Below are 63,726 nucleotides of genomic sequence, written 5' to 3'. Positions count from 1 at the left end.
CTTCTCTTTGTTTGCGTGTTAGGTGGTTGATTCATCTTCCCATAACTAAAGTTGATATCTTTTAACATAAATAAGATTTTAGATCCAACGGTCTGCTCAGGAGCTCCTCTGTACCCTTCAGTACCGTCAAATAGAGTCCTCTGAAATCTAAATTTATGATTTCCATCTAACCACCGATGATGGCCTATGTAAGAGAACTTCTTCCCATTATACAACCACATCGAACAAGTTTGCGCAGCACAACAAGGACAGGCATAACATCCTTTAGTACTCCAACCCAATAAATTAGCATAAGCCAGGAAATCATTAATTGTCCACAACAAAGCTGCACATAAATTAAAGTTCTCCTTTCTCAATACATCATATGTCTCAACACCCGACCATAACTATTTTAACTCTTCAATAAGTGGCTGCAAATAGATGTCAATATCATTTCTGGGACCTTTCTCTCCAGGGATAATCATTGATAAAGTAAATGAAGATTGCTTCATGCAAATCCATAGAGGCAAATTGTAAGGAACAAGCACTACAGGCCAAGTACAGTACGAAGTACTCATGATTTTAAAAAGATTAAATCCGTCAGCTGCTATTCCAAGCCTCACATTCCGAGGATCGCTTACAAAGCTCGAAAATTTACTGTCAAACGATTTCCAAGCTAAAGAATCAGCAGGATGCCTTAATAATCCATCATCGGTTCGTTGATCATTATGCCACCTTATAGAATCGGCCGTCTTTGACGACATGAAAAGCCTTTGGAGTCTTGGTATTAGGGGAAAATATCGGGCGAAGGGGAAGGAAGGGATGGGTGGTCCGAAAACAGCAACGGGGGAGGGCTCGTAGCCCCCCTCTCCCTCTTCCCCATGCCTATTTGTTCTCCCGGCCCCGGAGAGATGCGGAACTTTTTTTTTTTTTTGAAGAAAAAGATGAATAGATAGGGCCATGATACATTCCGGAATATTGTAAAGGTAAATAGACTCTTTTCGTTCCCTTTTCGATGCCTGCCTGAGGACCTATGTGAATGTTTTGGAATGGGGATGTTCGCCCAAAACCTTGACTGGCTTCTTTCTTAACTCTACCCCACCTTCATCCACATTCACATCTTCTGTATTCCCATTCATCCAACGAGACTTACCGCAAACATGACAAGACTGTTGGTTCTTCTGATCACCCCAGTACAACATGCAGTCATTTGGGCAACTATGAATTTTATCGTACCCAAGGCCCAAATCTTTTTTTAGTCTCTTCATATCTTGACAACACGGAGGGATTTTTGCAAACGGAAACATCTCTCTCAGAAACTCTAGCAGCATTGTAAAAGAGTTTCCGGTCCACCCTCCCAAACATTTTAAGTGAAATAGACGAATGCAGAAGGACAATTTCGAATATTTTGATCCCTTGTAAAGTTCTTCGTTCATTTCATTAAGTAAATTGTAGAACTTCACCACTTCTTCATTTGGCTCCTCATCAGGTGCGCTTGTTCCCATTTTGCAAAAAACATTTCCACCAATATCACAATCATCGGATGTAATAAAGTCAGGTGGAAACGATTGCTCACCATGACTGTGCATATTAAATGCATCCCGCAACATACCTTTTATGTCGTCTTGTCTAGCATACTGGTGGTAATCAGTATCAGGATAAGTCGGATTAATCGTTGAAGAAGTTCCACTAGATGTACACTCTCCATGGAAAATCCATTTTTTATACCCCCGAATAAAGCCATCAATAATTAGATGCTCGTAGACAACTTCGCGAAAATGCCAATTGATGTTGCCACACTTCTTACACGGGCAAAGAATCATATTCTCTTGGCTTGAATTTTGAAATGCAAAATTTAGAAAAGTTTGTACTCCATTTCGATAGGCGTTGCTTACTATTGACAATTTCATCCAACTCCTATCCATTTCGTAGTTCTTGAAGTCTAAACTTGACAATAAATTACACGAGTAAGTTGTTTATTTATAAGTATAATTAAGTTAAGTAAGTTATGATATGATATGATATCTACTTATGTATTATGTAAGTTATGTGAGTTATGTGAGTTATGTGAGTTATATAAGTTATGTAAGTTATGTGAGTTATGTAAGTTATGTGAGTTATATAAGTTATGTAAGTTATGTAAGTTATATAAGTTATGTAAGTTATGTAAGTTATGTGAATTATATAAGTTATGTAAGTTATGTGAGTTATGTAAGTTCAAGTATATATTTTACATACTAGTGATGTATTCAAGTATATATATTTTAAAATCTTATAAATTTTGCACATTAATAATTTATACAAGATAAATTCTTATATATTTAAATAAATTAATCCAATTTATATTAATTAAATAATATTTAAATAAATTAATCCAAATTATACTAATTAAATAATATTTAAATAAATTAATCTAAATTATATTAATTAAATAATATTTAAATAAATTAATCCAAATTATATTAATTAAATAATATTTAAATAAATTAATCCAAATTATATTAATTAAATAATATTTACATAAATTAATCCAAATTATATTAATTAAAATAACATGTCTTTTGCTTTTATTAATCCAAATTTATGTTTTACAAGTCATCTTTTCTTAAGTACATGTTAAAGCATGGTGTGAACATCCGTATTTAGCTTAAAAGCTATGATTTATTTTGAATAAAAAGTTTAACTGAAATGATAAAACGGACGATAATATTTGTGATAAAACGTATGAGAATATTTAATTTATTAAAAATCGTAATAGAAATATAGAAATATTAAATCACAAATTACAAAAATAGGGTAGAAAAAATTCACGTGGCAAGCATACATGTAAAGAGGTATAATATTATTAAAAGGTTTCAAATTGAGCAGAAATGATCCCTTTTACAGTATTAATGCAAGTAAAAGCATACGCATTGGAACCAATAGCAAAGATCCCTAAGCGAAGCGAGGCAAATGAAGTGAAAGTTGGCAAATGAAGTGGAAGTTGGTTTACATGTGCAAACATGTGTGTGATATCTAGAAACTGTCAATTTTAATCTCAATGCTGAGAAAGGTATATACCTAATGGAATACATGGTAGATTTCAATGGAGAGACATCAAATAAAGATTTAGCCTATACTAAACATACATACGTCTTACAAATTGTCAATTGGATGGTAGCGTCGATTCCAGCAAATTAAATTACACCTGCAAACAATGAACAACCATGAAATTAAAAAATAATCTAAGGATAAAGAAGAATTAAATAAGTTAAAAACATGATCCATTAACGTATTTTCTTCTTTCTTCCTCTCATCAAGACATCACTAGTACACATTATTAATTATAGCTCTAAAATACTAAGTCCATGCCATGATAACATAGGGGTGATACCAAAATGCAACTAAAACAATTATCGAGCCCAATTAAATTTAATGCACTCAAGGTCAAATTTAGAACTGTTACTAGTGGTGATACATCGCTAATAACATTAAGAGCAATGCATAAACAAACATCCACAACAGGTGCACAAGAAGCACTAAAGCATTAAAGGTGAAAAAGTTGTAAAAAGAATAAATTTTGAACGTATTTGATAAGAGAAAAAAGTTAAAGAAAAGAAAATGAGAAAGAGATGTAAACTAACTTAAAATTATGCAAATTTTAAATATTATGTTTTTAATTTTTCAACTTTATCAAAAAAATAAAAAGATAGAAATAAAATTTACATTTTTATTTATTTTATATTTCTATCCTTTTCAATTAGTCATTTTCTGATTTTTTTCCAAGTGAAATTTACTACATGTATGCTTTGATTCAAGATTTAATCACATTAAAATATAGATAAAATTTTAAATATATATTATAAAATATAGAAATTATTTGTACCAATTATAAAACACTACATACCAATTGAAATCGGCTTGTCCAACACGACAACAACTACCATTAAATTAGATTAACATTGAATGGCTCGTAAGCATTAAAAAACCGGAAATAAGTAGTTAAATAAATTAAAACCACATAAAAGGGTTTTATATAATGTTTTGGGTTATTATATTACTTTTTATTTGTTTGGCCCAATTTTATGTTTATTTGTAGCCCAAATACACTGATTTTTGCCAAATACAACGAACTTTCTTGAGCTTCTGTCAACTCAAGCCGTTGAGCAAAGATCTAACGACCCTAGCACAACAGGTGCACAATAAGCAGTAAAGCATTAAACTCCTATGGCACTAGGAGAACATCAAGATTAGACAAGCACAAAAACAGCAAACATCATACTTAGAAATAAAAATAGAAAGATTAAATTCCAAGGAAATGCATCATATTTTAACCTACTAACAAATATAGGTTCCCTTCCTTGCACACAAAGTTTCATCATACTTTTACATCATCCAAGACTTTGAAAAACTTAAAAGGTCAAAAAAAGTTCATATCACAGATTATACCATCAGAAGGTAAAAACTGGAAAGTGTGAACTCATTTAAATCAGCAGCAAATACAAAACTCAGCTAGTTACAATTTGAGATTAAGGCTTTTTGAACATGCTTGCCATAATTGCAAATGATACTGCTTCAAAATCAAACAAAAAATTGCATAGAAATTTTCATGCTTTATGCTAATGCAAGCTTCAAAGACCATAAAAGTAAAAAATATATCAATATATCACAGAGATTCATTTCAGAATAAAGTTGATGGGAATGTACAAGACAGAAACCAAATTGCCAAGATTAGTAAAAATCTTTATTCAATTTCTCTGTATTCTACTATTTCCATCTCGATACAACAACAAATCATATATATATTAAGTCATTTAAGTAGCAAAACAAAAACGAGAACATATACGAAAGATGAACAAAAAGCAAGTCTTTATGGTACACAAGAAGAAATAATCCAAAAAAGCGTACCCTTTATCTTTCCCTTCTTCCCCTTTCTCTTCTATTCAGTATCGGAAAGTAAATATGATGATGAAGTAGCAGGTGAAGTTGCTACAGCAGATTGTGAATTCCTCCACCAGTAATTTCTCTAACCAGGTTTCAATTCCCTGTTACAAAAATCGAAAAGCATCGAACCAATAAAATGAGAACCGAGAAGAAGATGGGTGAAATAGCTGAGTGAGGGTTTCGGCTTACCGATTAGTTGCAGCAAAGGAGTGCGACGGTGACGCAGCAGATGGTCAAGTCGACGGCGATGCAACAGATGGTCGGGTCCAGCGATGGAGAGATGGGTTTGGATTTGTTGAAAATTTAGGGTTAAAGGGAAATTTTAAAGGAAAATTTTAGGGGGAAAACTGATTTGGTGTTTTGGGGGAAAACCCTAAGGCTGTCAGGCATGAAAGAAATGAAATTTAACAAACTAAAACGACGCCATTTCGGCAAAAACATTTTGACCGTTTGCGGCGCTTTAGAAACGCGCTGCTAAAAGTTATCTATTGCAGCGTTTCTAAGAAAGCGCTGCTAATCTCCAACAAAAACGATGACATTTTCTTTAAGCATTAATGTTTTTTGTGGGGTTTTTTATATATTCAACTAAAACGACGTCATTTCCATAAACTTTAATTCTTTTTGCGTCGCTTTTTATAAACGCCACTAATCCCCTATCCAACTAAGACGACGCCGTTCTGTTAAACTATAAACTTTTTCGTGGCGTTAAAACGTCGCTAATCCCTTAAATATCCAACTAAAACGAAGTCGTTTTCTTTAAACTATACTATTTTTTGTGGCGTTTTTTGGAAAAATGCCACTAATCTCTTAATTTTTATATTTTATTTTAATTTGTTATAATTTGGTAGCTAAAATAATTAACTTATGATAGTCAATATTTAATAATATATCTATATTGCATGATAACTTTGAAATTTTATGTTCAAATTTCACTTATATAAATTAAGTGTAGAGGAATTAATTTGAATTGAATTCTTCATTCAATTAATTCTTTAGATTAATGATTTTAATTATTAATACTAATGATGATAAATGTTAATATGATGATAATTAGTTATAATTTAATCCTAATATTATGAATTAAAGTTTAAAAGATTTATCTCTTGCGATATATGGTACATACTAATCTTTTTTTTTTTACATTTTACGAAGTAGATAATTTTCAGTTTTATCTTTTAATTATGCTTAATATTTAATCCTTATTTTTTAATTTCTAATATAATTTGGGTTTTATGTGTTTATAATGTTATTAAGTAGATATAGTTACCTATCCATATCAAATTTTGTTACTTTTATTTATTTATTTATCAATTTTTTAAATTCTAATAATTATCAAAATTTCAAATGGTCTAGATTAAATATTTTAAATATAAAAAGCATTAATTGATTGTATAAAATTTCATCATTTAACAAATTTCACGTAAACCTTAAATCCTAAACCATTTAATATATATAAAGTTTATCTATTATCTCCGAAATAATTTAAACTATAATCAAATATAATTTTAATATATTAAGATTAATATTATCTCTTTTACAATTATATAAGAAATCGTTTAATATATAAATTAAAAATGATAATTAATCAAAACCCTAAACTTCTAACCCTTAATTGGTCTTTAAACGCTAAACCCTAAATTCAAGACCCTAAATCACAACACATATACCTTAGACTCTAACCCCTAAACCATAAACTCTTAACTATTAACCCCTAACCCCTAATCCTTATCCCCTAACCCCTAATTCTTAACCCCTAAATCTTAAACTCCAACTATTAAACCCTAAAGTACCCTAAACTACATAATTCATAACCCTTAAAATAGTAACTCCTAAACCTTAAACACTGAACCGTATACCCCTAATCATAAACACTAAACTATAATGATAATTAATTCAATATTTTAAAATTAATACTATCTCTTTTAAAATTATATAAGAAAACATTTAATATATAAATAAAAAACAATTAGTCATATACCAATAAACTTTAAAATTATTTTAAATAATAGTATTTTAATAAATATTTTCCTATGTTTTACTTTTAAAATTATTCTACGTGTCATTATTTTTTAAGAATTTAAATATTCAATTAAAATAGATTACACTTTTAGCGCGCTTCTTAAAAAGCCCTAATCTGACTTATAGTGGCGTTTTTCAAAAAAGCGCAGCAAAAGACCTATCTATAGCGGCGTTTTGCAGGAAGGCGCCGCTAAAGCAACTAAATTTAAAACAACGACGCTGTTGTGTTAAGTTTTTTGCAGCGCTTTTTTGCAGCGCTTTTTTGAAAAACGCCGTTATAAGTCAGCATTAGCGGCGTTTTTAAAAAGCGCCACTAAAGCCACTAAATCTCAACAGAAAACGACGACGTTGTGTTTATTGTTTTGCGGCGTTTTCTATAAAGCACCGCTGATGGTCAACCTATAGAGGCATTTTTTTTCTAAAAGCGTCGCTAATTGTCAACCTATAGCGGCATTTTTTTAAAAGCGCCGCTAATGCTCATTTTTTAGTGACATTTTTTTAGAAGTGCCGCTAATGCTTATTTTTAGTGGCGTTTTTATTAAAACGCCGCAAAAAATGCCGCTAAAAACCTGTTTTGCTGTAGTTCCAACCAAACATTTTAAGTGTTGTAGGTTATCCACATCATCGAGAACAACAAGAACCTTTTTATTAGATAATCTATGGTTAATTATGGAATTTCCTTCCTCAACATTGAAGAAATTAAAGCATTCCTCAAATAAGATTTGAGAAAGAAGTTGTTTCTGTAACGAAACAAGTCCACATTTGTTTGAAATTTCTCGAACATCAGCAAGAAAGCTTTTACCTTCAAAATGAGGTAACATTTGAGTGTAAGCAACTCTTGCAAGATTTGTTTTACGGATGCCACCCATTTCATAAATTCCGATAATGCGGACATCATCTTCACCAATGTCTATTTTCGCATACAGCTCCTCTAAGCATGAACTAATTCCAACCGAGTCATCATGGATGATTGGATATGTTTCACATAATTTTGCTGATATTTTTTTAACAATGTCTTCAATAAATTCAGTTTCATGCCTATAAACACAAACAAAAACAAAATTTGGTTTCTAAACAAGAAATTGACAGCTAATGGGCATGGATATAACATGTATTCTAAAATAGAAAAGAACATCATGTAAGCATTAAAAATAGAAAAGCAAGAAGATATGAAAGAATTACCTGTTATTTAAATGCCATCCCTTAATGTTGCGACTTGAGTCAAAGCATTTCGCTACCTTTGGACCTTATCTTTATCATATCTCTTTCCATGTTCCACAAAGGCTTCTTCAACTTTTCCTTTTTGTTTCCTTAAATCAGATGGATCACGTCATAGAAAACTGGTAACACTTTATAACCCTACAGGGGCGTAGCCAGGGGAGCTGGCATGGGCCCCGGCCCCCTCTAAAATGGAAAATTTTATTTTAGGCCCTTGAAATTTTTAAAAAATTTTAAATTAGTAAAGGTAAAATTGCACTTTGGCCCCCTAAAATTATAAAAACTCAATTTAATCCTTTGCAAATTATAAAAATATAAACTATAAAAAATTAAAATTTCATCCGGCCCCCCTAAAAAAATTTTCTGGCTTCGCCCCTGTAACCCTTGTCCTTTTTCTGCTTAACAATTTCACTAAGTTCGTCCAAGCACTAACCCAAAGAAGCATAAGATTTTGAAAATACGATTTCGGAGCACCATGATTGCTGAATGGCTTTAAACAGTTCTGGTGCGGTCTCTTCGCCGGCCTCCAACTTTAGGTCATCCCTGAAGGTAACAATCCCACTCTTTTTTAGAGCATCATGAGATGATCGGTGAACTTTTTGCGGGTATCTTCACCTCTAAAGCTCAAGAAAACATCATATTTCTTTCTAGAAATGGAAATAAACAATGTTGAGAATCTTTTAATGATTTTGTATTTTTTTTAAGCAAGTGGAAATATATACTACCTTTAAAACAAATATATATGTGAGAGAGATTCATGATATAAAACTAAAATAATTCTATACTCTTTCATATATTTTTATATTATTAATATTTTTACGGTCTAATCATTAAAGTCATTAATATAATTATATTTATTATGCATATAAATTTTAAATCAATTTAATATTTTATCATATCAATATAAAACATTATATATATTAATATTTATTAAACGGTGAAAAGTTTTTAAAAATGCAAATACTAACGAAAATAACGGTATTTTCCGTAATAATACCTATGAAACGTGTAGTGGTGGAAGTTTGATGACAAATGAAAATGATGTTCTTTCCCAGGAAGAATCCTTGAAGGTGAAGACAGAATTGGTTGCTTTGTCCACAAAATGGGGCTACTTTAATCATAGATTCTAAAGAAAAGTCTTGGACGGTTGTTTTAATTGTGGACTGAGATATGACTATAAAATTCTACCATACTATAAAATAGAATATGTTATAAAATATATTATAGAATTCATCTGCTTTTCTTTCTGGGCAAATTTTATAGAAGGTCCCTGTATTATAAAATTCATCTGCTTTTCATCACCTTCTTTTCTGTGTGGAAAAACGTTAAAATGTGACAATTTCCAATGGGCCCTTACCAAACATTTTTCAGACAACGTAATTCTCTAAAATTAAATTACTTACCAATGATAAGTGTAGAGGGGAGTGATAAAATTATTGCATTTTGAAAGGGAAAACATATATTCGAATCTTAGTGATAATATTATTATAATGAGTAGTCGAAACTCTAAATAAGAATAACAAAACAAACATGACAGATGATAGAAAAAATTAAAATTTATCACACACAATCTCTTAATTCTCAATCACTTAAAAATTGTAAGGATCTTTAATTACACTCAATTTAATGGATCCATTAATTATAATGATTATTAAAACATGCCACACATATATAGTTACTAGAAATAAACCCCGGGGCGTAAGTCGAGTTTTTGAAAACCAGAAAATAAGGTGGATCCGTATGCAGAAAGAATCTAGAAACAGTCATCAAGAAAGGGAAAGCAGATTAAAATTCCAACGAAACAGGCATTTCCTACCTTTTTTTTCTTCGAAAACAATCTCCATATTAATACCTATGGAAACGTGCAGTGGTGGAAGTTTGGTCACAACAATGGATTCTCAGCAATTTGAGTATACATTTCCTTTTTTATTGATTGCTCGTAGGGTGGAAGTTTGGGGTCATATATGAGCGATGATGTTCTATACGAAGAATGAATCCAAGGAGAAAGAGCAGTCTAGAATCACATTGTTGACTATTCTTTATGAAAGCAATGGAAGTCTGCAATATGAACTAGTTTTTGAAATTAGAAATGTTGAAAACATGACAAGAATGGTTTTTAATTATTTCTAAATTTGTGCAGCAGTTTAAATGATTTGTTAAAAATATGAATCATGATCATGAATCCACCTTTTCCTATGAACCCACCTATTAGCATAACACCACATGCCCACTTACAATGTTGAAGCGTCAAAATTTTATTCTTGATCTGTTATTAGTATTGAGATTTCCTTTTTTTCTTCTATGTTTGGTTGCAAAGAAATTAAGGGAAAAATGAAACTTGGATCTTGAATTCTAAACTTATTTTAGTCTTATCGAAAAAGGTAACTAATGATGTTATATTGGTAGGTAGGCTCATCGGAAAGGGTGAGGTCATGATCATGATTCATCGTCGACATTGTTGGATTTCTTCTTTTTAAAAAGGATTCAAATGTTGGTGATGCCATCATTAAAATTTTTATGTTGTGAATAAAAAAAAATTGGAGTAATTATAGATAAACCCCTAACTTTAGTCAAAAGTCAAAAAAATAGCGACATCAATAATTCGTTAGTGAATTAACGTAATTTTTAACAACAGTAACTATTTTAAACAATTATCTTAATTAGAGTGACTAAATTGGCACACCATCATCATTAATAAATTAATGTTTTAGTCAATATTTTTATTAAAAAAGTGGTTTGACTTCTTTTGAGAGATTGATGGTCAAATTTAAATAAACAAATAAGGAATAAGAGTCAAATTGACAAAAAAATATAATCATGGAAGACTAAATTTGTCATTATACCTAAAATTCTACTTAAAAGGCATTCATTTATGCCCTCCCTTCTCCTCAAGCAATGCTTCTTGACTTGAAAAACTTAAATTTGTCAGATTAAACCAAGGACATTATGCAAATGAATCTTTTAATTTTACCATTTTTTGAAAGATTATTTTTACCATTTAAACTAAAATAATTTTAAATTATTAGGTGAAGCTTTAGTAAATATATTTGTTACATAATTTTTTTGCTCATGTGTATCATAAATATATTTGTTCACATGGAAAAATCAAGGTAAAACAAAGAGGCGTAATTGTATCCATTTTAATAGAAAGCTTCATATGTTATTTGGATTTTAGAGTGAATATGGGATATATATATATTTGCTTCGTCAGCCCTATTTCCTTAAATAATGTTAAGAACCGTCTATTTTCCTAATTTTTTTAAAAATTAATATTTATTACTAATTTTACCAGTGTTTAATTATGTGGCAAACTTGACTAGTTGCAGTCTTATTCTTGTACAATATTTGTGTCCAAACTCAAATATTCTTGACAACGACGATGAGGTTACATTCTAGGATAGTATATCTGGTAATTAATGATTCTAAACTCCCACGTGGACCTTACATACACTTAGTAAAGATGTATAACACCTGAGGTTTTTGCTAGGTTAAGGTTTGCAACTCAACAGGTCAGACAAGCTTGGTTCGTTGGGGTGTCAACTCTACCGAAAGACACGTGTTAGATCTCCTATGGATGGTAGGTTTGCAATGTAGCTATAACAAATATACATACAATAAAAAATAAAGAATTCATCGAACACTACATGTTTCAATTATGTTAAAAAAGTAATAATAAAATGAATAAATTTCTAACTAGTATAAAAAGCTATGTGCAATAATTCATGTCACGAAAGAAATAATTGTTGTTCCAATAGGGTCGGAATCGTGTAAATTATTGTACTAAAAAATCACACAAAGTTCAATTCCCAGGGAAGAGAGGTGGATCACAAGGATCTCTTAAATACCAAGTCTTTCCTTAGTCAGAATATCCCTTCTATAGTAATTTAATAGCACAATTAAATACTACTATTATACCCTCAAATATTGAAAGAAAAATAGGATAAAAAAGAACACAAGAGTTTTAACGAGGTTCGGTAAATTATACCTACGTCCTCGGGCACTAACACCAGATGATAACTTTACTATCTTCAAAATATTACAAACAAATAGAATTCCTTAAGAATTCTCAAATGGGAGAAGAGAGAAAGATTGGTTGGGATGGTTGAAATGAAAAATGAAAAGGCCTATTTATAGTTGAAGTTCAGGGACTAACTTGCAAATGGCCTAAAAATTAGGGACCAAAATTGTAATTATCCCATTCAACTTTTCAACATTCGGTGCAACTTGCTTCACCTTTTTTAACAAGTTGCTTCCTACCTTTGTTGACTTTTCAACAATCTCCACCTTGAAGATTTGATTAGGATAATCACATCTTCACACACTTCCTTCAACTCCCCAAATTCGATAAAGTTATCTTTTGTAGTGCCTCCAAATGCGCTCTCGAGCGCCATACACCTGAAGGTGCTCAAATTCTCAGGATGTTAATCAAGTTCAAACAATGATTAAACTTGATTGTTGTTACCACTTTGGTCATCATATCTGCGGGATTATCTGCGGTCGGAATCTTCTGATGTAGAATTTTTCCTTTTTCAAAGACTTCCCGCACAAAGTGATATCTTACGTCGATATGCTTGGTTCTTGAATGATAGACTTGATTTTTCACTAAATGAATAGCGCTCTGACTGTCACAATATAGACTAATGTGACTTTGAACAACTCCCAAGTCTTTCAACAATCCATTAAGCCAAATAGCCTCCTTAATGACCTTCAGAATCGCCATATATTACGCCTCTGTAGTAGACACACCATCAGAGATCGTAAGGTAGACTTCCAACTCACTGGGCTTTCGCAAGAGTAAACAGATACCCCGTAGTTGAACGATGTTTATCTAAATCACCAGCAAAGTCGAATCAACATATCCAACTACAAACTGACTAAGTGCTTCATCCTGTTCAAAATTAAACCAACATCTACGGTTTTTCAAGATACCGTAGAATCCATTTCACACTTGCCAATGTCCTTTTCAGGATCATGCATATACCGCTCACAACTCCAACACTTGTGAAATGTCGGGCCAGACACACCATCGCATACATCAAACTCCCAACTACATTAGCATATGGGACTTTTTCCATATATTCTCTTTCTTATTCAGTTTTCGGAGATAATTGAGCAATAAGTTTCAAATGAGAAGCAAGTGGGGTACTTACATGTTTTGTGTTTTCATTTACACCAAAACATTGTAATACCTGTTTCAGATATTGCTTCTGATTCAAACAAAGCTTGCCTCTCTTTCTATCTCTACTTATCTCCATGCCGAGAATCTTCTTGGCCTCACCTAGATCTTTCATCTCGAACTCTTGATTCAACTGAGCCTTCAGCTTATCTATCTCTTTTTGGCTCTTCGAAGCGATTAACATATCATCAACATACAAGAGTAGATAAATGAAAGATCCGTCATGCAGCTTCTGCAAATGCACACAATTGTCATATTTGCTTCTTGTGTACTTCTGCCTTCTCATAAAGCTATCAAATCGCTTGTACCACTGCCTCGGGGATTGCTTCAATCCATATAGCGATTTGTTCAACTTACAAACCCAATTTCTACCACCAGATCTTTGTATCCTTCGGCCGAGTCATATAGATCTCTCTTCTAACTCACCATGCAAGAAAGCCGTCTTAACATCAAGTTGAGCTAGCTCCAAATTCAATTGTGCTACCAAGGCCAACAAAATTCGATGGAGGAATGCTTCACAACAGGGAAAATACATCATTGTAGTCAATTCCTCCTTCGAAGCGTAGCCTTTAGCTACCAATCTTGCCTTGTAGCGAATATCTTTCTTGCTAGGAGATCCATCTTTCTTTGTGAATACCCACTTGCATCCGATTGCCCTTTTACCTTTCGGTAATTGCGCCAACTCCCAAGTATTGTTCTTCCGGAGAGACTGCATTTCTTCATCCATGGCGCATTTCCATTTATCACTTTCTAAGCTTTGCATTGCTTCTTGATAAGTGATAGGAATATCATCATCAACAACAAGAAGGGCGTAGGCCACCATATCAGTAAATCGAGTAGGTTTACGAATTTCTCTCCGTGGCCTTGCAACTGCAACTGGTTCTGGTGTACTTAATGGTTCTTGGGTCAGAACCTCTTCAACCTCTAATTCCTCCATTGTGGCTGGAGAATTAGACTTATTAACTGGGTAAATCCCCATCTGCTCAAACTCCACCTGTTTTGGAGTACACTCCACCTGCTGTGGAGTATCGCTTGTCTGAATATTTTCATCTGCTACCTTTTTCAATGTGGCAAATTCATCAAAGGTAACATCTCTCGCTCTGAGATCATTTTCTTTGTGTCTAAGCACCAAAGACGAAATCCCTTCACCCGTAAGTGATTCCCATAAAGAGAGCTTTCTTTGCCCTCAGATCTAACTTTGACTCCTTCACATGGTAATATGCGGTGGATCCAAACACATGTAAGGAATCATAATCAGAGCGATTTTCCGCACCATACCTTCATAAGAGTTTTTCTTTCTAATGCAGATGATGGCAAACGATTAACAAGATGGCCAGGTATGTCACAAATTTTAGCCCAAAATTGCTTGCCCAACCCAAAGATTGGACAACATACATCGAACTTTCTCCAAGAATGTTCGATTCATACGCTCTGCCACTCCATTCTCATGTGGTGTATCCCTAACTGTGAAGTGTCGAACAATACCATACTCTTGGCACACATCAAGAACGGATCACTTTATATTCCTCCATTGTCCGTCCTAAGCCGCTTGATTTTCTTGCCATCGGTTTTCGATCATAGTTTTCCATTTAAGAAAAACTCCAAGCACTTCATCCTTAGTTTTCATGGCATACACCCAAACTCTTCTGGAAAAGTCATCAACAAAAGTAACAAAGTAGTGTTTTCCTCCCAACGAAAGTGTTTTGGAAGGCCCCACACATCTGAGTGAACATATTCCAAAATACCTTTTGTATTATGGATAGCGATCTTGAATTTCACTCTCTTTGCTTTCCCGAACACAATGCTCGCAAAATTTTAATTTGCAAGCCTTTGCACCTTTTAACAATCCTTGCTTTGCCAGAATTTGCAAGGATTTTTCGTTGGCATGTCCCAACTTCATATGCCACAACTGCATTGAGTCCAAGTCTTTGTTACTGGAAGCTGCAGCGACTGCTCCAATAACTGTACTACCTTGGTAGTAATACAAGTTATTTTTCCTGATGCCCTTCAATATCACAAGTGCGCCAGATGTCACTTTCAAAACCCCATCTCTCATAGTAACAACTGAACCATTGGATTCCAAGGCTCCCAATGAGATGAGATTTTTCTTCAAACCGCACGCATCAACATCGATCGAAACTCTAGTTGATCCATCTTGATTCTTTAATTGGATTGAACCTATCCCAACAGCTTTCTGAGCATTGTCATTGCCCATATAAACAACTCCTCCATTTAGCTCAACTAAATCAGAGAACCACTCCCGGTTAGGGGACATATGATAGGTACAACCCGAATCCAATATCCACTCATCTGAATGGAACGACGATGATGATGCAACCAGTGATAGTTCAGAGTCACTGGTATCATGCTTTACAACACAAGCATCTACAGCAGCTTTTCCCTTATTCTTCAGCTTTGGACAATTTTTCTTCCAGTGGCCTTTCTCATGACAAAAGGCACATTCATCTTTCCCGAGTCTGGACTTTGACTTTGATCTCCCCTTTTGAGTTTTCTTCCGAGTGTATGAACGACCTCGGACTACTAAAGCTTCTGTATCTCTGATTGAGTTTTTCTGTTTGTCCTTCTTTCTTTGTTCATAATCAGATAAGGCCGCATGCACTTCGCTCGAGATATATCACTCCTGCCATGAAGTAGAGTAGTTTCTAGGAACTCAAACTCCTCAGGAAGTGACCCCAACAGCATCAAAGCCAAATCTTCATCTTTGAATGTTTCATCCATATTCAACAAGTCAGTGACTAACTGATTAAATTTGGTGATGTGATCATTCATTGTGGTACTTGGGACGTAAGTGAAGCGAAATGTCTTTTCTTCAAGTGGAGCTTATTTTGACTATTTTTCTTCAAAAATTTTCTTCAAGTGCCACCCACAACTTATTTGTAGAAGTCTCCTTTGAAAAAGCATACCTCTTCTCGAGAAAGGCATGATCGAATTGTGCCACATGCCAACCGATTGATCGCCTTCCAATCTTTCTCCCAGACATCATCTGGTTTCTCTTCATCAATGGCAATGTCTAGACCTCTGAAAAAGGGCATCTAGAACCTCACTTTGCCACATACCAAAATGGCCCGTGCCATCAAAGATCTCCACGGCCAATCTTGCATTTGCAATTGTCGGTCTTGTCCACATGGACGATGTTGAAGCTCCTACACCGACCGCTTTCTCCATAATCTTTCAATATACCTAAGGAAATCTTTTCTAATGTGGAAGATCGTTTAAACGCAACCACAGAGCATACTACGATTAACCTTCGCTCTTGATACCACTTGTTGTTCCAATAGGGTCGGAAGCGTGTAAATTATTGTACTAAAAATCACACAAAGTTCAATTCCTGTGGAAGAGAGGTGGATCACAAGGATCTCTTAAATACCAAGTCTTTCCTTAGTCGAATATCCTTCTATAGTATTTAATAGCACAATTAAATACTACTATTATACCCTCAAATATTGAAAGAAAAATAGGACAAAAAGAACACAAGAGTTTTAACGAGGTTCGTAAATTATACCTACGCCCCGCACTAACACCGGATGATAACTTTACTATCTTCAAAATATTACAAACAAATAGAATTCCTTAAGAATTCTCAAATGGGAGAAGAGAGAAAGATTGGTTGGGATGGTTGAAATGAAAAATGAAAAGGCCTATTTATAGTTGAAGTTCAGGGACTAACTTGCAAATGGCCTAAAAAATTAGGGACCAAAATTGCAATTATCCCATTCAACTTTTCAACATTCGGTGCAACTTGCTTCACCTTTTTTAACAAGTTGCTTCCTACCTTTGTTGACTTTTCAACAATAATTCATGAGATTTTGCAAAGCAAAAGGGATATTAATTTAATTGTATTCCTTTGATGGACCTGCAATTATTTCCATACAAGCACAACCTTCTAACTACACACTTTTTTATATTTGTTAGAAGGCCAGACACTGATTTAAGCTTTCTGCACTTTGACAATATTCCAAAACGTTCAAGCTTGAGAAATCGAGTAAACAATGAAGGTATGCTGATGAAATTGTTACCGTTAAGATCAAGTTCTTTCAAAGAGGATAGACAACAAATATCACTAGGAATATCTCCTTCACAAAGATTACAGTCCATTAGATTCAACTCTCTTAATGAACACAAGCTTATGAATAATCCTTATACGTGAGGTCATCATTTTTAATCCAACATCATACGTCGTATGTTTGACACAGTCAAATATCTTCCATAAATAGTTGTATTAAAAAGATTGATGTTGGATATGCCACAATATATGTAGTGATATGATATGCGTAACACCCCTTCCCTAAGCTCACATCTAAACCCGAGTAAGGAATGCTACATTTATAACTCGATCACTTCACTTTAGTTCTAAAATATACATTCAAGTTCTATTAATCTTTTAGGTCTTTTAAAGGTCTTTTAAGTCTTATCGAACCATTTCTAAACTTTCTCTAAAATTTGGCTGCAATTGGAGGTCATTTGGGGTTTTGTTTGGGCCAAATAGAGCAAAAACAAGGTAAAACATGGCACTTGTATCAATACTCACTATTCCATGCATCGGTACAACTCCCTTGGCACTGTTCACTTTTGTTCTTTGGAGTACTTATACCGATACAAGTCGGGGCGTAGCCAAGGGGGCTGGCATGTGCCCCGGCCCCCTTAAAATGAAAAATTACATTTTAGGCCCTTGAATTTTTTAATAAATTTAAACTTGCCCCCTTAAAATTATAAAAATTCAATTTAATCCTTTACAAATTATAAAAATATAAAATATAAAAAATTAAAATTTTATCCGGCCCCCCAAAAAAATTTTCTGGCTTCGCCCCTGGATACAAGTTATACAAATATCGATACTTCTTTGCAGGAGACCCTCAATCATGCCCAAAGCACTAATTTTCATCCTATAATCAATCTAATTCATCCCCAAACTTCCATTAACCAATTTAAACCATAAAACATATCAAATTATTATTATTATTATATATATATCATCATATATATATAGCTCAAGACAGAGCTCTACTAAGTTCATAGAGCTAAGAAAATAATCAAGATTCATCGAGTATTTTCACTAATAATCTTAAACATATATTTCAATTGAACTTTTGTGCATGTCATATTCTATATCAAAAGATTAATTTCATACTCTACTTCAAGCCATAGTGATGCGTTGAGGTTGTGACTTCAATCGAGAGTTTCAATCCATCTTTCACCTATGCATTAAACAACAATGCGTTAAGCTACATTATAGCTTAGTAACTACTCCATAATTCAAATCTTACCAATAACATTAGAAGCACACTCATGCTATAAACTATAAACGCTTAATATCTCCTCACGAAAAGCCACATAATACTTCTTTCTTTCTTTTTTTTTTTTTTTGATTAGTCATTTTATTCGCTTTTCTAAAAAAATATTTGAAAAATTTCCCTTAAAGACAAATAATGATGAGGGGAGGAGGAAATGAGGAAGATGAGGGGCTTACGATAGGAAATTGGAAAGTAAAAAATTTCCTTCTCAGTTAAAGACTCACGCTTTGTGAAGGGTATTTTGGTCACAATACTTCCCCAAAACTGGATTCTCTATATTTTGTACAGTATTTTTCTATACAACAATTATCATCCATTGTATAATATCAAATTCTGCATCAATTATGACAGATATTGACACAAAAGTAAATCATGCAGTTTATTCTTTGAAAGTTGAATTTATGTTTATAAAATGAGTTGGTTTCAATTAAAAACTAAACAACATTAATTCTATATGAGCACCAAACAATTATAATTTGCCTTTTATTAATATTCACATAGCCACAGTAAGATTCTAACTCTACTTACAACACAAAGTAAGACATCATGACCATTAGCAGAAAATTAGAAAAATACATGGGTATAATCAAGTCGAGTTAAGCTTATATATTGTCGAAAATATATATTAAGGAGAATACAAACGCCAATAGCAAATAAATGTTGACCTAGAAATAATTTGATGCACATATAAAAACTTGATTTAATGAATGCGGGAATGCTTTCTAGATTTATCTTTGACTTTTGTACGATGATTTGCTTTGACGAATTTGTTTTGTGTCAATGGTGTCAATCTTGTTTTGGTGATTTATCTAGTTGTTTTGTTTCTTTGATGCTGGAGTGTTTTTAATAATGCTAATACTGTGAAAGTCTGAAAATCCCCCAATAATTTACATTATGGTGGTCTTCATTATTATATTATGTCTTTTTATTTTGCTTATTTCTCTAACTTGTTAACAAGTTTTGAAACTTTTTTGTTCACCGTGCAATGTAATTAATGGCTACCCATCCATGACTTGGGTGAGAACATGGCCCAAATTCATCTGGTGTGGAGTTATTTTGTTGGCTTTTATAAATAATATACTAAACAATTATTTTATCGATGTGGGATACTACATTATATACAGTACTGTTTTCTCGAGGAACTCCATTCTCTACTTCCACCAACTTCAATCTAAATTCTATCTCTAGATTATCCTTTTGTTCAACACCCAGGTTTTATGTTTTATTTTTTAAAACACCCAACTTTTTAACATCATTAACAAAAATTCAGCAGAAACAAATTCCCATCCGTTGACTATCATTCCGAATATTGAGAGGCAATGGTAACTCAATTGAAAACTCAACTCTTTGATGGTTGAACCATTCTGGGATTTCACTTCCAGGTATAATAATATCAATTACTTCTCTTGAATTTGCAAATACCTGCAAAATGGAACACCAGTCATTTGTTATTTTTAAATCCATAAATTGTTTAAGTACGAGATTTTGCAAAGCAAAAGGGATATTTATCAACCTTAAGACTTTTTTAGCAATGTTAATACATTGGTGTTCTCAGCCAATCTGTAGCAATTTGCACCTATAATATCTGTCCAATCAATTTAATTGCATTCCTTTGATGGACCTGCAATTATTTCCATGCAACCACAACCTTCTAACTACACACTTTTTATATTTGTTAGAAGGCCAGGCACTGATTTAAGCTTTCTGCACTTTGAAAATCCAAGACGTTCAAGCTTGAGAAATCGAGTAAAAAATGAAGTTATGCCGATGAAATTGTTACCATTAAGATCAAGTTCTTCCAAAGAGGATAGACAACAAATATCACTAGGAATATCTCCTTCACAAAGATTTCAGTCCATTAGATTCAACTCTCTTAATGAACACAAGCTTATGAATGATCCTTATACGTGAGATCATCATTTTTTTCTCCAACATTGTACGTCGTATGCTTTGACACAGTCAAATATCTTCCATAAATAGTTGTATTAAAATGATTGATGTTGGATATGTCACAATCTATGTAGTGATATGATATGCGTAACACCCCTTCCCCGAGCTCACACCTAAACCCGAGTAAGGAATGCTACATTTACAGCTCAATAACTTCACTTTAGTTCTAAATTATACATTCAAGTTCTATTAATCTTTTAGGTCTTTTAAAGGTCTTTTAAGTCTTATCGAACCATGTCTAAACTTTCTCTAAAATTTGGTTGCAATTGGAGGTCGTTCGGGTTTTGTTCGGACCAAATAGAGCAAAAACATTGTAAAACATGGCTCTTGTATCGGCACTCACTATTCCATGTATTGGTACAACTCCCTTGGCACTGTTCATTTTTGTTCTTTGGAGTACTTATACCGGTGAAAGATATACAAATATCAATACTTCTTTGCAAGGGGCCCTCAATCATGCCCAAAACACTAATTTCCATGCTACAATCATTTCAATTCATCCCCAAACTTCCATTAACCAATTTAAACCATAAAACACATCAAATTATTATATATATATATATATATATCATATATATATAGCTCAAGACAAAGCTCAACTAAGAGCTAACAAAGTAATCAATATTCACCAAATATTTTCACTAATATTCTTAAGCGTATACTTTAATCAAACTTTTGTGCATGTCATATTCTATATCAAAAGATTAATTTCATACTCTCTTTCAACCCATGGAAATGTGTTGAAATCGTGCTAGTTTTCATTTCAATAAAGCATACACTTTCAATAGAAATTATTTCTACTTCCTTCTTGACTTTATTTTATCTCCACAGCAATTTTTCCAAAAGTCCAACAGTATTAAGAGCTTGCGCCAAGAAAGTGACCGGCTTTACTTTAGACCTAGGAACTTTTCAAGTAGATCTAATTATCATAGGCGGGTGAAGCAATCAAGTGGTAACATGTTGGTGTCCAACATGTATATGCTAATTACATATACTTGAAATTGTTGAGTATGACTCTTATTTCAGTTAAATTTGAGAAATAATTTTTTAGTTAAATTCTATTTATTTATTTCAATTAAATTTTAATTAGTTTAGATTATTTTATTATTATTTGACTTATAAATTTAGCCTATAAATAGGCTCTTTTACAACCTTAGAAAATAACCCCATTAAAATTAGAACTCATAACACATTTAGAGAATTTTGTATTTATGAGTTCTTTATTTTCGGGTTAATTTTTATTTTCATCTTTTGTACTATTCATTCTTTTGTCATTATAGTATAATTATTTTTGCCTGTAGTTTTTATCCTCTTTAGAGGGTTTTTCATGTTAAATTTGTATGTTTAATTTCTCAATTTTTTTACTATTTTTACTTGTTCATGCTTAATCAAGTTAATCCCCAACAGAAAAATTATATCTCATTTGCTGTGAAGTAAAGATATAAAAATGAATACTTTAAAAATGAAATAAAAAAAACTATAAATAATACAGTAGATTAAAAAAGTCTTAAAAGAAAGAATTAATAGGAGAAGGCCGATGAAGTAGTTTACCACAATTAGTGCTTCTTCCCTAATCTGCCCATTATAGAATTGAAAATGTTTTGCACCGATTTTGGTGGTGGCCCTTCATCCATCTCCTCATAGATATTACGTTTTCGCTTTTTAAGGGAACAGTTACCTATTGATCCATCATCAGCAGAGTGTTGCTGGATATCTTCAAAATTCGCACAACACTGACTACTATGCAGCTCTTTTATTTGTTCCATCTCTTCCAGATCTCTCTTATACACTATTCTAACACCACACTTCTTCGCGTTAACACTGTAGGGACCTGTGAAAGACAATTCAAGTTGATCGCATTCTTGATCTAAGCAATCCGTTATGCATAAATTATTGGTTTCACGTTCATCACATTTGTCTTCCAAGGAAATAGGATACAACATGTCACGCGAGAAATAACGAACGAAAATGTGGTCCTTCATTACGGCCTGTTCAAAATGTCGATTTACATTCCAGCCACTACGAATGACCTCTCGAGGATTTCTACCCTGGAAATTAGATTGACTGCGGTTGGCTTGTCTAGAATATCTATCATGGATAACAGCTCTACAAATGAGATGCTCATTCCTTGAAGTATCATCACTGACAAAAATGCAGCACAAAGCAACTCCCATCCATTGACTATCATTCCGAACTTCCAGAGGCAAATCTATCTTAATCCAAGACTCAGCTCTTTGTTGACTAAACCATTCTGGGATTTCACTTCCAGGTATAACAACATCAAACAATTTTCTTGAATTTCCAAATACCTGCAAAATAAACGTCTGGTTGTTTGGTAACTAACACCATGAATAATTATAAGACTGAGAGAAACGGAGATTTTAACAAACCTTTAGATGTTTTCTCAGCAGTGTTAAGGCATTAATGTTCTCAGCCAATCTGAAGCAATTAACACCTACTATATCTGCAGAATACTTTGAATTGCAAACTTTTGATGGATATGCAACCATTTCAAGAGAAGTACAACCATTTAGTGTTACACCTTCTATACTTGTTGGAAGCTCAGGCAATGATTCAAGCGCCCTGCAATTTGACAATCTAAGAAATTCAAGCTTGGAAATTTGAGTAAGACACGAAGGTATGCTGATGAAATTGTTACCACCAAGATCAAGTTCTTCCAAACAGGATAGACGAGAAATATCCCTAGGAATATCTCCTTCACAAAGATTGCAGTCACTTAGATTCAGCCTTGTTAATGAACTCAAACCTAACAACGAAGGCAACATCAGAGCCATGGAATTTGTCCTTCCTCTTTGGATTACCTTTAACAGAGAAGGCAGATATTTTTGTAGCTTGGAAGGAGGTCCCTTGATCCCATTAAAAGACAGAACTTTAAGATTTTTAAATTGAAAAATGAAGGGTGGTGGTTTTGTCATAGATGTTTCACTTAAGTCAAGCTCCTCTAAGAATTTTACTTGCTGCAAATTCTCTGGCAAACTTTCAACTTTATGACAACCAGAAAGGTTAAGAATTTTTAAACTTTTACACCCACCTATGCTCCCTGGGAGACTCACAAGGTTCCTGCAATCTTCCAAATTTAACAAAAGAAGACTGCTCAGATTTCCAATTGAAGAGGGAAGTTGTTGAATGCATGTCCCATCTAAATAAAGCCTTAGCAGACATTCCATCTTACCATCAATCTCTGGAAAGCTTTGAAGTTTTGAGCAATCTGAAAGAATTAACTTTTCAAGAGATTCCATTCCAATTTTGGTTGGAAAACTCCTCAGACTTTTGCAGCCTCTTAAATTCAAAAGCTTAAGCCTAGTAAGAACTCCAACTGATGGATGAACATATATTAATCTAGTACATCCTTCCAAAACCAAAATTTCAAGATTTGGGGCAGTTGTGAAGTCCGGTGCCTTGCTAAGGTTTTTGGACCCTTCAAGGTTGAGCACTTTCAACTTATACAGCGGCTGTTGAAAACAATAATAAATTAGAGATAAAAAGAGAATAACATAGGAATTATTCTTCAATATTAATAAAAATTTAATCCTTCTTCTCAAAACAAGATAGAAAATAATGACCAAATGAGTTAATTCTTACTATGTTTTCTGTCCAAAGTTGTTCAATGTTGCTATACGGTAGGAGAAGTATAACAATGTATTTTGGTTGGAAACTTGAAGGCAATAACCTTAAAGGACATCCCGTCCAATCTAAAAGTCGTAACTCATTAGAAAGATATGTAAGATCACAACAATTTAATCGGCAAAAAACTCTGAGCAGTCTTAATCTTTTCATCTTCAAGAAGGCATCCGCGCTTAAAGTGAGAGTCTTGTTCATTTCCCTAGATAGAATAAGAATATGATTACAAATATACAAAACATTTATTATCTAAAAGTTATGTTGCTTCATTGCTTCTTTTTTGAAATGCTCATATCTAACACTTATATCCGACACATAATCGAACATAGATATGAAGAAATGATCCTTCAAAAAATTTTAAAAACAATGAAAATATAAAAAAAGACAAAAGAAAAAAAGAAGAAGAATATGCTCTACGACACCTACATCTGAATTTGAATAACATAGCTTGAAAGAATTGAAGTTGATATTAACAAACTCACATTGCTAGAAACCATAATATACACATAAGAAAAGTGTTTTGCTAAAGAGAAAATGCAAGAGAATGGATTACACCAAAACAGATACAACGAACTTTCACAACTACAATAAACATACTCTTAACTACTGATAGATTACTGAACTTACAGATCAATAAAGATGAATGCTTACATGTATATCATTTTACTAACACATACCATTCTTTTTCCTTTTTTTTTTTTTTGAAATGTTAAGCATTAAAGTTTAACATTAATATTATACATAGATTTTCTTACCTTTTATTGTCGATGATCATTCCTTCAATCATTTCTGTAGCCTAAATAAAACATAAGACAAAAAGTCGTAAAATTTAAAAAGCATTATTATTTTTGGTTGAAATTAATAAACAAAAACAAATTAAAATAAAACATTTTTCAACCAAACTAAAAATAACATTCTTTTATATATATATCCTGCAGGTCTTTTTAATATTTATAATAAAAAATTAAAGGACGTATTTTAGAAATGTAGACAACAAGTGTACTCATTGTACTTTATCAATATTTATAATAAACACTTTATAAATGTAATAGGTTATATATGTTTTTGGTAACATCATAGTTTTCCATTGAATCCTAAATTTAATTAATCTCACTTTTTAATACTAACTGTTTAAATTAATTAAGCTAATATATATATATATATATATATATATATATATATATATAATTTCTATGGAATGACTTACAGTGTTTTCTATTAGCACATGATAAACGTCTCTTTCTGCCCACAATCTGCAACGTTTTCCACGTTCATCAACAGATTTTTCCCTAACAATTTTTCTTCCCATTTCTTGTAGCAAGTCATGCATCCACAATTTATTATCTTTATAAACTTTTAGTAGAGATTTCTTAATAAGAACATCAATTCCAATATTTGGAAAAAACTCACAACCATCTAATACTTTCATTACGAAATCTTTCTCTTCCCCATTAAAGAAGCATGCTATATCTAGAAATATGTTTTGCTCAGTTTGGTCCAATCCATCAAAACTTATTTGAAGTCTCTCAATAATTTCTTTGTTGGAATCTCTTTCAAGTCTTTCTATTGCACTTCTCCATTGGGTTGCATCTCTACCACACAAAAAGGAACCCAAAACTTCAAGAGCTAAGGGAAGACCTCCAGCGTATTTTAAAACATGTTTAGAAAGCTCACTAAAATCATTTTCTAGCCTTGTCTCACTATTAAAAGCTTTTAAATTGAAAAGTTGAAGTGCATCATTGGCATTCAATGTTGTAGGCTTATACACATCATCAACTCGATAAGATCGGAGCAAATGTTCATCTCTTGTTGTTACAATGATTCTGCTCCCTAGACCGAACCAATCACGCCTTCCAACCAAGCATTTTAAGTGCTGTAGGTTATCAACATCATCAAGAACAACAAGAACCTTTTTGTTAGATAACCTGTGGTTAATTAAGGCATTTCCTTCGTGAACATTAAAGAAATTAAAGTGTTCCTCAGACAAAATTTGGGAAAGAAGTTGTTTCTGTAGTGAAACAAGTCCATATTTATTTGAAACTTCTCGAACATCAGCAAGAAAGCTTTTACCTTCAAAATGAGGTGACATATGAGTGTAAGCAACTCTTGCAAGAGTCGTTTTGCCGATGCCACCCATTTCACAAATTCCAACAATGCGGACATCGTCTTCACCAATGTCTATTTTCACATACAGCTCCTCCAAGCGTGAACTAATTCCAACCAACCCATCATGGACAATTGGAAATGTTTCACATAATTTTGCGGATATTTTTTTAACAATATCTCCAATAAATTCGGTTTCATGCCTATAAACACAAACACAAACAAAATTTGGTTTCTAAACAAGAAATCAACAGCTAATGGGCATGGACATATATATATATATTGATATAACATGTATTCTAATATATATAAGTTTGCTCGGCTAAATTTAAATTTTCATTTTGCTTTGGGTATGATGTCTGTGTTCTTTATATTTCTTTGGGTTTTCTTGTTCTTTTGGTGGGGATGGATGGGTTTTTTGTTTCTTGATTCGGAGGGTCGTGGCAGCAGTTTTGTAGTGCTGTCTGAAAGGCCTTGAGTCAAGAGTCTGATATCGGGAGTTTTGGGCTTCATGGTCTCTTAATCAAGTGGTAATGATGCGTAGATTTTCAAGAGAGATTGAAATTTTTCCGTAATGAAAGCTTTACTTGTTGGGATTGGTCTTTTGCTGTTTATGTTAGTGAGTTGAAAATGGAGAACAACATCATTAATAGAGTGATGAAAGGAAATCTGGTTAGAAATAAAATTTTAATTTTTAATAGTCTATTATCTTTATAACTTTTAAAAAATTTAAATCAATTTTTTATATATATATTTTTTATTTTAGGGGGGTTGGGGCCCCTACTAGCTCCTCTAAATTCGCCTCTGATTATTGAGCTTAGTACTAAAAAACAAAGAAGAGAATAAATTACCTGTTAACATTTGTTAACTTTGCTTACGTGGTAGTCCATGTATATCCTATATAAGCAATAATTATTTTAAAAATTTTAAAATATTAAAATATATATTTAATACTTTTAATAATTTTAAAATAATTCTAAATGTATTAATTATTAAAAGAAATTAATTAACCGTTAACATGCCATCCACGATATGCCATATCAATAAAGTGAACAGAGGTTAACTTTTCCATTATTTTAGAGATGATTTGAAAAACAAGACAAATTTAAAGAGTAAAAGAAAATAAAAATTAAATTGAAGGTTAAAATAATTTTAATAAAATTGTAGGGTAAAATAAATTATTATATTATTATTATTATTACCAATTGTTAAGGCCTGATAACACTATAAAATAAAAATTTTGAAAATTTCATAAATAATAGATAATACAGAAAAAGAAAAAATAAAACTGCAATCATTAAGCTTGATAGTAGAAAATAAAGAAGAGAACGAATTACCTGTTATTTAAATGCCATCCCTTGATGTTAGCCACTTGAGTCAAAGCATTCCGCCACCTTCGGATTTTGTCTTTGTCTTCCTTATATCTCTCTTCGTGTTTAGCAAAGGCTTTTTCAACTTTTTCTTTCTGTTTTCTCAAATTAGACGGATCCACATCATAAAAAATTGGAAATACCTTATGATCCTTGTTGTTCTTTTGTTTAATAATCTCAGCAAGCTCCTCCAAGCACCAACCTGAAAAGGCATATGTTTTCGAGAAAATGATTACTGAGCACCATGATTGTTGAATTGCTTTGAAGAGCTCGGGTGCGAGCTCTTCTCCGACTTCCAGCCTTGGATCATCCCTGAAAGTGACAATTCCACTCCTCTTTAGAGCATCATAGAGATGATCTGTGAAGTTGTTGCGGGTATCTTCACCACTAAAACTCAAAAAAACATCGTATTTTTGTCTAGAAATAGATGAAGATTTTGAAGGTAAGGACAACATGATGAGAAGAAAAAGATATCTGACACTTCTGTTGAAAATCAGATAACAGATCGCCTAATAGCCAACCAGAAACAAACTACAAACAGTCTTTTAAGTATAGGAGTATCAAGAATGAGAAGAATAGCTGAAATTTCAGACAGAGGTTTCTCAGTATAGGAGTATCAACATGTTGAAGGTAATGACAACATGAAGTGTGAGAATGAAAAGATATCAGAATATGGCATTCGAAATCTGAAAATTAAGAAGAGAACAACAGATGAAATTTAAAAGGAAACAAAACAAAGGTTTCTCAGCAATTTCAGTAATAATACCAATGAAAGCGCGTAAGGGTGGAAATCCATAGTCATAGTCAGTGAAGAATTTTTGCTTTGTTGACTATTTTTCGTCTAAGCAATGGAAGATAAATATCGAGTGTGCCCAAGAATTTACGGAACTGGGAGCCAAGGATGATAAAAATCGAGTATGCCCAAGAACTTACGGAACTGGGAGTCAAGGATTGCGTGAAATTCCTTATTTGCGCCCTAAAAGTCGAGATAATGGTGTTGAATTTGATAATATGCCCCTGGCTGCCATGTACAAATAAAATCTAACATATTCGATTCTACACTATCCCAACCAAAACCAATACCGATTTTGATATTCAATCTTCAACTATTTCTATCTAAATCTTTTATCAAATATAGCGAGGGTCATTCAACTAGTCCAACCGACTGGTTCAACTAGTTTGATGGGTTTATGGGACAATTGATCCAATCCTTTATTCTGAACTGGTACCTCAACTAATTACTGATCTAACCCATTCGACCCACTAGTCCAACTCTAAAAATAAAGGTTATTGGAGTAACTTAAGTTAATATGTGGAGTGGAGTAATTTTAGTCAAGTTTGATATAAAAAAGAAAGAGGAAAAACAATAAATAATCTGAATCAAGATGATGGACGTGAGTTAGGCCATATATATGTTGAACAAGGAAATTTATTAGAGTAAGACCTTAACTACTACCTTTGACCTAGTCCACAGTCTCCATTTGCTTAATCATGCATATGACTTCTATTATCTATGAAAAATGGGTAACGTACGGCACTCAATAGCCTTCGATTGTTGAAACATGCAAATGACTTTTATTATCCATGAAAAATAGGTAATTCATATTAACTACTATATTATTTATAAGTTTATGTTCTGATCATTTAACTTCAAAATGTTATAAAATTATTATTGATCTACTTAAAAGTTTTTATTAAAGTTAATGGGCTGTTAAGATTATTGTTGTATGACATTCTTTGTTCGCACTACCTACACCAATAGAAAGTTCTTTTTCCTTTTTCTTTTTTAGTTCAGTTTTTTCCATGAAATAACTTTAAACGTTATGAATCTGCAAACTCCACTACAGGAAAATAGGGCTTTAGCAGCGTTTTTAACGGTGTTTTATCAAAAAATGCTGCAAAAACTGTAAAACACAGAGCAATAGCGGTGTTTTACTGCTAAAAATAGCGGAGCTTTTGGTAAAACGCCGTACAAAACCAGAGAATTAGCAGCGCTTTCTGTAAAATGCCGCTAAAAACCAAAGCATTAGCGGCGCTTTCGGTAAAACACCACTAAAAACCAGAGCATTAGCGATGCTTTCGGTAAAACGCTGCTAAAAACTAGAGCATTAGTGGCGCTTTTGGTAAAACGCCACTAAAATTCATATAACCCCCTAAAATCCTAAACCCAAAAAAATCATAAACACTAATCTATAACCCTTAAACCCTAAAAAAACCCTAAACACTAAACTATAACCCTTAAAACCCTAAACCCCAAAAAACATCCTATGGATGTTGATGTGTATATACATAGATATTAATGTAAAAGCTTATGTTCATAATAAATTATGGAAGCAATACTTAATATTGAATAAATTTATTTTTGGGTTTAGGGTTTAATATTTAAGGTTTAAGGTCTATGGTTTAGGGTTTTATGGTTTAAGTTTAATGGCCATGGGTATATAGTATGTTAATCTCAAGTGAATCATATTCAATAATTAAATCATAAACCCTATAATTAATTATTGTTATCGATAATAGATATCTTGATTTTAATAAAAATATTTTTATATATTAATAAGGTGTTATACAATGGTTTAGTGTGCAATTATTGTTATATATTAAAAATATTTTTCAAATCCAAAATCCCCGTAAATGTTTCTTTTTCTAACAATGGTTTAGTGTGCAAATTATTAACACATTTATTGATATAACATCATTTTATATTTATATATTGCATACATAAATATTTATATTTATCCAATATAAAAATATATTGATGTATTTATTTTTAAAATGTGTATGATTAAATCAAAATTAAAGTTTCAACTATACATTTAAACCACAATTAGAATTTCACGTTTACAATTACACATTAAACCGAAATTCATATATAATTCGAGATGTATCTCTATCAAAATTTAGGTGTATACATATAATTAAATTCCATTTATATAAAAATCTAAACAACTAATGCAACCATACTTAAAAGAATAATGCTTGTATTGTTTGTGTCATTTTGTATTTTTTAATTCATTGATTTCATTTTCAATTTCATTTTATTTCATTAAAGTTTCCTTTTGTATTTTATATGATAATTTAAAATTATAAAAATCTTCAAAAAATTTAAAATTAAAAATAAAAAATAAAAAATAAAAACTTAAAAACTTAAAAATTTAATATTTTAGCCCATATTTCAATTAAAAAGTTCAATATTCAAAATTAAAAAAATTCCAAAAATGATAATCTCACCACAAAAATTTTGAAAGAAAAATAGAAAAAAAAATGTTAAAAATGAAAAAAAATTAAAATTAAGCAATAGCGGCGTTTTTATATAAAATGCCACAAAAAATCTTACACAAAACGACACCTTTTTGTTACCCCAAAATGCCTTAGACTTTTTTCCCAAAATCAGTTCCCCCCTTCCCCCCGAAATCCCAAAATTTCACATGAAATCTCTTTTTTCCCTCTTTTCTTTTTCCCAAAATCGGTTCCTCCCCTCCCCAAAGAAATCCTAAAATTTCACTGAAATTAGTAGAAGCTATGATCAAAGAAGCAATGGAGTTTATGTTACCTTCTCTACTTCACTTCTCCAATAGAAAAAGAAAAAACCCTAGCGGTTACACTCTTCCTCACTTCTTAAACTAACCGAAGAAAACAATCACAGAAATGGAGTTTTCTCAAGCTGACTTCGATCTCCTTTTAGTTGCCGAACACACTCGTAAAACCTCTGAAGTCAACTATGCCTAGGACCCTCTTGATGCTGAGGTTCCTTCTTTATTTCTTTTCCTTTCAATTTTTTTTTTATAATTTGTTTCTTTGTTTGCAGTTACTTGCCTCTGTTAATCGATTTTAATAGCAATGAGGTTTTAATTCTTTTATTCTTATTTTTCTTTTTTGGTTTGAGGTTTTTTTTTTTAAGAAATCATTCTGGGTTTCCTATTATCGGTTAAAAATGGACTATTATCTATGTTTTAATACTATATTTCTATTTAAGAAAAGAGAGGATATAAGTTTTTAAGTTCTAATGCATATCGGCTGTTTTAAAATAGATCTACCAGCAGCAGTCGCTGTGGTGACTGAAAATTTTTAAGTAATGGTTCGTAGTTCAGAATCGAGAAGATGTTGAAAACTTTTGTTTTTTCTTAAAGGTTCCTCTAGGTTTAAATTTTGAAGGTAAAACACAAGGAAAAGTGAAAGTAAACATGCAAGAAAGAAAGACGAAGTTTTCAGGCTTATTCTGTTAACTAGTAAGGAAAGATAGCAGCTTTAGGATGCTAATCTTATCTGAGTGTTTAATTGTTAATTGTTAATTCCAGTGAGTAAACATAATACGAATATGTTTTGTAAACAATGATAAGTTGATTCTTTGTTGAGAAGTTCAATATATTTAGTACGGGAGAAAACTCTATTTGATCATTTGTGTGGATTGAAGCTGGTGATCTAATGGTAAAGTTATTTTACAGATTGGTCCTTTGAGATGTTGGCCTGGAGGCTTGTGTCTTTCACGATCCATTGGTGATATGGATGTAGGGGAGTTCATTGTTCCTGTTCCATACGTAAAGTAAGTAAAGGTTTGTCTTACTCTTTCATAATCTACTTGCATAATGTAATTTATATCTTTTAGTTTGCTTGTCCTGATATCTTGATTTAACTTGTGCACTTAATAGCATTGGATATCGATATTTATTTGAAAGGGCCAACTAAAATTATATATGCAAACAATATTTCAATTAAAAATAAAAATCTCATGAAATGCATTAGTTTTAGAGATTCATAAATTTCAAATATGTTATCAATTTATTCTTCATTATAAAATCTCAATAAGAAAAAGTATCTAGTTTTAAGTTTTATAAAAAGAAAGTTTTTCATAAGCGGTTAAGATAAGGTGATTTATTTAGCACTAAATAGAGACATCAAAAAGAACATCTGAATTTTGAGAAAAAAATAGAACTTTTAAGATATTCATGTGAAGCCAAGAATATATGTATATATATTTGGAAAAAAGCTTCTTAACAAAAAAATTTGGCTTTCTTTTAACAGTTTTTGTGGTTTTTAGTTTACATGATAACATGAGTTCTCCATCACTTGATTTGAGGTGTCGCCCCTATATAATTAAGAATGCAGTGAATAGACTCAACATAAAACAATCAATTAGCAAAAATAATAATAAAAAGAAGTAATTAACCGGACAATAAAAGCTAGTGGTTCAATAATCCATCCACGTGGAGTTTTTTTTTCTTTTTTGGGGAATGATCAATTCGCTGGTGTCTTATATATCTACAGGCTTTCTCTTGGGATTTATTTGCAAAACAACAAGGTGAAGAGAGAAGAGGCGAAAAGCTTGGTGAGAGAGAAAGGGAGATTTTAAGATTTGCAAATGTCTTCAACAGTGGTATCTTCACTTTATGTAGTTTGCAGTGATGCAGCTGGGATTGCAGGTATTATGTTTTTCTTTTTACCTGTCTCTCAAGCTCCTTTTTCAACTCTCTGTTAGGATTTTAACCCGATTAAGTAGCGAACAAGTAAAATAAATAAATTGAGAAATTGAACAAACAAATTTAACGTGGAAAAACCCCTCCAAAGAGGATAAAAAACCACGGGCAAAGATAATTTTACTATAATGGCAAAAGAATGACGAGTACAAAAGATGGAGATAAAAACTAAACCCCGAAAACCCGAAAAACAAAGAACCCACAAAACATAAACACAAAATTCTCTAAATGTGTTATGAGTTCTAATCTCTAATGGGTGTATATTCTAAGGTTGTAAAAGAGCCTATTTATAGGCTAAATTCGTAGATCAAATAATAATAAAATAATCTAAACTAATCAGTGTTTGATTGAAACAAGTAAACAAAGTTTTAACTGAAAGACTATTTTTCAAATTTGACTAAAAATAGGAGTCATATTTTAACAAATCTCCACCTTGACTCATATTTCCACAACGCCATCTTTGCCAAAGCCCGCCACGAGCCTATCTTGAACTATGTAGGGAATTAACTGAGTCGAATTTGTGCTTAGAAACGGGAAGACTTCTAGCCTTCGACTTGTACACTGCCAAATCAAAACTAACCCGGGTTTGATTTTCACGAACACAGTGCCCTAACTTTTCAAAACCTGCATCTAAAAGAGAACCTCTCTTCAACGAAATAGTCATACCTTTTTCCCTCCTATGACCAAGTTGCCTTCGCTCCAAACAAGTTGACTTCAACTCCGTAACGGACGAGGGACGTTCGATTTCACTGGTCACTGTATAACCTTCTAGAATATAAAGACTGCCGGTTCTTTTACCTTTTAACAAAACGAGAGCTCCACAAGATACTTTAATACCGCTCGACTAGATATTGATTTTGCATCCTTTCAAGTCTAAAATACTTAAGGAGATGAGATTCTTTCAGAATCGTCGTACATATCTGACATCTGAGAGTGTCCTAATCGTCCCATCGTGCATCTTAATTTTAATAGTACCAATACCAATTACCTTACTAGATGAATCATTTCCCATGCGCACAACTCCACCTTCAATCAAACTGTATGTGGAGAACCATTCTCTATTAGGACACATGTGGAAAGAACATCCTGAATCTAGGATCCACTCGGACGTGAGCTTGGTGTTATCACTTGTTGACACTAATAAGAAATCATCCCCATTTTCATCGGCTAAATTAGCACCAGCTACATCTTCCTCGTTACTCTCAGCAGCTTTTTTATTTCGCAGTTTATAACAATCTACTCTGACGTGACCTAACTTTTTACAATAGCGACACCTTTTATCTCGTTTCTTTGATGCTACCAAAACGGAAGCTTGCCTATCTGTCTTGCTATCCAAATGAAACTCATTGTCGAGTTTGTCTCTACTCAACAAATGACCCTTCACATCTTCGAACGAGAGTTTGTCTCTACCATAAATCAGGGTCTCCCTGAAAGACTTGTATGAAGGGGGTAAAGAGCACAATAATAGCATAGCCTGATCTTCATCGTCAATATGAACCTCAACATTCTTTAAATCATTTAAAAGAGTAATGAATTGACTGATGTGATCTCTAAGAAGCTCACCTTCGTTTATGCGAAACGTAAATAGACGTTTCAACACTAAACGGTTAGCTAGAGACTTAGTCGCATAAAGAGTTTCTAACCTTTTCCACAAGGCAGATGAGGTCTTCTCCATCAATACCTCCTGCAATACCGTATTCGTGAGGCACAACTGGATTGCAGATAAAGCCTTTTCATCAAGCTCTTCCCATTCTGTTTTATTTAGATTCTCAGGCTTTTTCCCGATAACAACATTTTTCAAGCCTGATTGAACTAGAATTGCCATCATGCGAACTTGCCACAGATTGAAATTTGTCTCACCATCGAACTTCTCAATTTCAAACTTTGTTGTTGTCATCTCTGAAAGGGCTGATCTATGAAAATTGAACTAGCTCTGATACCACTTGTTAGGATTTTAACCCGATTAAGTAGCGAACAAGTAAAATAGCGGAATAAATTAAGAAATTGAACACACAAATTTAACGTGGAAAAACCCCTCCAAAGAGGATAAAAAACCATGGGCAAAGATAATTTTACTATAATGGCAAAAGAACGAAGAGTACAAAAGATGGAGATAAAAACTAAACCCCGAAAACCCGAAAAACAAAGAACCCACAAAACGTAAACACAAAATTCTCTAAATGTGTTATGAGCTCTAATCTCTAATGGTGTATATTCTAAGGTTGTAAAAGAGCCTATTTATAGGCTAAATTCGTAGATCAAATAATAATAAAATAATCTAAACTAATCAGTGTTTGATTGAAACAATTAAAGAAAGTTTTAACTGAAAGACTATTTTTCAAATTTGACTGAAAATAGGAGTCATATTTTAACACTCTCATATCAGAACAGAACTCTAAATCAGTTGATTTCAACGAGTTCTTTTCTTTTTTCAGGTAACATCTTTGCTTTTGTGTTGTTCTTGTAATCTATATTCCATACTTTTGACGCTTCATCTTGAAGAAACTTGTTGGGTATCTGATAATAATTAGGGAACAGATAAACTGTTACAGATGGTTGGGCCTTCTATAAATCCACTTGCTGTATTTTCTGTGTTATTATTTTTTATATTATAAGTACAGATTCCTTTTATTTTATTTACAGATACTTGGTTGTGCTATGTACTTTGTGTAATTTCTCAACAAATTACACAAAGTACATAGCACAACAGACCATCAGTTATATTCATTGATGAAATTGATGCTTTAGCAACTAGGTATGATAATCTTGTTGCTACTCCTATCCCTTCTTTTTTTAATGCAAGAATTTGTTGAAACCACACCATTTGTTGACATCTGAAGGCGAATGAGGTATAAGCTTTACAGATATAGTTTGCAACTAAGCATTAATATTTTGCATCTGATTTAAATCAAGTGATTGGAAATGGAAATATAGTTGCCCTGGTTATCTTTTATGGTATTTTATAAGACATTGAGAATGGGCTACACTCGGTACCTTTTACAGGCCAATTATCATTGCAATTATGAGTAGGAAGATAACTATAGATGAATTTAGTGAAGAGGAGAAAAACATAGTTGTCTTTAAGATCATATGTGAATGATTTTCTCTCTTGCTTTCTATTTGATCAGACGTCAGGGGATTTTCAAGGAAACAATGACCACCAGATAATGCACCACTCAGAGCGGAAACTACTTTGAATCAGCTACTAATAGAGGTTGATCTTTGTATTTGTAGGATCCCAGCAATGAAATTTACCTGAAATCTTTGGAAATGTCTGCTAAGGTAGGTCTCTCTCCATACTTGGTATGATTTATTCTTTAAATAATGCTTATATTTCATTATTTGTGCCTTAACTCATAACTCATAACTTATAACTCACAATAGAATTCTTATTCTTTTGTGTTTATCCTTTACCAGCAAAGGCAGTAGAAGATATGGTGTTATTGAATGTGATCCACTAGTTCGCAAAGGACTTGAGAAAAGTGTAAGTAGTCTTTAATAGATGGCACTTAACAAGCATTCCATTCATAAATATTATATTATTATTTTTATATAAGATTGTTGTTTTAATTATATAATTGAATAAATGTGTAAGTTTGAGCTTAAAACTATTGTTAGTTTTGTGTTATAATTTGTTCCAAAGTTAATTTTTTACCCAGAACATGCTCTGTATCTATTATTTTGTTCGTTGAAACAACTCCTTAATTTTTATACTAATTGTTCCTTGAAATAATTCATCTCGTTATGTGCACAAGTATTTAAATGATCATGATAGCAGCTGGTTTTTTTTCTATTTTTACAAGAGAAATTATAGCTCTAATTAATTTATATGGAGGACAAAATGAAATGAAAAAGGTAGAAAGAAAGGAACTCTAGCTGTCTCAAGTCCCTACTAAATTAAAGTGCTGCAAATTGAAGTGTTTAAATGCTATAAATTGAAGTGCTTAAATGTTGTAAATTGAAGTGTTTTAAGTACTACAAATTGAAGTGTGTAGTTGCTGGAAAAGAGATCTCTTTTCCTGCAATTTTGTAGTTAACGGATTTAGGTTTCACATTACATTATTTTGTATGTTGCAGGTACATATTATGCATAGCCTTTTCAATGACTTCTGCATTAACAGACTGGAGTAGTGTACAAAAATCCTTTAGACACTTTCAGACTAGTCAAATCTATAATATTTTTTCCCCTCTGTTTGTAGGTTCATTGGCATCTTGTCCTGATGAGAGTGTAGTTGATGAAGCTTTAAACTTTGCATTGTCCTCCGAGGTATTAGAATTCCTAGTTCAAAACTTAGCAATTTGTCTTTTATAAAAGACCTTTGCATTTTTAGTGTTGTTTAGGTTTGCAAACAAGATGCTGTATTTGGACTTGTTGTATTTTATTTATATTTAATCTAATTTTATTATTTATTTTAGTTTTGATTCTATATTTTTATTTTTATTTTAATATTTAATAACTTGAGTTCTAAATTTTGGATTTTAATTGTGTTATTAATTTATTATTTTAAATTCTAAATATGAATTCATCAATTTTATATTTAGTTTTAAAGTTAATTTTTCATAGAAAATTTAATTTGATAATGAATTTTAATAGAAATTTTTATATTTATATCATGGATATTATTCTTCTCAATATTTTAAAATGAATTTTAATTTTTCATGACCTTTATAATATTTTATAATAATTTTTTTAATTTCATGACCTTTAGTGGCGTTTTGGAAAAAGCGCTAAAAAAGGCAAAAAAGCGCCGCTAAAGGCAAAAAAAACGCCGCTAAAAGTCTGTTTTCCTGTAGTGCTCTAACACTGACTGTCAGTTGAACTTGGATCTAAGGAATGTTCCTCTATCCGTTGATGGGTATTGATCCATCAAACCGATTATTTAATTTTTGTTTGGCGCTCGCTAGTTAAATATATATATTATATAGAAACTAAATAACCCAATGAATTCAAAGAAAAAAACTTTCGAACTTGAAAACTTTCAAATAGTTCAATAACCATTTCATGTAACGCCCCAATTTTCGGGAATCCTGTGAATGTTGGCATAGGTTTAATTATGTTAGTGGGCCTCTAGAAGGCCCAAGCTTAAGATGGAACCCGCTAATTTTAGTTAATTTTTGTTCCATAAGAAAAAGGGAGTGAAATTATGAAATAGGACCTATGTGAAAATGTTTGAAAATGCAATAGGCTAATTTGTAGTGGCCAAATAAATAGTAGTGCAAAATAGGAGGATTTGCATGTCAAATTCCTCACTTTTAATGTAGTGGCCGTGTAACGCCCCAATTTTCGGGAATTCTGTGAATGTTGGCATAGGTTTAATTATGTTAGTGGGCCTCTAGAAGGCCCAAGCTTAAGATAGAACCGGACAATTTTAGTTAATTTTTTTTGTTCCATAAGAAAAAGGGGGTGAAATTATGAAATAGTACCTATGTGAAAATGTTTGAAAATGCTATAGGCTAAATTGAAGTGGCCAAATAAATAGGAGTTCAAAATAGGAGGATTTGCATGACAAACCTCCCATTTTACATTAAGTGGTCAGCCATCATGCTGTTGTAGACAAAATGTGTACTTGATATCCATAATTTATGGTACAAATTGATACAAATTGATAATGGGTTAGGTAAATGTTCCATGATAATGGGTTAGGTAAATGTTTCATGATAATGGGTTAGGTAAATCTTCCATGATAATGGGTTAGGTAAATGTTCCATGATTGGAATTTCATGTCTTTTGAATTAAAGAATTAAATGGATGAAATATGAAATTTTATTAAAAGAAAAAGGGGTGAAAAGAACAAAGTTTTGTCCATCTTTGTTCATCATAGCTGAAAGTTAGAGACGAGAAAGGAGAGGAGAAAGCTCTTGAGTATTCGGTCACTAGGAGGAGGAAAATTAAAGGTAAGTTCTTGGTACCTTGCTTCTATTTTGAGGTTCATGAGTTCTTCTTGATTCTACCTTAACTCTTGAAGCATATTTTGGTTTTTAGTTGTGTTGTGAGCATTTAGTCATGAATTAAAATGAAGGAAATGGTTGTTGTTTCATGTTCTTTTGATGAAAAATGGAAGATAGGTGAAGTTGAGCCAAACAAATGAGCATGCATGTGCCTTAGATGTTAAAGGGAAAAATCGGCTAACATGTTGTGCTTTAAAATGATGAAATAGAGATTATACTTAAGTAAAATCATAGATATGTGATGATTGATTAGTGATATACATGTTTAAATAACAAGCATGCAAGTTAGGTGTGAAAGAGTGATTTGGTAATAAATCGCTTGGGACAAGAAAGAACGTAACTTTGGAAAATCACCATAAATTGTGGGAGATGAGTTAGAAGCTGCATAAATTATGTAATTAAAGCTTAATGAGTCTAGTTTCAAATGCAATAAACGAGAACATATTTTGCATTTTGCACAATGAGAAATTTGATTCGTAATTAAGAGTGGTCAGATTAGTCAAACAGTGAAACATGAGAAACTTTGAGAGAAATCTGGTATTGATTAGCTAAACCAAAAATTCTAAAAATTTTATGGATAGAAGATATATGAGTCTATTTTCAGGGAAAATTAACGGCACTGATTTGGAGTTTCGTAGCTCCAGTTATAAATGATTTAGTGACTGTTGCTCAGGAAGACAACTTGCAGTGAAATTATGATTATGTTGTAAACATTGACAAAAATTTGTTAATGAGTTGCTTATTGATTTCTTATAAGCTTACTATGATCTATAGGTGTGGTTGGCCGAATATTGTAAGGGGTTAATACGTAGTTCGTATTTGAATAGTTAGATTAACGTGTTAGTAATCCAATTGTAGGCAGTTCGTGTGTGGATCTCGTTAGCATATCGTCGCAAAATGTGTGTAACTAACACCTCTTTCTTAGTCTAGATCGAAAAGTAAAAAGCGTAAATGCCGAAAACCGTATTTTTAGATTTTCGAGTGTGCGAATGCTCGTAAGGTAAATCGATTAATGTTTTTGGTAAGCTGCAATGTTTGGACCGCAAAGTGCATGATTTACGTGCCCTCGATATTTTTGGGCTTAATGGGCCAAAATTGGAATGATGGGCCAACGGCCCAATTCGTAAGAACCCCTACGTGATTCTCATTAGTACGTGAAAGGTAGGAATATACATGAAAAACCCTAAAATAGATAAATTACTAAAATACCTTTAAAAGTGGAAAATTTACAGTTTTACCCCTAGGAGATAAATTACCAAAATACCCCTAGGGTTAAATTGACCTAAATGCATGTTTGACTGTTGTTATTTACTGCATGCCATGTTGTTATTATCTGATGCATGGGACTAGGATATTGACGGAGGAAGTACTGAAAGTGGCTTGTCCACGATCGGAGGCTTTGCCTCAATTTACTATTAACTGAGCAAAGCAAGGCCGCAAATCTGTGGAGTGTTAAATTTGGGTGGGTTGAGCTATTCCTACATGGAGTGTATGGTGGTACGGTGGAGTGTAGTGGTTGGTGGGTTGAGTAGTCTCCCAAATGGGCTTGCATATGTTTACTGATGTTGCATGTATTTTGAAATGGGCCTATGGGCCATACTGTTATCTGAATAAGGGGCTAAGGCCCAATTTATTGTAATCTGAAAAGGGCTCTGGCCTAGTACCACTGTTACCTGAATGGGCTTAGCCCAATGGGCTTGAGCTGACTTGGGCTTTGAATGGGTTTTCTTTACACACTGAGTTTTCCCAAACTCACCCCTTCTTTAACCTTGCAGGTGAGCCTTGATATGGGTGACTTGGAGCTGTGAGGGAATTCGGAGTGGCCACCCGTTCTGAAAGTTTGATTTTCTTCTGGTGAACTGGACATCCTTTTATTTACGTTTGAAGTTTTGGGCTTTTAAATGTAATAAGGCCGCTTAATTATTTTTGATGGTTTTAATATGTATTACTAAGATAGGTATTACTTATTTTAACTGTTGAAATTGGATAGCTTTAGGGCGCGTTTTCAAAAACAACAGTTGATTTCAAAATAACACGACAACAAGCAAAGCTTCCGCAATGAAAGTATTTTCCAAAATTAATCACTTTTCCTAAAATGACTTAATCAAATCCGCTTTCCTAGAAATATCCATGACGTTAAGGTGTGGCAATGGCGGTATGCATGTCTAGGATTGGATCCGAAGGAGCTTGGTACTTAAGCGGTCCGATGGACTCACCACCTCTTTTTCGGTTTCCTACCTGGTGCACAGCTTCCATTCACTTTAACCTATAATGAAATTATCTTTTAAAACGCTAAGTAAGTTTTTCTGGATCAACAATATAAAATGTTTTGAACGCTTCGATGTGGCATGTCAGATCCGGTCATAACGTTTGGGCCGGGTTTGGGGTGCTACATTTAGTGGTATCAGAGCCTAGGTTGCAACAACTCGGCTGTGGAATGGGTTTACAAAAAGAAAGATTTCTAAAAGCGAAAATTTTATAAAGATTGCGAAAAACTTGATTTTCAAAGTTTAGATCTTTAGAAGGTGGCATTCCGAATCTCCGGCTCAAGTCTGTAAGTATTCTGAATTTTTCTAAATATTTTCCTGAATTATCTGTCTGTACTGAAACCCTACTAGGACACTCTAGATAGGATGATACTGAAACCATAGGAAAATCTGATAAGAGATTGAAACGTAGCTAGACTTCGATTCTGCGAAAACAAACTCGAACTCTTCGTCGATTCATAAAACATCTGTAATAAACACTGGAATATTATTTGATGCATAAAAATTTGTAATCAAGATAATACGATATGAGTACAAGAGGCTGTGGACGGAGCCGAAGAAGTGCTCGAGCGAGATCTTTGTCTTCGAGACATATGCCGGTGGTGGATGCACCGATACCACCGGCAACAGAGGTAGAGTTTCATGACCGTGGTGCCGAGGATGATGCCCTGTCACAAGCAATGCTTTGTGTTCTGGAAAGGGTTGCCGAGGCAAATATGAGCAATAGAGTTCGGGGATCTATTTCTAAACGACTTCGGGCTAACAGAGCGGAGATCTTTAGGGGCGTGTCTGGTATAGCCCCGAATATGGCGGAATATTGGTTGGAGGCCACAGAACGGATTATTGATAACTTGGACTGCTCTGAGGAGATTGTGAGTGGGGTATCTGTACTAAGTCCTTTGGGTCACTCGGTTAGGGTAGACAAACTGTATAGGGATGTACCCTTAGAAACTCAAGGTAGGATTTTCCCTGGAGATCTGAGGGAGTTACCGTTCGGAGAGTTTTATCTCATTTTGGGAATGGACTGGCTTATTAATCATAAAGTGACCCTGGATTGTACTGCTAAACGAATGGTGTTAAGGACCACAAAGGATAAGGAGGTTATGGTGATAGGTGAACGAAGGGATTATTTGTCCAATGTGGTGTCGGCTTTAAGGGCCGAAAGTGGATTCGGAAAGGTTGTGAGATCTATTTGGCATTTGTAAGTCAGTCAGAAGAGGATGGACTGACAGTGGATAAGGTTAGGACTGTAAAGGAGTTCCAAGATGTTTTTTCGGAGGAGCTTCCAGGATTGCCTCCGAACCGAGAAATGGAGTTTGGAATTGACTTGTTGCCTGGAACGGCGCCAGTGTCTATCGCATCGTATAGGATGGCACCGAAGGAGTTAGTGGAGTTAAAGGCTCAAATTCAAGAGTTGTTGGATAGGGGCTTCATTAGGCCAAGCGTGTCTCCATGGGGAGCACCGGTGCTATTCGTGAAAAAGAAGGATGGTAATGCGGATGTGCATTGATTATCGCAAGTTGAACAAACTGACGATTAAGAATAAGTATCCACTGCCAAGGATTGACAATATGTTCGACCAGCTTAGAGGAGCTTCTGTATTCTCCAAGATCGACCTTCGATCTGGATATCATTAGTTAAGGGTCTAGGAGGTAGATATCCATAAGACGGCATTCAGGACTCGGTATGGTCATTACGAGTTTCGGTTATGCCATTTGATGATTTAACGCTCTGCAGCGTTTATAGATCTGATGAATCGTGTGTTCCAACCATTTTTAGATCAGTTCGTAGTCGTCTTTATTGACGATATCCTGGTATATTTTGAAACTGAAACAAAACATGCTGAGCATCTCCGTATAGTGTTGCTAGTGTTAAGGGAGAATGAACTCTTTGTGAAGTTCAGCAAGTCTGAACTTTGGTTGAGGGAGGTAACCTTCTTAGGACATGCGGTCTCTGCTAAGGGGATTAAGGTGGACCCTCAGAAAATTGAAGCGATTTTGGAGTGGAAGCCGCCTAGGTCAGTGTCTAAAATACGGAGTTTTCTAAGACTGGCAGGATACTACAGAAGGTTTGTGGAAGGTTTTTCTGTGATGGCAGCACCTTTGACAAAACTCATAAGGAAAGGAGTACCGTTTGTATGGACTAAGAAGCAGCAGGAAGCTTTTGAGAAGTTGAAGAAAGTTCTGACTGAAGCACCTGTGTCAATTCAGCCAGAGTCTGGGAAGGATTGTACTGTGTACAGTAACGCATCACATGTAGGCTTGGGCTGCGTGTTAATGCAGGAGGGTAAGGTGGTTGCATATGCATCATGATAGCTTAAACCTCACGAAGGGAACTATCTTACTCATGATTTGGAGTTGGCGGCAGTGATAACTTTACTTGTACAGAGAAAGGTGTACTATATACACTAACCATAAGAGTCTTAAGTATTTCTTGACTCAGAAGGAGCTGAACCTTAGGCAAAGGAGATAGATTGAGTTACTTAAGGATTATGACTGTTCGATCGAGTATCACCCAGGCAAGGCTAATGTGGTAGCCGATGCTTTAAGTCGTAGAGTCAGATTCGATCTAAGAGCAATGTTTGCTCGTCTGAAGTCTCAGATGATGATGGAAGTCTGTGACTGAGTTGCAAGTGAGGCCAACCTGGGTGGATCAGATTAAGGAAAAGCAGTTGAACGATGAGTCTTTGGTCGCTCGTTTCCAACAAGTTAAGGATGGAGAAACTTCTGAGTTTGGGTTAGATGGCAAAGGAGTTTTGTATTTCTGAGGAAAAATTTATGTTCCGAAGGACTCTGATTTGAGGCAGACAATATTGAAGAAAGCTCATAGAGGACTTTATGCCATGCATCCTGGAGGGAATAAGTTGTATCACGACTTGCGAGAATTGTACTGGTGGCCTGGACTTAAACGAGAAGTAACGGAGTTTGTAGGGAAATGTCTGACATGCCAGCAAGTGAAAGTTGAGCATCAATTACCTTCTGGACTGTTACAGCCGGTGAAGATACCACTTTGGAAGTGGGAGAGGGTAACCATGGACTTTGTAAGTGGGTTGCCTTTGACACCATCAAAGAAAGACTTGGTGTGGGTGATTGTGGATAGGTTGACCAAATCAGCCCATTTCATACCTGTACGTACTGACTTTTCGTTTCAAAAGTTAGCCAAGCTGTATGTGGCGGAGATTGTACGACTTCATGGAGTCCCAGTTTCAATTATTTCTGATCGGGATCCCAAATTTACATCTTGGTTTTGGCAAAGGTTGCATGAGGCATTGGGGACGCGATTGAACTTTAGTACGGCTTTCCATCCCCAAACTGATGGTCAATCAGAGAGGGTTATTCAGATTCTGGAGGACATGTTGAGGGGATGCGTGATTGACTTTCGAGGTAGTTGGGAGGATTACTTGTCGTTGGCAAAATTTACGTACAATAACAGTTACCAGGTGAGTATTCGAATGGCACAGTATGAAGCACTGTATGGACGAAGGTGCCGTACACCTAGTTGTTGGACTGAGCTAGGAGAGCGACAAATTCTTGGACCAGAGTTGGTAGCTGATACTGAGGATAAGGTCAAAATAATTAGGGACCGGTTAAGAGAAGCATCTGATAGGCAAAAGTCGTATGCAGATTTGAAGTGTAAGGAGATTGAGTACTCAGTAGGTGATAAGGTCTTCTTAAAGGTTTCTCCTTGGAAGAAGATATTAAGGTTCGGTAAGAAGGGCAAGTTGAGTCCGCGGTTCATTGGGCCTTATCGGGTTTTGAAGCGAGTAGGCCCAGTGGCTTATCAATTGGAATTGCCTCTAGAGTTAGACAGGATTCACGATGTTTTTCACGTCTCCATGTTAAGACGTTATCGTTCTGACCTTGCTCATGTCGTGCTAGTTGCAGAAATTGAAGTTCAGGCTGATTTGACCTTTGAGGAGGAGCCTGTGCAAATATTGGCTCAAGATGTTAAGGTTCTCAGAAGGAAATCTGTCCCGTTAGTAAAATGTGCTTTGGCGTAATCATGGCAGAGAGGAAGCCACTTGAGAGCTAGAAGAGGCGATGCAACAGCAAAACCTTCATCTATTTGGATCAGGTAAATTTCGAGGACGAAATTTCTTTAAGGAGGGTAGAGTTGTAACGCCCCAATTTTTGGGAATTCTGTGAATGTTGGCATAGGTTTAATTATGTTCGTGGGCCTCTAGAAGGCCCAAACTTAAGATAGAACTCGACAATTTTAGTTAATTTTTTTGTTTCATAAGAAAAAGGGGGTGAAATTATGAAATAGTACCTATGTGAAAATGTTTGAAAATGCTATAGGCTAAATTGAAGTGGCCAAATAAATAGGAGTGCAAAATAGGAGGATTTGTATGACAAACCTCCCATTTTACATGAAGTGGCCAGCCATCATGTTGTTGTAGACAAAATGTGTACTTGATATCCATAATTTATGGTACAAATTGATACAAATTGATAATGGGTTAGGTAAATGTTCCATGATAATGGGTTAGGTAAATGTTCCATGATAATGGGTTAGGTAAATGTTTCATGATAATGGGTTAGGTAAATGTTCCATGATAATGGGTTAGGTAAATGTTCCATGATTGGAATTTCATGTCTTTTGAATTAAAAAATTAAATGGATGAAATATGAAATTTTATTAAAAGAAAAAGGGGTGAAAAGAACAAAGTTTTGTCCATCTTTGTTCATCATAGCTGAAAGTTAGAGAAGAGAAAGGAGAGGAGAAAGCTCTTGAGTATTCGGTCACTAGGAGGAGGAAAATTGAAGGTAAGTTCTTGGTACCTTGCTTCTATTTTGAGGTTCATGAGTTCTTCTTGATTCTACCTTAACTCTTGAAGCATATTTTGGTTTTTAGTTGTGTTGTGAGCATTTAGTCATGAATTAAAATGAAGGAAATGGTTGTTGTTTCATGTTCTTTTGATGAAAAATGGAAGATAGGTGAAGTTGAGCCAAACAAATGAGCATGCATGTGCCTTAGATGTTAAAGGGAAAAATTGGCTAACATGTTGTGCTTTAAAATGATGAAATGGAGATTATACTTAAGTAAAATCATAGATATGTGATGATTGATTAGTGATATACATGTTTAAATAACAAGCATGCAAGTTAGGTGTGAAAGAGTGATTTGGTAATAAATCTGCTTGGGACAGCAGCAGTAACTTGACTTTGGAAAATTACCATAAATTGTGGGAGATGAGTTAGAAGCTGCATAAATTATGTAATTAAAGCTTAATGAGTCTAGTTTCAAATGGAATAAACGAGAACATATTTTGAATTCTGTACAATGAGAAATTTGATTCGTAATTAAGAGTGGTCAGATTAGTCAAACAATGAAACATGAGAAACTTTGAGAAAAATCTGGTATTGATTAGCTAAACCAAAAATTCTGAAAATTTTATGGATAGAAGATATATGAGTCTATTTTCAGGGAAAATTAACAGCACTGATTTGGAGTTTCGTAGCTCCAGTTATAAATGATTTAGTGACTGTTGCTCGGAAGACAACTTGCGGTGAAATTATGATTATGTGGTAAAATTGACAAAAATTTGTTAATAAGTTGCTTATTGATTTCTTATAAGCTTACTATGATCCGTAGGTGTGGTTGGTCGAATATTGTAAGGGGTTAATCGTAGTTCGTATTTGAATAGTTAGATTAACGTGTTAGCAATCCAATTGTAGGCGGTTTGTGTGTGGATCTCGTCAAGATATCGTCGCAAAGCAGTGTGTAACTAACACCCTCTTTCTTAGTCTAGATCGGCAAAAGCGAAAAGCGAAAATGCCGAAAATCGGTATTTTGTAGATTTTTGAGTGTACGAATGCTCGTGAGGTAAATCGATTAATGTTTTTGGTAAGCTGCAATGTTTGGACGCAAAGTGCATGATTTACGTGCCCTCGATATTTTTGGGCTTAATGGGCCAAAATTGGAATGATGGGCCAATCTGCCCAATTCGGTAAGAACCCTCAGTAGTGATTCATTAGTACGTGAAAGGTAGGAATATGCATGAAAAACCCTAAAATAGATAAATTACTAAAATACCTTTAAAAGTGGAAAATTTACGCTTTACCCCTAGGAGATAATTACCAAATACCCCAGGTTAAATTGACCTAAATGCATGTTTGATTGTTGTTATTTATGCATGCCATGTTGTTATTATCGATGCATGGGACTAGGATATTGACAGAGGAAGTACTGAAAGTGGCTTGTCCACGTCTTTGGAGGCTTTGCCTCAATTCTTCGTTAATCGAGCAAGAAGGTCAAGAATCGTGGAGTGTTAAATTTGGGTGGGTTTGCTATTCCCCACATGGAGTGTATGGCTGGTACGGTGGAGTGTAGTGGTTGGTGGGTTGAGTAGTCTCCCAAATGGGCTTGCATATGTTTACTGATGTTGCATGTATTTTGAAATAGGCCTATGGGCCATACTGTTATCTGAATAAGGGCTAAGGCCCAGTTTATTGTAATTTGAAAAGGGCTCTGGCCCAGTACCACTGTTACCTGAATGGGCTTAGGCCCAATGGGCTTGAGCTGACTTGGGCTTTGAATGGGTTTTCTTTACACACTGAGTTTTCCCAAACTCACCCCTTCTTTAACCTTGCAGGTGAGCCTTGATATGGGTGACTTGGAGCTGTGAGGGAATTCGGAGTAGCCACCGCTCGAAAGTTTGATTTTCTTCCGTGAACTGGACATCCTTTTATTTACGTTTGAAGTTTTGGGCTTTTAAATGTAATAAGGCCGCTTAATTATTTTTGATGGTTTTAATATGTATTACTAAGATAGGTATTACTTATTTTAACTGTTGAAATTGGATAGCTTTAGGGCGCGTTTTCAAAAACAACAGTTGATTTCAAAATAACACGACAACAAGCAAAGCTTTCGCAATGAAAGTATTTTCCAAAATTAATCACTTTTCCTAAAAATGACTTAATCAAATCGGTTTCCTAGAAATATCCATGACGTTAAGGTGTAGCAATGGCGGTATGCATGTCTAGGATTGGATCCGAAGGAGCTTGGTATTAGCGGTCAGATGGACTCACCACCTCTTTTCCGGTTTCCTACCGGTGCATAGCTTCCATTCACTTTAACCTATAATGAAATTATCTTTTAAAACACTAAGTAAGTTTTTCTGGATCAACAATATAAAATGTTTTGAACGCTTCGATATGGCATGTCGAATCCGGTCATAACGTCTAGGCCGGGTTTGGGGTGCTACAAGTCGGCCAAGGTGATGGATAGTTAATAATGTATGCATTTTAGCATTTTAATAGTTAATGGATGATGATGGATAATGGGCATTAGCATTTTAATAGTTAATGGATGATAATGGATGATGGGCATTAGCATTTTAATAGTTAATGGATGATGGGCATGGTAAGCATTATGGGCATATTTTTATTGGAATTATGGCATGAGTATGGTACAAATATTAGTATATCATTTATGTGTCATAAAATGTTGAGTGATAAGAATAACAAAAGGAAGTAAGGAAGGTTTTTGTTCATTCTTTGTTCTTCATAGCCGAATTTGAGAGAGAGCAAATAGGGGAGGAAACCCTTGAATATTCGGTCACTAGGATGAGGAAAAATTGAAGGTAAGTTATTGGTGCTTTGCTTCTATCTTGATGTTTATAAGTTCTTCTTGATTCTACCCTAACTTATGAAGCATATTTTGGTTTTTGGTTGTTGTTTCATGTTCTTTTGATGAAAAATGGAAGATAGGTGAAGTTGAGCCAAACAAATGATCATGCATGTGCCTTAGATGCTAAGGGGAAAAATCGGCTAACATGTTGTGCTTTAAAATGATGAAAAGGAGATTATACTTAAGTAAAATCATAGATATGTGATGATTGATTGGTGATATACATGTTTAAATAACATGCATGCAAGTTATGTGTGAAAGAGTGAATTTGGTAATAAATCTCCTTGGGACAGCAGCAGTAATATGATTTTGGAAAATTACCATAAATTGTGGGAGATGAATTAGAAGCTGAATAAATTATGTAATTAAAGCTTAATGAGTCTAGTTTCAAATGAAATAAACGAGAACATATTTTGAATTCTGTACAATGAGAAATTTGAGTCGTAATAAAGAGTGGTCAGATTAGTCAAACAGTGAAACATGGGAAACTTTGAGAAAGATCTGGTATTGATTGGCTAAACCAAAAATTCTACAAATTTTATGGATAGAATATATATGAGTCTATTTTCAGGGAAAATTAACGGCACTTGATTTGGAGTTTCGTAGCTCCAGTTATAAATGATTTAGTGACTGTTGCTCAGGAAGACAGCTTGCAGTGAAATTATGATGATGTGGTAAACATTGACAAAAATTTGTTCATGAGTTGCTTATTGATTTCTTATAAGCTTACTAAGATCTGTAGGTGTGGTTGGCCGAATATTGTAAGGGGTTAATACGTAGTTCGTATTTGAATAGTTAGATTAACGTGTTAGTAATCCAATTGTAGGCAGTTCGTGTGTGGATCTTGTCAGCATATCATCGCAAAACAGGTGTGTAACTAACACCCTCTTTCTTAGTCTAGATCGGCAAAAGTCGAAAAGCCGAAATGCTGAAAATCGGTATTTTGTAGATTTGCGAGTGTGCGAATGCTCGTGAGGTAAATCGATTAATGTTTTTGGTAAGTTGCAATGTTTGGACCGCAAAGTGCATGATTTACGTGCCCTCGATATTTTTGGGCTTAATGGGCTAAATTGGAATGATGGGCCAACTGCCCAATTCGGTAAGAACCCTCGGTAGTGATTACTGTTAGTACGTGAAAGGTAGGAATATGCATGAAAAACCCTAAAATAGATAAATTACTAAAATACCTTTAAAAGTGGAAAATTTACGCTTTACCCCTAGGAGATAAATTACCAAATGCCCCTAGGGTTAAATTGACCTAAATGCATGTTTGATCGTTGTTATTTACTGCATGCCATGTTGTTATTATCGATGCATGGGACTAGGATATTGACGGAGGAAGTATTGAAAGTGGCTTGTCCACGCATGTGAGGCTTTGCCTCAATTCTTTGATAATCGAGCAAAGAAAGGCAAGAATCAGGAGTGTTGTCTTTGGGTGGGTTTAGCTATTCCCCACATGGAGTGTATGGCTGGTACGGGTGGAGTGTAGTGGTTGGTGGGTTGAGTAGTCTCCCAAATGGGCTTGCATATGTTTACTTGATATTGCATGTATTTTGAAATGGGCCTATGGGCCATCTTGTTATCTGAATAAGGGCTAAGGCCCGGTTATTGTAATCTGAAAAGGGCTCTGGCCCAGTACCACTGTTACCTGAATGGGCTTAGGCCCAATGGGCTTGAGCTGACTTGGGCTTTGAATGGGTTTTCTTTACACACTGAGTTTCCCCAAACTCACCCCTTTTATTTTCATCCACGCAGGAAATCCCCAACCATAGTGGGCTTGGAGCTGTGAGGGAATTCGGAGTGACCACCCGTTCTGAAAGTTTGATTTTCTTCTGGTGAACTGGACATCCTTTTATTTACGTTTGAAGTTTTGGGTTTTTAAATGTAATAAGGCCGCTTAATTATTTTTGATGGTTTTATATGTTTTATTAAGATAGGTAATATTTATATTTAAACTGTTGAAATTGGATAGCTTTAGGGTGCGTTTTCAAAAACAGTAATTGATTTCAAAATAACACGAAAACAAGCAAAGCTTCCGCAATGAAGATATTTTCCAAAATTAATCACTTTTCCTAAAAAGGACTTAACCAAATTGGTTTCCTAGAAATATACATGACGTTAAGGTATGGCAATGGCGGTTTGCATGTCTAGGATTGGATCCGAAGGGAGTTTGGTACTTAAGCAGTCCGATGGACTCACCTCTTCTTTTCCGGTTTCCTACCTGGTGCACAGCTTCCATTCACTTGGTTAGTTTGACAAAAGTCGGCTTTTAAAACACTGAAAAGGGAACACGGGTTTTTGACTTCAATGTGGCACGTCGAATTCAGGCTTAACGTCTGGGCTGGGTTTGGGGTGCTACATTTCATAACTTTATGAAGTTGAGTGACCAAAACGAAATTATTAATAGATTAGTTTTTACTTTGGATGTAGTTTTTCCATGAAAAATTAGTGTTGAGTGAAACAAGATTAACATTTGATTTTAATTAAACTTAAATTAAATTTGGGTAAAGTACAAAAATAATCACAAAACTATGCTTTAAATTTTAAATTTAAATGCGTGTTTTAAATGTGTCAAAGATTTCATACTATTCTAAATTTAAATTTTAGTCAATGTACTTTATTTTTGAGACATTGAGTTCCTATATTTTTATTTAAAAATGTTGGTGACCCATCAATTTTGCAATTAAAATAATTGATTTGGCTCTAATAAAAATTAAATTAATCTTTTTAGCCATCATTATTTATAGTTTGTGTCAATATTCTTTAAAAATACGTAAACAATTACAAAAATATTTAAAATATTTTGTATATTTTCAATAAAATATATAAAGAAATTGTGAAAATTTAAAACTCTTTAAAATTTTAAAAATAAAAAATTTTAAAATATATGAAGAATTTTTTTCACAAATTCAAAAATAAAAATAGTATTATTTACTTTGACACATCCATGGGTCAGGCTGAGTTGTGTCGTTGCTTGGGTCCAAACAAATTTAAAGCTTAGGCTCGTTTTCAACTTGATTCTCCCAAAAGTCTATTTTACTGTCCAAATATTAATAAAATAATAAAAATATAATGTTATATTAATATTTTACAATTAAATTTAATTTTAAAAATATTTTTTTATTATTTAAATTGAAATAGGCCTAAGTTTGGTCGATTCCGAATGTCTGTATCATTATTTTAGAATTATTTTATACTAATATTTTATATACTTTATAATTAAATTTACATAAAAATATTTTTGATATATAATTAATCTAATTGAAAATAAATACAAAATTGTTCAAATTTGATTTAATATGAACCACACAAATAGCTCAAAGTTCGGAGAGACCTTATTCATAGAGTAAATTAATAAACTTGTTTAGGGTCAGTAGCTCGCTCGACCCAATAGGCCTAGTTAGGCTGGGCTTGGACAAGGTTTTCTATGTCTTAGGTTGGATCGCCCAAATTCAATTTAAATAAAAATAAAATATAAAAAATATTTTTAATATTTTATTAATTTTTGAGTAGTATGAGCTTTTTGGGTGTGTTGAGCTAGCCGAAAACAGACTTGGGCTTGAAATTTTTGGTGCTTGAGTCACGGTCCAACCTATGGATAGGTCGAAGTTATTTTTCAATGTTATTCAAATTCTTCATTTTCTATAAACTAATTCAGTTCAATACATATGTCTGACACATATATCAATACACCCTCGACACTCAAATGTTTTTCAAAGTTCTCTATAAAAGTTCTTCCTCCCTATCATCTTATGTGAAAAAAGTCAAGCCTATAGTTATGTATTGTTCCATATTCTATATATCATTAAAACTTTCATCTTTCAAAGCTTTATTTCTGTTTTTCCTCTTAGATATGGTCTTTAGCACTCCAACTCGATTTAGTTGCGGTATTTACTATGATTCAATTGTTCATGAATTGAAACCAATTGATGATGATTTTAATGTCTTCCCATTTACCGAACTTTAGAAAGGTTATTACAATGGTGGGGTTAAAGTCCTAAAGTGTAGCACTTATCGATATTATGCACATGAATCGAGAGCTCTAGTTTTCAAAACTCACTACGTATATATGTTGTGAAATGACCATTCATGCAACATGCATGACTGGCGAACTCTTCAAACTTGGCACACTCTAATTTTGGTGAACTAACCAAGATTGGTAAACAAAACATGGTAGACAATCTAAATGGCATAACATTTGTCGGACTGATCTAAAGTAAATTATTTGGTGGATAGTCTTTTGGGCGAACTCATAATAAGTGGTGAGCTCTTACAAACATCGATGAGCTCATTACTTTGGCGAATTAGTAGTACTTGGATTTGAAGAGTTTGCGTGCAAGTTATGTTTTCTATTTTTTAGAAGATTTAGTATTTATTAATATAATACATTTGATACTTTTTAGCACAAAATCTTTCTTATTTTTTTTTATATTTAGGATTTCTTCTTGTTATTAATACCCCTATTACATTGTTCAAATATATAGTGAAAAAAATATAAAAACTTTAGCAGACAATTTTGTTGCTAAATTTCTTATTTATTCGCTACAAGTCCTTCCTTAGTATCGAAATTCTAACAATATAAAACTGTTATATAGGGTATTACCTCTCTACAACTTCAGCACAACATTACTTGGGGAAGAATCTTAGGATACTATGAAAAATCGGCTTTGTGACGTTGCTTGTCGAATCCATGATGCATCGAGCTCCTTGGAGAAGTCTCATGTTGGAGACTACACAATAAGGTTGAGCTTGAGATTTCTCTGTAATTCTGTATATCCATAGGACAAGTATCGTTGTAGGTGAAATATAGAGTGAGAAGCCTAGAAACAAACATGGTTTCTTTGAGGGGATCTTGTTTTGGAACACCACCCACCACAATAGGGGGAGTTCCAACTTCAAGGTTTGAAGTATGATTACAGTGAAATGGACAAAGTAAAAAAGTTTTATCCAAAGAAGAATCTCACTAAGAACAACAGGGGACAATATCCAAATGGCTATTCTAAGGATAAGAACTTTCATTTCTTAATCAAACGTCCTGAAGGAAGAACTTTATTGGGTTCTTCAAATCCTTTTACAGTGGGTAATTAGCCATTTCAGAGATTTCCCTTTCTAATACCATCCTTAAGCTCAAGGCCTATAAATCCTACCTTTGAATTAGATTCCAGCAATAGCTTGCTTAATATCAGCCATAAAATTAGCTTCAAGCGATCTAGTTTGGTATCTAATTTGATGCTGAAATAGAAAATCCAAATTTTTGTTGAAGGGTTTTATGGTGCTAAAACTAGTGAGGTGTGCATGATTGGGTACAAGGATTTGAGGTTGGAAAACAAAGTATCTTTAAGACATTTAATGGACTATGAGCTCCTTGTGAATATTCATTTTCCTCTATTGAACTCAGACAGGAAAGAAAGTAACATCAATGGAAATTTTAAGATCTTGTACCAAGAAACTGATTGACTTTGTTGGGTTTTGAATCAAGTGAAACATTTTAGAATCAATTGAAATAATAATAACTTGATCCAAAGTTGCAAGGAACCGATTTTGTTGGTGCTATGAACAATGAGTAAACAAAAACAGCTCTAGCTTGAGCAGCAAGGCTCGATGCTTGTAGGAGAAATAAACAGATTCAAGAACAGAAATTGAAACAAAAGCAAAGAAAGATAGATAGTTCTTGAATGAAAAATGATGATAATTTTTCATTAAGATTGAATAATGGCATAATGCCAATACATATCCAAGCATTCAGCATGTCAAAATCAGTAAGGTCACCTAAACATCCACCTAACACCACTAATACATTAAAACTTGATAAATAAAAAAAAGCTTGCACTCATGAACAAAGCTGGTTAACAGCTCAATCACTATCAAATTACATCAAATACATTAGCAACAAGTTGAAAGTAAACTAAAATACATATCAGCAACTTAGAGTAACAAAATGAACAAAATGAAACAGTTTCTTCAACTTGATCTGTTAGGCTCAGGCTGCATGGTCTGCTGCTTGTTGCTGCTAGTGCCACATGCTGGCCAACTTCAACACTCTTTGGCTAGCATGTTGCATAATCCTAATTGTTTTCTCAACTTGATGAACCTTGACACATTAAGAGGTTTTGTTAAAATGACTGCAAGTTGATCTTCAAAATTGCAATGAACCAGTTCCACCTCTCTAACTTGCTCCATCTCTCAACAACATGAAGCTTAATATTGAAGTGCTTTCTTCCATGAAAAACTAGATTCTTTACAATTGCAACAACAGATTTGTTGTCACACATAATCTCTATTGCTCCCACTTGATGCAGGTTTAAATCATTCAAAATTTTTCTTAGCCACACAACTTGGTTAACAGCTCTAGCTGCTGCTACATACTCTGCCTCAGCAGTTGACTGAGCAACTACATTTTGTTTCTTCGAGCTCCAACAAAAAATGGCTGAGCCAAGGGTGAAAACGTATCCTAAGGTTCTCTTCATATCATCCATCGAACCAGCCCAATCACTGTCAATATAGCCAACCAATCTAAGGCTTTTAGCCTTGCTATACAACATCCCATAACTCAGGGTACCTTTGATGTACTTGAGCACCCTTTTTGCTGCTTGAAAATGCTTCTTATTGCAGCAATGCATGAACCTCGAGAGTAAGCTTACCCCAAACATAATGTTTGGCCTAGTGGCAGTCAGGTATAGCAAACAACCAACTAGGCTCCTATAGACAGATTCATTAACTTGCTCAGAAATGACTTGGCTCGATAGCTTTTCTCCTATAGCAACAGGAGTGCTTGTTGCTTTACTGTTTTGCATGGTGAACTTGGTTAGAATTTTGGAGGCAAACATTTTCTGGCTTAGGAATATTCCATTTTCATCTTGTGACACCTCCATACCAAGAAAATAGGTCATTCTTCTAAGATCAGACATCTCAAACTACAGCTCCATTTTGGCTTTAAAATCAGCCAACATTGCTTAGTCTCCTCTTGTCACCAATAGATGATCAACATATACGGATACAATGAGTTAAGTCTCAACTCCTTGCTTTTTAACATACAATGTTGGCTCACTAGTACTCCTTTCAAATCCCAAATTGACCAAGTAGCTATCGATCCTGCAATACCAGGCCCTTGGTGCTTGTTTTAAGCCATACAAGGCTTTCCTCAATCTATACACCATATCTTCTTTATCTGCCACTTTGAAGCCTTGAGGTTGCTCAACATAGATCTCCTCTTCAAGGGGTCCATTTAAAAATGCTGAATTCACATCAAGTTGGTGGATTTTCCACTGCATTTGTGTTACTAAGGCAACTAGCAGCCTGATGGTGTTTAGCCTGGCCACTGGTGCAAATGTTTCCATGTAGTCTAGGCCATATCTCTGACTGAACCCCTTAACAACTAGCCTAGCCTTCAGCTTATTTAAGCTCCCATCAGCATTCTGCTTGGCTCAATAGACCCATTTCACCCCAATGACCTTCCTGTTGGCAGGTCCTCCAACCAGTTCCCAAGTGTGATTCTTCTCAATCATCATGATTTTTTAGCCATTGTCTGTTTCCATCCTTCCTCAACTTCAGCTTCTTCAAAGCAGTAAGGCTCTATTGTGGCTACCTGTGCTCTTTCATAGATTTCAGCCAAAGGTCTAGTCCCTCTGACTGGTTCATCATCCATATCCATCTCAGGATCATTTTGATCAGGCTTAAGTTGATTAGACATAGGTTCTACAAAAATTGCCTCTGGTTCATTTTTCTCCCAATTCCAGCAAGTTTTCTCATCAAACACCACATCTATACTGACTAACACCTTGTTTGCTGAAGGATTCAAGATCCTATAGCCCTTTTTGACTGAACTATATCCCACTAGAATGCTAGGTTGTGCTTTCTTGGCCAGTTTGTCCCTCTTCACTGCTGGGACATGTGCATAGCATATGCAACCAAAGACTTTTAGGTGAGCCAGTGATGGCTTGAACCCGAGCTAGGCCACAAATGGTGTTTTGTGAGCCGTAGCTTTTGTTGGTAGCCTGTTCTGAATATACATAGCAGTGTTGACTGCTTCAGCCCACAAGGTTTTAGGCAAATTCTTCTCAAACATGAGACATCTGGCCATGTCCATTAAGCTTCTGTTATTTCTTTCACTTACTCCATTTTGTTGAGGAGTATAAGTGTTTGTGACCTGATTTTTTACACCTGCTTCATTATAGAAGGCTTGAAACTGAGCTAAGGTGTACTTAGTTCCATTATCAGACCTTATGGTCTTAAGGTTACAGCCTATTTCAGTCTCAGCAGCAGCCTTGAATTTCCAAAACATTGAGGTTACCTCTGACTTGTTCTTCAAAAAATAAATCCAATAATATCTTGAACAATAATCAATGAAAAGAATGAAATACCTGCTGCCATTCAATGACTGAGTCTTCGTGGGGCCACACACATCAGTATAGACTAGTTGTAGCCTTTTTGAAGCTCTCCAAGCCTTGTTTGAAGAAAATGGAAGCCTAGCCTGTTTTCCTAGTTGACACACTTCACAAACATCTTAATTTTCAACTAAATTAGTGAAACTTTTAACTAATTCTTCCTTGACCATCTGAACCATTGATCTGAAGTTTGCATGACCAAGTCTTTGATGCTAGAGCTTGAATTTATCTGAAGAAATAGCATAGGCACTATCTAGGCCTTTATTCCAGTCCACAACAAAACTCTTGTCACTCATGGCTACTATCATAAGCTTGGATCCTCTTGGATCACTAATTTGGCATTTATTGCCTTTAAACACAATAGTATAGCCCTTCTCAAGCAACTGAGTTATACTGAGCAAGTTTCTGTCAATCTCAGGTACAAACAACACTTTTGAAATGAGTTTGTTACCTGTGGGAGTGCATATCAACACATCCCCTTTACCCTTTGCCTTGATAAAGTTCCCATTGCTAACCTTAACTTTGGTCTTACAGCTTCTATCTAATGACTTGAAAATGGCAGCATTTGGTGACATGTGATTGGTGCAGCCACTGTCTAAGAGCCATCTACTTGAGATTTTTTCCTTAGCAGCTGAGCAAGAGACTGCAAAGACTTGCTCCTCATGGTCATTTCCTTTTTCAGTTACTCGAGCCTCAGCCTTTTACCGTTATTGTTGACTCTGTCTTGGCTTGCCTTTACTTTTGCAAACTCTTTCAACATGGCCCATCTTTTTGCAGTATTGACACTGCACATCTTGCCTAAACCAGCACTTGGCCTCTAGATGACCAGGCCTTTTGCAATGCCTGCAGGGTTTGTCCCTTCTTGGAGCATCTGACTTAGGTTTGTCTCTCCAAGTCTTTTTGCCTTTGTAGGTAGAGGAGCTCGTGGCAGGTTTGGTTTTGGCTTGGAGGCACCTTCTTGGTGCTCCTCCAGTCTGTTAGCTCTTCTTTGCTCTTGTGCATAGAGAGCATTGATCAGCTTTGTCAGAGAGATGCTGGTCAGGTCTCTTGAATCTTCAAGAGAAGATATTTTTGCCCCATACCTCTTAGGTAAGGTTGAGATCACCTTCTCCACTAACGTTGCTTCACTAATTTGCTCTCAAAGGAGGCTTATGTTATTTACCGTAGCCATAATCTTGTCTAAATATTGCTTGACAGTTTCCTCCTCTTTCATTTCAAATTTTCAAAGTCCCTTATCAGGTTTAGAAGCTGCTGCTACCTTGTCCTTTCTGTCCCATGAAACTCTTCCTTCAATCTATCCCAGGCCTACTTTGGTGTCTCATAGGCCATGATCCTTGTAAATATCACATATGAGACATGATTTTGAATGCAGGACATGCCTTTATGCCTTTTAGTCCTTTCATCAGCATGTTGCCTAATCTGAGCCACTGTTGGGTTGGCTTTGAGTGGCGCTGGTTCAACATCTGAGTTGACCACCTCCCATAGATCAAATGCTTGTAGGTAGGTCTTCATTTTGACCACCTATATGTGATGTCCTTCTCCATTGAAGACTGGAGGTGCAGCTAGTGAAAAGCCTGATGAAGCCATCGATTTGAGATTCAAATATGACAGGTCCACTAAGACATGCTCTAGATACCAATTGTTGGTGCTATGAACAATGAGTAAACAAAAATAGCTCTAGCTTGAGCAGTAAGGCTCGATGCTTGTAGGAGAAACAAATAAATTCAAGAATAAAAATTGAAACAAAAGCAAAGAAAGATAGTTCTTGAATGAAAAATGATGATAATTTTTCATTAAGATTAAATAATGGCATAATGCTAATACATATTAAATAATGGCATAATGCTAATACATATCCAAGCATTCATCTTGTCAAAAACAGTAAGGTCACCTAAACATCCACCTAACGCCACTAATACATTGAAACTTGATAAAAAATAAGCTTGCACTCATGAACAAAGTAGGTTAACGACTCAATCACTATCAAATTGTATCAAATACATCAGAAACAAGTTGAAAATAAACTAAAATACATATTAGCAACTTAGAGTAAAAAAATGAACAAAATGAAACAGTTTCTTCAACTTGATTTGTTAGGCTTGGGTTGCATGTCTGCTGCTTGTTGTTGCTAGTGCCATATGCTGGACAACTTCAATAGATTTAAACATCAAACAATCAATTCAACGCAGCTACAACACTTTAGATACTTAAGCAAAGAAATGAGAGATAAAAAATTGAGCCAAAGATTACACCCTGAACTAATTTGTAAAGTGATCTGCTACATTTTCAACATAAAAAAATACAATTTAAAGCCAAATCATATTCGACTAAGCTGACTTATTAGCTCAATCATATTCGACTAAGCAACATTATATTGCAGCTAAACAAAAAATAAACCAAATTAGAATGTTATATTCATTCACCAAAGAGTAACAACTGCTTGTAAACACCAAATAAACAACCAGCTACATGGATGGTCATTTTCAATGCTCCTCCTTAGCCTCCATACCGCTGACACCATCCATCTTCCTTAAATATTCAAACATGACCTTTCTAAGTGCCTTGGTCAGTATATCAACCAACTTGCATCTTGGCCAGCTCGCAAGCTTGCACTTTAATGAGCTCGCATTTTGGTGATGCATTTTTGCAGCTCACATTTCATTCAACTTGCACTTTGCACAAATCACACATTTGTCAACTCGCACTTCTGCTAGGTTTGCAACTTGAATTTTGGTGAGCTTGCACTTCACCCTACTACTTGTGTCACGGGGCTAAAACTTTAGTCTCACAATCTATGCGGCCTTAGGCGATTCCTTCATTTCAAGCACACCTAAATCTGCCTAACCACCAACAATTGAGGATTCATATGGAATTCCTCTAGGGAACCAATATATATAGTAGAACCAACACAAAGCCAAAAAAGTGCTTAAAGAATAGGATAGCCATAGAAAAACTATGCACGAGACGTGTTTGAGTAAATATTTTCAATTGTATTTACTCTCATTGAATACAAAAACAATGGATGATTTAAAAACTGAGGGTGAAGCTCTCTATCTATAATTGAACTCCTAAAAAATCGACAGAATAGATCGAATTACATTGATAGATGAGATGAAGCTTATCCCTACAATTAAAGGATTTACAAGATTACATAATCAAACCAAATCTAATCTTATCAGATATGATTCCCCTCAATCTTCTAATATTAGTTTCCCTATTTACCAAGGTAGCCTAATTTTTCCATATGTACTTCATTGGGCCACTCAAGCTTAAAACAGATAAGTTTCTACATTAGTTTAAATCGAGCCAGTTTTCGTGGGTCAAATGATCCTCATATAATCGATAGACCTCCATAGGATGCATTTTGTGTAATGGTCATGGGCTTTGCACCTTGGCCCATGACATTCTCCCTCATCCTTTCTCGCAATGCCCTTATTGATCATTCGAAATATCATTGACCAGATTCACCATGGAACTTTCTCATCAGTTTGGCTTTTTCTCGACTAATCTTACTATCGAGTCATCCCGCCCCTTGAAACTTTCAGCTCGGCTTCCATCACTTCTTAGCTTGATTTGTTCCACTGATTGGTACATCTCGTTGGCAAGAAGCCACGACTCTCACTTGCCTACATTCTAACTTGCCTCAATTGGAATCCTCTCAGCTCTCACAACTAAACTTCAGGTTGCCCACAGCCCCTATATTTCCTTGCTTCAAAACTTTGAAAAGGCCCATACGTTCTTGCCAAGCCAATTAGTTAGAATGCAAAACACTACCAAAGTGTTCAAAATGAACCTTACTCATAACATTTACTTGGTGCGACTATCCAGTTTACATCACCACTTTACCCCCAAAGTTTAATGCACAACCCACATTTCCCCTAGGTGGTAGCTCCACTGATATCTCAACAGGCTTCATATCAATTTGATGCTCCACTAATATATGGAACATCCTTGATTAGCTAGACTGACAGCAACACCTTAGTCCCAACCTTCATATCTCGATCCATCAACACAATGGTTTGTGATAAGGAACCAACAACAATATGAATTTGATTGGCAAAAGGAAAAAGAATCATCTTAATCCTGTCAAGGAAGATTAAGCCAAGCATAAAATCGTAATCATCTAAATAGATTACCTCAAAATTTTCCTTGCCCTTCCATTCATGATTTGTAGCTAATAACTGTTAAAGGTAACATATTTTAATCCCATTCTTAATGCGATTTTAGGTGATTATTCGATGTTAATGGTGAATTTTATACTCCTAATCTTTTAAATTCATGTTTTTATATTTAGGAGAGCATTTGGGAGTAAAATGAGCGAAAATAAAAAAAAATAAAGTAAAGGAACAGGAGCCACATAGGTTGCTACATGACCATGTGGTAAGTCATTTCGATTCCATGAATTGGCACTATGAACTATGGGAAAACACGATTTTTAGGTTTTTCAGGCATTTTATGACGTATATATGACAAAAATAAGAAGATGAGAGAGAGTCGTCATAAGATACTCAAGAAAACAACTCAGAAAACACCGTTGAAGCCAATTTTGAAGCATATTTTCGTCAAGATTGAAGACTCCCAGTTGATTTCTCAGGAGATTATAATGTGTTTCTATATTACTTTAGATATACTGTCTCTGGGATGTTTTTATTTTCAAGCATGAACTAATTTTCTAAATACCTAGGGGAGATGAACCCTATGAGGCTAGTCAAACACGGGCTAGTTCATAGATCTTTGGGCTTCGATTAAGTTTATCTTTTGATTTTTTATTTTATGTAATAAATACTTAGATATTGTCATCAATTATGTGTGCTTAATTCTTGGTTTGATATTTTTGGATTATTGATCCATTTTTGGTGTGTTTAAATTAGAGGAGAAATAGACCCTGTTTAAGAGTTGATTTTGCGTAATTGAGTGGACTTACATGTAATCTTAGAAATAAAATGAGTTAATGCAATAATAGGGGTTTTAATTAGAAAGAAATTTCAACTAATCAACCTAGAGTCAGTTGCTCTTACTCTCAAAAGAGATATTAGTATAATTTAGGGATTTCTGCAGATTAAGTTACTAAGTAAAGAAATTACGTAATTTAGATTGATAATGATAGATGAAATCTAGGTGAATCCTTTCTTGGGTATTGTTTTGCTTCTTGATTGTTAATCGTTCATTTTCCTGTTTTGCTCTTATTTGTTACGTTCGTAAGTTAATTAATTCAGTTAATTTTAGTTTTAATCAATCGCTCGAATTTATTAGTTAAATAATTGACATACAGTAATCTTTCCCTCTGGGGGTAGGAAAATCATGATCGGGATAGCGGACCCAAAGCTATGGAACTTGGGCGTGGGTCTTTTGCCGAAATGGAGTGGCCTTTTATTTATTATTTATCGTATATTTACTTTTCTAGTACTTCTAGTATTCATGAAAATGATATCTTGCTCATTGTAGCTATACTATTAATTGATAAGTGCACTTGCCTTAGTCAAATTTTTAGTTAGTTCATGACGCATTAAGTTTTTGGCGCCCTTGCCGGGGACTAAAATATTAGGAAAACTTTATTTCTATTTATTTAGCCATTTTTTATTTTAATTTTAATACTTTTGATTTATGAATAGAGGCAACTCATTGAAACTAATCGTTTTTTACAGTGAAATTAAAAAGGCTGCTCGTAAAAATTATAGAGAGGTTAGAGAAGCGAGGCAATGTCAATAGATTGTAATAGATGATCAAGAGCAAAATGATATTACTGAGGAGATAAATAATAATCTTGGTAATCGGCAACCTCCTGCATGTCTTGCTCCTCAGACTATGTATGATTATGCCAAGCCCACTCTGATAGGACTTAGTCGAGTATCATTAGAATGACTATTATACAAGCAATTTTGAGATTAAGCTGAACACAATTAAAAAATCAGTAAAACAAAAACCAAAGCATGTTCCGGTAAAACAAAAACACATGGAAAGATATTATAAACAGAAAAAGAAGAAAAAATAAGAAGTAAATGCTACCTAACCATGGAGGATAGGATAGTCCCCCACCGGTTTGGGAGGGAACAAGGCCAAATCCATTAAGAAATAGGTTACCCATTCGTGGTGAACAGGGGTACCTTCGGCAGCCTAAGACAAAGGAACATGCTAGGGTCATGTCTAACAAGGCTCAACTTCGAAGGCAATCTAGTTATGTAATGTTGGGCTTTATAAATAACATAAGAAATAATTGTTTTGTTGATATGGGACTTTACATTTTATACGTTTTTATATAAATTACTGTTTTCTCAAGGAACTCCATTCTATACTTCCAATGACTTCAATCTAAATTGTTTCTTTAGAT

The 63,726-nt window shown here is 34.2% G+C and overlaps 3 protein-coding genes and 1 long non-coding RNA gene across 4 annotated transcripts; 1 reads left to right on the top strand and 3 right to left on the bottom strand.

Annotated features, from left to right (window-relative positions):
- Positions 1–22,057: 22,057 nt before the first annotated feature.
- LOC108472354 (disease resistance-like protein DSC1) lies at positions 22,058–25,107 on the bottom strand. Its single transcript, XM_017773835.2, has 4 exons — positions 24,975–25,107; positions 24,181–24,421; positions 22,968–24,050; positions 22,058–22,886 (listed from the first exon to the last, which is right to left on the bottom strand). Exons 1-4 carry the CDS (start codon positions 25,004–25,006, stop codon positions 22,134–22,136), a joined length of 2,109 nt encoding a protein of 702 aa, XP_017629324.2. The 5' UTR covers positions 25,007–25,107; the 3' UTR covers positions 22,058–22,133.
- Positions 25,108–25,437: 330 nt separating this feature from the next.
- On the bottom strand, positions 25,438–27,394 carry LOC128283963 (TMV resistance protein N-like). Its single transcript, XM_053021391.1, has 3 exons — positions 27,345–27,394; positions 25,630–26,525; positions 25,438–25,472 (listed from the first exon to the last, which is right to left on the bottom strand). Exons 1-3 carry the CDS (start codon positions 27,392–27,394, stop codon positions 25,438–25,440), a joined length of 981 nt encoding a protein of 326 aa, XP_052877351.1.
- A 145-nt stretch (positions 27,395–27,539) lies between these two features.
- LOC128283566 (TMV resistance protein N-like) lies at positions 27,540–28,437 on the bottom strand. The gene has a single exon (XM_053020976.1). It carries the CDS (start codon positions 28,145–28,147, stop codon positions 27,656–27,658), a length of 492 nt encoding a protein of 163 aa, XP_052876936.1. The 5' UTR covers positions 28,148–28,437; the 3' UTR covers positions 27,540–27,655.
- Positions 28,438–46,011: 17,574 nt separating this feature from the next.
- Positions 46,012–50,969, top strand: LOC128283565 (uncharacterized). Its single transcript, XR_008273938.1, has 2 exons — positions 46,012–46,148; positions 50,770–50,969. It is a non-coding gene; the product is annotated as an uncharacterized LOC128283565 (long non-coding RNA).
- Positions 50,970–63,726: the final 12,757 nt, after the last annotated feature.

The sequence above is a fragment of the Gossypium arboreum genome, chromosome 11 (assembly GCF_025698485.1).
Source record: "Gossypium arboreum isolate Shixiya-1 chromosome 11, ASM2569848v2, whole genome shotgun sequence".
NCBI classification, from domain to species: domain Eukaryota; kingdom Viridiplantae; phylum Streptophyta; class Magnoliopsida; order Malvales; family Malvaceae; genus Gossypium; species Gossypium arboreum.
This window is presented reverse-complemented; position numbering and strand designations above follow the sequence as displayed.

What these genes read in the sequence shown, in the direction of transcription:
- LOC128283566 (XM_053020976.1), bottom strand. Translation starts at nt 28,147, where the DNA reads ATGTTGTCCTTACCTTCAAAATCTTCATCTATTTCTAGACAAAAATAC.
- LOC108472354 (XM_017773835.2), bottom strand. Translation starts at nt 25,006, where the DNA reads ATGATTGAAGGAATGATCATCGACAATAAAAG. An exon ending in ATGATCATCGACAATAAAAG is followed by an intron (nt 24,422 to 24,974) that starts GTAAGAAAATCT and finishes TATTCTATCTAG; the next exon opens with GGAAATGAACAAGACTCTCA. An exon ending in TGCTGAGAAAACATCTAAAG is followed by an intron (nt 22,887 to 22,967) that starts GTTTGTTAAAAT and finishes TTTATTTTGCAG; the next exon opens with GTATTTGGAAATTCAAGAAA.
- LOC128283963 (XM_053021391.1), bottom strand. Translation starts at nt 27,394, where the DNA reads ATGGAAAAGTTAACCTCTGTTCACTTTATTGATATGGCATATCGTGGA. An exon ending in GATATGGCATATCGTGGATG is followed by an intron (nt 26,526 to 27,344) that starts GCATGTTAACGG and finishes TTGTGTTTATAG; the next exon opens with GCATGAAACCGAATTTATTG. An exon ending in AATGAAAGTATTAGATGGTT is followed by an intron (nt 25,473 to 25,629) that starts GTGAGTTTTTTC and finishes AAAACGTTGCAG; the next exon opens with ATTGTGGGCAGAAAGAGACG.